The sequence below is a fragment of the Tachypleus tridentatus genome, chromosome 12 (assembly GCF_004210375.1).
Source record: "Tachypleus tridentatus isolate NWPU-2018 chromosome 12, ASM421037v1, whole genome shotgun sequence".
Classification (NCBI taxonomy): domain Eukaryota; kingdom Metazoa; phylum Arthropoda; class Merostomata; order Xiphosura; family Limulidae; genus Tachypleus; species Tachypleus tridentatus.
Window position 1 is genome coordinate 118,446,871 of NC_134836.1, and position 72,089 is coordinate 118,518,959.

At 35.6% G+C, this 72,089-nt stretch overlaps 3 protein-coding genes across 3 annotated transcripts in view; 2 read left to right on the forward strand and 1 right to left on the reverse strand.

The window, feature by feature from the left end:
* The first annotated feature begins 12,139 nt into the window (after positions 1-12,139).
* LOC143234487 (BMP and activin membrane-bound inhibitor homolog) lies at positions 12,140-15,196 on the forward strand. Its single transcript, XM_076471880.1, has 2 exons — positions 12,140-12,530; positions 13,064-15,196. Exons 1-2 carry the CDS (start codon positions 12,266-12,268, stop codon positions 13,504-13,506), a joined length of 708 nt encoding a protein of 235 aa, XP_076327995.1. The 5' UTR covers positions 12,140-12,265; the 3' UTR covers positions 13,507-15,196.
* A 1,789-nt stretch (positions 15,197-16,985) lies between these two features.
* LOC143234489 (uncharacterized) lies at positions 16,986-57,564 on the reverse strand. Its single transcript, XM_076471881.1, has 5 exons — positions 57,199-57,564; positions 48,030-48,088; positions 46,220-46,312; positions 45,849-45,979; positions 16,986-17,966 (listed from the first exon to the last, which is right to left on the reverse strand). The coding sequence occupies exons 1-5, from the start codon at positions 57,256-57,258 to the stop codon at positions 17,713-17,715; spliced, it is 597 nt and encodes a 198-aa protein (XP_076327996.1). The 5' UTR covers positions 57,259-57,564; the 3' UTR covers positions 16,986-17,712.
* An 11,393-nt stretch (positions 57,565-68,957) lies between these two features.
* Positions 68,958-72,089, forward strand: part of LOC143235745 (calcitonin receptor-like) — a 15,978-nt gene continuing 12,846 nt past the window's right edge. Inside the window, exon 1 of the mRNA XM_076473949.1 lies at positions 68,958-69,446. Within this exon, the coding sequence (XP_076330064.1) occupies positions 69,359-69,446 (88 nt within the window). The 5' untranslated portion in view covers positions 68,958-69,358. The remainder of the gene's footprint in view (positions 69,447-72,089) is intronic.

The window sequence follows — 72,089 nt, forward strand, 5'->3', positions numbered from 1 at the left end:
ATCAAACATACACACTCAGAGCTTGGCTTCCTTCAGTACACCATCAAACATACACACTCAGGCTTGGCTTCCTTCAGTACACCATCAAACATACACACTCAGAGACTTGGGTTCCTTCAGTACACCATCAAACATACACACTCAGGCTTGGCTTCCTTCAGTACACCATCAAACATACACATTAAACTCAGGGCTTGGCTTCCTTCAGTACACCATCAAACATACACACTCAGGCTTGGCTTCCTTCAGTACACCATCAAACATACACACACTCAGAGCTTGGCTTCCTTCAGTACACCATCAAACATACACACTCAGACTTGGCTTGGCTTCCTTCAGTGGTTCCTTCACCATCAAACATACACTCAGGACTTGGCTTCCTTCAGTGCACCATCAAACATACACTCAGGCTTGGCTTCCTTCAGTGCACCATCAAACATACACACTCAGAGCTTGGCTTCCTTCAGTACACCATCAAACATACACACTCAGAGCTTGGCCGGCTTCGGTGCACCATCAAACACACTCAGGCTTGGCTTCCTTCAGTACACCATCAAACATACACACTCAGGCTTGGCTTCCTTCAGTACCACCATCAAACATACACACTCAGAGCTTGGCTTCCTTCAGTACACCATCAAACATACACACTCAGAGCTTGGCTTCCTTCAGTACACCATCAAACATACACACTCAGAGCTTGGCTTCCTTCAGTACGCCATCAAACATACACACACTCAGGCTTGGTATCCTTCAGTACACCATAAAACATACACACTCAGGCTTGGCTTCCTTCAGTACACCATGAAACATACACACTCAGAGCTTGGCTTCCTTCAGTACATCATCAAACATACACTCAGAACTTGGCTTCCTTCAGTACACCATCAAACATACACACTCAGAGCTTGGCTTCCTTCAGTACACCATCAAACATACACACTCAGAGCTTGGCTTCCTTCAGTACACCATCAAACATACACACTCAGGCTTGGCTTCCTTCAGTACAGCATCAAACATACACACTCAGAACTTGGCTTCCTTCAGTACACCATCAAACATACACACTCAAAGCTTGGGTTCCTTCAGTACACCATCAAACATACACACTCAGAGCTTGGCTTCCTTCAGTACACCATCAAACATACACACTCAGAACTTGGCTTCCTTCAGTACACCATCAAACATACACACTCAGGCTTGGCTTCCTTCAGTACACCATCAAACATACACTCAGAGCTTGGCTTCCTTCAGTGCAGCATCAAACATACACACTCAGAACTTGGCTTCCTTCAGTACACCATCAAACATACACACTCAGAGCTTGGGTTCCTTCAGTACACCATCAAACATACACACTCAGAGCTTGGCTTCCTTCAGTACACCATCAAACATACACTCAGAGCTTGGCTTCCTTCAGTACACCATCAAACATACACACTCAGAGCTTGGCTTCCTTCAGTACACCATCAAACATACACACTCAGAACTTGGCTTCCTTCAGTACACCATCAAACATCAGTACACCATCAAACACACACTCAGAGCTTGGCTTCCTTCAGTACACCATCAAACATACACACTCAGAGCTTGGCTTCCTTCAGTACACCATCAAACATACACACTCAGAGCTTGGCTTCCTTCAGTACACCATCAAACATACACACTCAGAGCTTGGCTTCCTTCAGTACACCATCAAACATACACACTCAGAGCTTGGCTTCCTTCAGTACACCATCAAACATACACACTCAGAGCTTGGCTTCCTTCAGTACACCATCAAACATACACACTCAGAGCTTGGCTTCCTTCAGTACACCATCAAACATACACACTCAGAGCTTGGCTTCCTTCAGTACACCATCAAACATACACACTCAGAGCTTTGCTTCCTTCTAACAGTAAATGGATTACCTGAAACTAGAGAAATCTAAATGTTTACAACTAACATACGTAACGTTAATGAGAAATATTTAAATGAAACTAGTTAAAGGAACTGACGAGACACAAATATATTGATCCTTTCTTTTTTACATTTTGCTCAATAATCAGAATGAGGGATCGTCTTGGTTTAAGATGTCACTCTGGTGTTATAGTTTTCAATCGAAACCCAAAACTCCAGCCATACCTAATAATTCACTGTTCTTCTTCAGGAGAATCGAGAAGATGTAATGATGAATTTTTTTGGTTTAGCCACTGATTTTGGTAAAAGAAGGAATCATACTTTGATGAAATCAGGGATCAACTTGATATAACAAATTGTCTTAATGTAATGAAGAAATACTTTGATGAAATCAGGGACCAACTTGGTATAACAAACCATCTTAATGTAATGAAGAAATACTTTGATGAAATTAGGGACCAACTTGGTATAACAAACCATCTTAATGTAATGAAGAAATACTTTGATGAAATCAGGGACCAACTTGGTATAAAATAATTGTCTTAATGTAATGAAGAAATACTTTGATGAAATCAGGGATCAACTTGGTATAACAAACCGTCTTAATGTAATGAAGAAATACTTTGATGAAATCAGGGATCAACTTGGTACAACAAACTACCTTAATGTAATGGAGAAATACTTTGATGAAATCAGGGACCAACTTGGTATAACAAACCGTCTTAATGTAATGAAGAAATACTTTGATGAAATCAGGGACCAACTTGGTATAACAAACCATCTTAATGTAATGAAGAAATACTTTGATGAAATCAGGGATCCAACTTGGTATAACAAACTGTCTTAATGTAATGAAAAATACTTTGATAAAATCAGGGATCAACTTGTTATAACAAACCGTCTTAATGTAATGAAGAAATACTTTGATGAAATTAGGGACCAACTTGGTATAACAAACCATCTTAATGTAATGAAGAAATACTTTGATGAAATCAGGGACCAACTTGGTATAACAAACTGTCTTAATGTAATGAAGAAATACTTTAATAAAATCAGGGATCAACTTGTTATAACAAACCGTCTTAATGTAATGAAGAAATACTTTGATGAAATCAGGGACCAACTTGGTATAACAAACCATCTTAATGTAATGAAGAAATACTTTGATGAAATTAGGGACCAACTTGGTATAACAAACCATCTTAATGTAATGAAGAAATACTTTGATGAAATCAGGGACCAACTTGGTATAACAAACTGTTTTAATGTAATGAAGAAATACTTTAATAAAATCAGGGATCAACTTGTTATAACAAACCGTCTTAATTTAATGAAGAAATACTTTGATGAAATCAGGGACCAACTTGGTATAACAAACCATCTTAATGTAATGAAGAAATACTTTGATGAAATCAGGGACCAACTTGGTATAACAAACTATCTTAATGTAATGAAGAAATACTTTGATGAAATCAGGGACCAACTTGGTATAACAAACCATCTTAATGTAATGAAGAAATACTTTGATGAAATTAGGGACCAACTTGGTATAACAAACCATCTTAATGTAATGAAGAAATACTTTGATGAAATCAGGGACCAACTTGGTATAAAATAATTGTCTTAATGTAATGAAGAAATACTTTAATAAAATCAGGGATCAACTTGTTATAACAAACCGTCTTAATGTAATGAAGAAATACTTTGATAAAATCAGGGACCAACTTGTTATAACAAACCGTCTTAATGTAATGAAGAAATACTTTGATAAAATCAGGGATCAACTTGGTATAACAAACCATCTTAATGTAATGAAGAAATACTTTGATGAAATCAGGGACCAACTTGGTATAACAAACCGTTTTAATGTAATGAAGAAATACTTTGATAAAATCAGGAACCAACTTGGTATAACAAATTGTCTTTTTGCTGAATTTCCTATTTTTATTAGGGAAAGTTTAACAAATGAATATTGTATATTTATCTTTAAAAAATCCAATCATAAACTTATCTTTGTTTTTATTTTATTTATTCGTATCTGAAAAGTAACATATAATTTGCTTATGTTGCTTACACAATACATTAAATTTTAAAGTCGAATTCAGGCATTTCTAATCGACAATATTATTTCGTATCACAAACAAATGCGCAGATAGCTCTCGTGTAGCTTTGCGCGAAATTCCAAAAGAAACAACAAAACAAACATAAACAAATATCTGAAAGAACGAAGGACAGAGTTATTTTTTAATATAATTTTATTATGTGCTTGTGAGAACAGATTTATTTCTTTTTTATATCTTTTTCAACCATCGACTGCTGTTTTTTTGTCTCAACTTGAAGTTAGACAGACGAATGTGTCTTTAGTTATGATTTGGTACCAACAACTTTTACGCAATGTTGTTTCATCACTAAGGAAAGAGGCTACAACATGAAAAAACAAAACAAAAATACGATTGTTAAAGTTTCAGAGGGCGCTGCCATCACCCTCGGATCCTGTAATCAGTACTTTATAAGGAACAAAGACTTAGACATGCGTGGCAGCTTATGACCCGCGGCTAGTTAGAACATGCGCAGACTCTATTATCTCGATACACCTGCAGTTTTGTGACGGGCCAAACTTTCGACGCTGTTGTTTTTTGTATTCCATAGCATAAACAGAACCTGTGATTATGAATTCACCCCTCAAAAAAAAAACCAACAACAAACAAACCAAAATACATTACTTGGCGCCATTTCTTTATCTTTCCAAGGGTTTAACTGTGTCCAGAATACCCGTGACAGCTTTTGTGTCAGTTGAAGTAAATTTATCTCACACTAAATAAATATTTACAAATAATTTAGTTTAATTAATAGAAGAGATATGCTTTCAGAGATGCAGTGTCGGATTTCAACGTTTTATCATATCTTATCAGAGTTCTTGTCCAGAATGTCAGATTATAAAGTTTTGTTATATTTTATTAGTTTCTGTCTAGAATGTCAGATTTTAACATTTACCTATATTTTATAGGTTCCTGTCAAGAATGTCTGATTTTAACGTCTCATTATATTTTATTAGAGTATCTGTCCAGAATGTCAGATTTTAACGTTTTATCATATCTTATCAGAGTTCTTGTCCAGAATGTCAGATTATAAAGTTTTGTTATATTTTATTAGTTTCTGTCTAGAATGTCAGATTTTAACATTTACCTATATTTTATAGGTTCCTGTCAAGAATGTCTGATTTTAACGTCTCATTATATTTTATTAGAGTATCTGTCCAGAATGTCAGATTTTAACGTTTTATCATATCTTATCAGAGTTCTTGTCCAGAATGTCAGATTATAAAGTTTTGTTATATTTTATCAGAGTTTCTGTCCTGTCAAGAATGTCACATTTTAACAGTTAGCTATATTTTATCAGAGTTTTTGTCCAGAATGTCAGATTATAAAGTTTCGTTATATTTTATCAGAGTTTCTGTCCGGAATGTCACATTTTAACAGTTAGCTATATTTTATCAGAGTTTCTGTCCAGAATGTCAGATTTTAACGTTTCATCACATTTTATCAGAGTTTCTCTATTGAATGTCAGATTTTATTTAACGTTTCTTTATATTTTATCGGAGTTCCTGTCCAGAATGTCAGATTATAAAGTGTTATCATATTTTATCAGAGTTCCTGCCCAGAATGTCAGATTTAAATGTCCACTGTAATTTCTCTCTGGAGTGTCAGATACATTTGACACTATATGTGTAGCTCTGCGTTAATAAACCGACTGCAGCACAGTTGTTACTTCAGATTTTGTAAAGCGCCAGTTATATAAGTTACTTGCCTGTTTGGCACCAACCTGGTGAAGGGCTGTCTGCTCTCGACGTTCCTAAATCTGAAGTGATAAATTAGAGAGAAAGAAACTAGTCAACAGTGCCCACCGCCAACACTTAGACTACTCATGTCAGACCGAATAGCTGGAGTGTTTCGTCACTTTTATCACGCGCCCACGACCCCAACGTGAGGAGCGTCATTTTAATTTTTTTTTTTTTTCAGTAGTGTGACGTGGAACAAGAAACTTTATATTGACAGTAGAGCATACTACAGTATTTAATTACGTATAAGTACATCACGGTATTATTGTTTGTTTGTTTTGAATTTCGCGCAAAGCTACTCGAGGGCTATCTGCGTTAGCCGTCCCTAATTTAGCATTGTAAGACTAGAGGGAATGCAGCTAGTCATCACCACCCACCACCAATTCTTGGGCTACTCTTTTACCAACGAATCGTGGGATTAACCGTCACATTATAAAGCCCCACGGCTGAAAGGGTGAGCATGTTTGGCGCGACCGGGATGCGAACCCGCGACCCTCAGATTACGAGTCTCACGCCTTAACACACTTGGCCATGCCGAGCCCATAGTATTATACTTATCGATTAAGCCGTGGTGGTTTATAGACACAGCTATGCCACTGTTACTTGGTGGTTATGACACTTGGCTCGTGGGATCGCAAAACCATAACTTTTCAGTCATGGGGGCGTTGTAATGTTATGGTCAGTCTCAGTATAGTTTGTAAACAGTATCCTTCAAAAACTGGCGGTGCGTGATGTTGAGTAACTGCCTTCCCTCTGGTATGTCATATTAAAGCTAAGGATTACTGGCTCTTGAAGTAGCTGTGAGCGAAATTCAACAAGCAACAACTTGGTTTACGTGATCTGACGTCAGAGTATTTACGGATCACGTGACCGATTGTTACGTCACTCTATGTAAAAAAATAGACTGTTAGTTCAGTGACTTTGATAAATGATACATTATTGTTAATTTATTTTGAATAAAAGTTTTAAAACCTTTGAGCATCTAATAAAAGTACGTCAGATTTCAATGCAACATTATGTGTTAAGAGTGGCCTAGCTTTGGTTTGTAAAGTGAGAAGGGGACAGTTTCTCTATCCAGGATATGCACGAGAGCATTCTATCAAAAACTTATTTTATACTTGAAAAAGTGTGGGGGTGCATATCCCCTTGAAGGTTACCCCCTATACTTGTGATCTCAAATCTTCGTGATTGCTAACGTTTGTTATTATGTCAAGATGAATTACTGTATTCTCGAAAAAGTGTGGGGAACATGTCCCCTGTGAAAATTCCTCTGTGCATGTTACCATAAAATCTCGTGATTTCTGGTGTTACTATAAAAATTAAACATGTGTAGATCGAAGCTCGTGGATGTTATTAAAGGATTAGACGGTTTGTTACTGATGAAAACGTATTTTTTATTTGTTTGTTTGTGTTTGAATTTCGCGATATCCGTCGCTAATTTAGCAACGATAGCTTAGACTTAGAGGGAAGGCAGCTTGCCAACACCACTGACAGACAACTCTCGAGATACTCTTTTAAGTTGTATTAACTGTCACACCATAACGCTCTCATAGCTGAAAGGAGTAAGCACATTCAGTAATGGGGATTCGAACCCGCGACCCTCAGATTACGAGTCGAACGTCTTAACCCACCTGGCCATGCTGGGCCCAAAGATACCGATATTGTGCTTAAAGGCAAAAGTAGTGACAAACTATATTTCTGACTCAAACCACGTGAGTTTTAGTTAATCTAAACAACGTAGATGTTTGAGAGGTCAGCTTTATCTGCGCAGGATCTTAATTAATCACATATTAGTTCTTAACAACATTTGTATGATGGTTTCTTGTTTCTGTACTAATGTTAAACATAGCTTCGACGTTAACACTAAAATTCACAAACGTCTAATTTTTCGTGGGTACTATACTGGTCACTTATCTGGCTGTACGTGATGTTTCTGGGTTGTTGTTTTTTTTGAGTTTATCTGTTTTATTGCGAAACGTCAGTAGCGCCTGCTCACGTTTCGTTTTGATAAGTGTTCGATAAAACCAGAAATGTAATAAACTTTAATTATAGAGTTCAGGACTTTACTGTTTCATGAGTTTTCTAAGAAAACAAACAAACTATACTGATTGAAACTTTGTTTGGAACTTTACTATTTCTTACCTAGTGTGGTATCCAACAGCTGCTTATACATTTTGACAATAAGTTATTAATTTAGTGTATTTTCGATGTTGGAGAGAGCCCTCACTTATCGTGTTTAGATTTTTTAGTTTTTTGTTAGCCTTGCTAGGATTAAATCGCCTAAGGGATAGGTCCGGCATGGTTAAAGCACTCGACTCGTAATCCCAGGGTCGCGGGTTCGAATCCCCGTCATACCAAACATGCTCGCCCTTTCAGTCGTGGGGTCGTTATAAAGTTACAATCAATCCCAATATTTGTTGGTAACAGAGTAGCCCAAGAGTTGGAGGTGGGTGGCGATGACTAGTTGCCTTCCCTCTAGTTTTACACTGCTAAATTAGATACGGCTAGCACAGATAGCCCTTGAGTAGCTTTGTACTTTAAAGACTTCAAGGGTTGGATGTAAGGAACCCTCAAAACCTTCCAATTTTCGCTAGATGTCTGAATTTTAAGACTAATTTCTGTGCCATGCTTTGATATGAAGTGGGACTCGCCTTGTGCGGCCATTTTACTCTAAATATAATAATCATTGTGAAAACTGTTGTTTCCTTCGCTATGACAATGACTGGAAAACAAAACAATTTAACCAATTTTAGGTTGTGAGACTGTGAATCTGAAGGTTTATGGTTTGCGTCCCTTTGCCATGTACAAGAAGAAAGAAAACATGACTTCTCGTATTTTTGGTGCCTTATAAATGTGACAGTCAGACTCCAATATTCGTCCTCGACAGAACAGTTCACGGGCTGGAAGTGAATAATTAATTTATCCCTCGTCGGCCAGGTGGCTGGGGTGCTCGACTCTCGATCTGGGAGCCGTGGGTTTGAATCCATTTTATCCCGAACATGCTTGCCCCTTTTCAGCCAAGAGAAAGTTATAATGTGATAGTCAATCCCGCTTTTCGTTGGTAAAACAGAAGTCCCAGTATTTGCGATGGGTGGTAATTTATGGCTCGCTTCCTTCTTCTATAGTGTCACTGCTAAATTAGGGACGACTATCTCAGATAGCCATCATGTAGCTTTGTGCGGAATTCATAAAAAACTAAACCAATCCATCTCGTCTATCACTTAATTCAAACAAGTGTGATTGTTAGTTTACTCGCTCTCACCTGAAACAGATTATTTAATAAAATGCTTTTATAATAATTTCACGTGTATTTTGGATAACCAATCATACTGCTTTCTTTTCAATTTCAAAGCTACAAGAGGGCTGTCTTCACTAGCCGTCCCTAAATTAGTAGTGTAAGCCTAGAAATAGTGGGATTAACCGTCGCGTTATAATGTGACAGTCAATCCCATGGCCTAAAGGACGAGTATGTTTGATGGAAGGAGGATTCGAACTCGTCACCATCAGATTGCGAGTCAATCGCCCCCACCATTTGGCCATATTAAAACCCCCTCAGTCTGTTTCATCCTCGTGTTTGCAACTGTGAGTACCACACACACTAAACCCTTATGGTGAGCAATAATCTATTACTAACAGTTACAAAACTGAGCTAATATAACAGCGCCCTCTCTAAACCCCCATATCTGGAACAGAAGGCTACACTCCTTCTTTCATTTCGATATTTCACTGATTGAGAACCTAAACTGCCAATTAAAATTTTAAAAGAGTAAGAAACGCTAGTTTGAGTAACGCTGGGAAAATGCATTTCAAAGACAGCTATAATACAAAACCAAATTAGGCACTCTACTCGTAATCTGAGGGTCTCGGGTTCAAATCCCCGTCACACCAAACTATGCTTGCCTCTTTTAGCCATGAGGCGCTTTAATGTGACGGCCAATCCTACTATTCGTTGATAAAGGGTAGCTCAAGAGTTGGCGGCAGGTGGTGATGACTAGCTACCTTCCCTCTAGTCTTACACTGTTAAATTAGGAACGGCTAGCGCAGATAGCCCTTGAGTAGCTTTGTGCGAAATTCATAAACAAAGAAACAGAACAATCAGAAACAAACAAGAGATAATTTAAAGAGCCACGAGGTCAGATACTTAAGCCTAAAGTTTGTTTCAAGTCCCTTTAGAGTGTCGGACTAAAAAGTTACCGAGTTTGTTTGTTTTTTTGTGCGGTATTTGTAACTTTATTATACTTGTCATTTGCATTCTATTATCAACTTTGGAATTTTATAATTAAATATTGATTGTGTAGTTTCATTTTTACAGAAGTAGTACATATTTAAACAATGTAGTTGGTTATTTTTTATAACGCGCAAAGCTACACGATCTGTGCTCTGCCCACCACGGGTGTCGAATCCCGCTTTTTAGCATCATACGCCTGCATACTTGCTGCTGAGACAACCGTGGGCTTCAAAAGATGCACTACGTTTGTTTGTTAAGCACAGCTACACAATGGGATATCTGTATTGTGCCCTTCACGGGCACAACAGTGAAACCTTCATGGGTTTCAAAACTCTAGTTCTAATAGGAACCACTAGGATACATGATGTATGATATACCTATGCGTCATAGTGAGTGGCACAGCAGTATGTAAACTTATAACGACAGAAATCAGATTTCGATACCCGTGGTGAGTATATTGTGTGTGTAGCTCTACATTTAACTAAAAAACAAACAATAACATACATTATGTAATTTCACATAAAATGTATCTTATATTTTAATCCAACTACTAATCAATTTCATATTTCAAACTTTGAATGACGTAAGAACAAATGCAAAGCCCATCTCGCTAGTACAGTGGTAAGTCTACGGATTTACAACACTAAAATCAGAGATTCGATTCGGTTGACTCAGCAGATAGCCCGATGTGGCTTTGATATAAAAAAAACACGCACGCACACAAATGCAAAACAACAACACTGTAACAGTCATTAAAGAAAAAGTATTGGGAAAAAAATGCAGTATATACATTCAAGTTTACTTAGAAATCGGTATGTTAGTCTTATGTTTAAGACATGTTTTCAAAATTGACTTTAATTCGGCTAGTTGAAGGAAAAAGGACAGTTTTTCAAACCAAACGATGCTCGTGTATCGACCAAAGTCTCTTGAAATAATTACCAAAACCGTAAGTGAACAGTTCCCAGACAGAAGACGGCGCCTTGCTTATCGCCGGCTATCCGATGGGACAGTAACGAAAGCCCTTTATCGGAGCCTATAACTGAGAGAAAACAGTGAAAGGTGTAGACAAGACAGACTTTGTCAACACGCCACTTCGCCATTGAAAAAAGACGCTTATCGAAAAGTGAGTACACAGGGCCCTTCTTTACAACGAAAGGGCCATTTAAAAACTTTTAGCGTCTCACCAATTAACCTCTAATCTTAACATGTTGGTTATTTAATATAAAGTAGGTTTTTTTTTTTGTTTTACAAAAGTAACGTCTGTCGTGATATTTTTCTTAACAAAGGTGAATTGTTACGGTTCGTTTCTGATGTTAAAAGGAAGTTTCCGTTGTGGAAATTGTTGGTAATTAATTTTGTTTTTCGTACGTGTATTTGTGCCCCGGTGGGACAGCGGTAAGTATTCGAATTTACAACGGTAAAATCAGTGGTTTGATACCCCTCTGTGAACACAGTAGACTGCCCGATGTGGCTTTGCCATAAGAAAACAAAACAAAACAACACAGTTTGTACACTACTAAATTAGGAACGGCTAACGCAGATAGCCCTCGTGTAGCTTTGCGCGGAATTCAAAACAAACAAATATATTTCATATACATGTATATTTCAGAATACACATCTGAACTTTCTTTTGTGGGTATGAAACGACATATCCCAAACGGTATGTCATTCGAGTGGCATCTGCGCTATCCATCTCTATTACTACCTCTTCTCAACAACAAATAGAATTGATTGTCACATTATAACGTTTCCATGAAATCTGAGACTAAGTTTGTGTTTTAGCTGAACTGTTACGGACGACCTGTAATTAACACCTACCACACGAACCAGCAAGACATCTTGATGTGATTATAAAACAGTTATTCTGGAAAAAGTTGGGTAGTTTACTTTAGTTACTGAATACAAAGTTATGATTTTTGTTGACCTGTTGCTATCGTTCCTAAGATACGTCACTTCCGGTTAATATGAATGGTAGGAGTAAGATCAAACTTCGAAATTATAAATCTGGCTGTTGTAAGTAACTATTTTCGTACAAAACAAGTCAACTGACATCAGAGCGAATTAAAATATTTGTAAGGGCGAGAAACATTTCAAATGTGATATTAATGCCCTTACGATTGAGGACCAGTCGCTTTAGGACTATAAATTATATTTCAAACACAAATATTATTATTGTAATAAATATTATGTAAATATACGAGAAAGCTGCCAAACGTTTAAAATCCTTATTTTATTTCTTAATTTAGGTGAAATTCGATGCTACTGCAATCTCCCATCGTGTGTTAACACAGGCTACATGTGCAAATCGTCCCACAATTTGTGTTTCTCCGACATCGAAAACAATGGCTACAGCAACGACCTCTCCCGGTCCCGCCACGGTTGTCTAGAACTATTAAATGACCAGAAAAAGGCGTTGTGCCAAGTGAAAGCTCGTTCTCTTAAACTTTCTCCTGGGGCATCATTTAAAGTATTTTGTTGTGAGAAAGATATGTGTAACTATGGCAGCAGTTTGGGTATTAATATTCAAGTTAATACTAGGCCTAACCACAGTTTAACTGAAGGTAAGAAAATTAAGGCAACGTAATTTAACTGATCTAAGATTTGGGTATTATTTTAGAGTTCATACTAGGTTTAAGTGAAGATAAGAAATGTATTTCAACATAATTTAACTGACCTAAGTATGTGTATTAATATTCGAGTTCATACTAGGCCTAACCACAGTTTAACTGAAGGTAAGAAGCTTAAGGTAACGTAATTAAACTGATCTAAGAATTTGGTACTGTTTTAGAGTTCATACTAGGCCTAACCACAGTTTAACTGGAGGTAAGAAACTTAAGGCAACGTAATTAAACTGATCTAAGAATTTGGTATTATTTTAGAGTTCATACTAGGCTTAACTGAATATGAGAAACGTATTTCAATATAATTTATCTGACCTAAGTATGTGTATTAATATTAGAGTTCATACTAGGCCTAACCACTGCTTAACTGAAGATAATAAATGCATCTTAACCTAACTAAATGCTGCTTGTTCGTAATCGTTGCTGTAAAAGTTTAAGTGGATATTATCAGGTATTTTTATATATGTTTTCAGGAATATATGGTTACGATAAAGAAGTTTTACTCAAAGCAAACAGCATTCGTGAAGGATCAGTAGAAGGTGGACTCTGGTTTCGGGCTGCAGTTATAGCCGTGCCTATAGCGGGGAGTTTCATTCTGATTATGCTAATACTGCTGGCAGTGCGCATGCTTAGGAAGGACTCCAAGCGACAACAACGTCTATTAGAACTTCGACAGCAGAGACAATTTAAAACCCGTCTTTTGTTAGGTAATTTTGGATATCGAGAAACCCGTAAAAAGTGTAGCGAGCATAACACAGGAGTAGGTAGTGAAAGAAGACTATATAAAAATGTAAATATAGCCCTTTCACGTGATAGTTGGGTTACTGACATCAGTGACAAAACAAACAATATTTACGGACCAGTGCCATGGCCTAGCTGGAAACCTTTTAGTCCTAGCCCTATAACTCTGGTATAGTATACATTTCTCGAAACTAAGTACGATCACGTGGTTAATGTGTGTTTGTAAATGGCCGCTAGTAGCTCGCCTGCCCATTAAAACCTGGTGGCTAGTGTGAGAAACAAATGATAATAACATGAAAAAAAATATTATATACGCACAATTCCCTTTGAACTTAATATAAAAGGGAGATGAAGTATTAATAATTTCATAAAAAGAATCGAAATTGACTTTCCCATGAGAAGTAGTTGGTATTTAGTATTTTTGTACACTTTCCGAAAGCTAAAAACATATTTATTGAGGTTGCACTATTTCCATAACAGATACAACTAGTTATGTGGTAAAAAAATGGAAAAATTCAAGTCTGTAACTGGTTATAAAATGCGTAATTATTCATTATATATACACGAGCACACGCACAAGCTTATGTTGTATTACAACTACTCTCTCACAGTTTTTTTGTAATAATTTTTTTTGCTAACAAGGAACACATGATATTGTAAATTTGGTGATTTACAGTCGAACCATATATTAAACATTAAGCATTTGTTTGAAAGTTTAAATTTAGTATATCTTATTGTTATAGATATTATCACATTGTAATATTGAGGAATTTTCAACGGGCGACATCTGCCGGGAGTCGTGTTGGTCGACATTCAGGCTACTATTTGGAGTTTAACAGGTTTTATGAAACGCCATCACGCATACCGAAATGTTATTAATCACAATATGGCAGATTCAACGTCAATACTTCCTTAATCGTCCGAATAAGATCAGCCAATACTTCACATTGTATATTTGAAGTTATGGTTTTCAACATGGGTTGCCATCAAGGGATGTAATACAGGCTTCATATATTAACCAAACCACTGAAAGTAAACTAGGCAGGAGGTGAATTTGACCTATGTTTAACTAAGATTGATGTAAATATACATATTTCAATTAAATGTTTAGGTAACAATCAAAACAGTTGCTAAACATCATTAATAAATACTTATAATTCTGTAAGCGTCAGTTATAATATTGTTTTAAAAAGTTCCTTATTCTACGGTTAATGTGAATTAATAATTTCTTCCCCAGATGTCGCGCACTTATAAATAGTTAAATAATATTGAAGTTTCCTATAACCATGAATATTTCCATGCATGTGTGACATTTTGAATGAAACCTATGAAAGCAGAGTTTGTCTGGTACGTTCTAGCGGGTGTTTTTTTTTTATTAATTTTCCACTTGAACCATTTTATTTTTAAACTGAGTAGTTTATTGTTGTTCACATTCGAGCTTGGTTACCAAACATATATTAATTGTGAAAGATTAGCTTTGATAATATATATATGTGTAAATAGTATGAAACATAATCAAAGACGTTTATTTCTCACACATATATTGTAATACAATAAAAATTTCTATTTTGTGATGATACAGCAAGAATAAATACAGGCTGTAAAAACAATAATTTCTGGAATGTTTCATTGGAATGATGAATAAAAGGTTATTTTTCTAGCACAACCTAAACTTTAATGTGCTTTTGTATATAACTGTACAATATTTGTACGAATTGTGGAAAACAGTTAGAATGGGCTCTGTATGATGTTATTTATTAAAAATAAATCCCATTTCTAAAAAAAAAAAGAGTACGAATTGTCTTTTTTTTTTAAATATGTTATTAGATTTTTGAAACTTGGCGATTTGGTAACTAATCTTTAGCGACATCTAGTTTTGATACTTTAATCATTAGGTGGCTGTTGCTAGGCCTAAGCTTGTTAGTTATGTTTTAATTTATAAAATATAAAATTTCACGAGACAGCAAAACAAATAGTAAAATTCACTGTTTAGAATTGTAGTTGCATGATTATATTTAAAGTGTGAAAACGTTGATACCATGGTAATATCTGTGAAATATTCGAATCTAACGGTCATTGACTATGATTTAACTTTTTTTTTTCCTAAAAAGTAGGCCTAGCTGTTTATTTATTATACCCTAGAGCTTTAGGAATATACAGTCATTATTAATTTCTTGAGAATGAAAAGATAAGTTACATAAACTTTATTTATCTACGAAATGTATGACCTTTTTATGAGTGTGTTATTAATACTGTTTTGTATTTGATAAATCAATGAAAAACCAGAAGAGAACTGGTAACCTTCTAAAAGCTCTATTTGAAGGTTGTGTTAACGGTATTTAAACAATTTTGAAAAAATAAGTAATGTTCTGTTAATTATATACCTTTGAATTTTAATACGAAAGACGGTCAATTTTTAACAACTTATTATAAAGTATTTGATTAATTTGCTGCCAAGTTTCATTTTAAAAAAGGCCAACCTGCCATCTAGTGGCAATGTTTTTTAATAAAGAGGTCTATAATTATTTTAATTATTGGTTTGTACATTACGTTTTTCTAACTGACTTCCTTGTCCAATCCAAGAAAATATAATACTGGAAATAGAGCTATTAATTGTAACTCTGGTTTTATAAGGTAGTTAAAAAACTGATAGTTTCATGGCTATCTATCTATTTATATATATATACATATATTTGTATCTCTGAGCTCCAGTACAAAAGTTTCTGCTATATAGACTAAGAATCTTCTAGATTTTTAGCTCGTCCAATCATTTATTTAAAAAATTATGTTTAAAAACTCATCACAGAAACGAAGACATAACAGTAACTTTTAAAATCTTTGGATGATTAAAAAACCATCATTTTTTTAACATTTCTTATCTCAGTCAATGACCAAAGGATCACGCACGAAACAAAGTAATTTCACGAAATGCCTGAGAAGACACTTTAAATTTTTTTTTGCGCGAGTTAGTATATGTTAGTAGCGCCCTCTATCCCACTATGAGCGATTTACGAGCAATGAAGAGATAAACGTTATGTAACGACTAAAGTATTTTCGGATTATTGTATATACCGACGAAAGAAAACACATTGATATATCCTGCACCAGATATAAACACTATAGAATGTTTACGAACCAAGTAAAAATATCCGTTTCTAAACGTAAGACAAAAACTCAAGGCTTTACACTTACAAGTTATCCCAGTAATATATGAATATTAATAATAAATCAGTAATTACTTGTTTAACTGAGAGCCAGATTATGCTAATATGGAACGTCTTATGAATAATAAAAATAAATAAATAATAATAATTGTAATAATCTTGCTATTTTTCTATTTAATTTTTAATTGTTCCTGGCAGCTTCACCGAAAGAAAAAAAAATCTAATGCGAACTAAACTTTTTAATTTCTGTTAATTAATTATATAAGACGCACACACACTCCTAATTGAAAGTATTAGATGCAAGTTAAAGCAATAATTACGTTCATCAACAATCAAACCACAACAAAAAAATCAAAGATCTATGTTTGCTGTTATAAATCCGTGGTGCTTTTCGGACACTGCGATATATTTTCGTGATAACAGATACTGTTCGACAAATAGAATTTGCAAATACCTTACTTTATATAATACCAACTGTTAACGATAAACATATGGATAGACCAGAGACTGTTTAATTTTATTCTTTTGTTCAGTTCATGAATTGATACAAAAATTTAAGTTGAGCGCCATCTAGGCAGTGTAGCAAAAAATAGGTAGCCGTAATGCTAACTTTAGTCCATAGGCTACTTTTACCATCACAGTTCATTTAAAGAAATATTAATTTATACAGTTAGTCTGAGCGCCATCTAGCTAACGTAAGAAGAAGTAACACGCGGTTTCGATTGCAGTCCTCATCGTTCTCACGCATTGCTCCAAAGGCCATTTTCATTTTTACGACATCTACAATAAATTATTATTTTAATTTGGAACGCCACCTGTGGTTCGTAAGTAGAATTAATTAAAGAAAAGGATAACGGTATCCATATTTTTCTCTGACGCTATCCAGTGACATAAGAACCTCGAATTTTTTCTTCCAATTATGGTTTTCTAAAGAACCCTGCGCTCCACCACGAATAATACACTGTAAACGAAGAAAAAAAGTTTTTGGAAGTTAAGTTTTATCAGCGTAAATTAATTTAATATTATCACTAAAGATGCAAGGAACCATCTTTATACTGTCAGTGTAAACAAACTGTCAGCTGAATAGGATGGTGAGAGGCACGTGAAAGACACACGTATTATGTACATAAATCATAAACTATTTATAGGGGTGCATGCCTTTGTCCCACGTTTCTGCGCCCCATTTTGACGAGCACTGATGGCTGAAACGAAAATAGTCAATGGCTCTTTCGCAGATCACGCGACGTCACGTAACCTGGTGGTAATGTCAGGTCATCACAAGAAGTGGGCACACTTACTGTTGTCACGGTAACTGGCTGTGTTGGTTGATAGGCCGGCGTTAGGGGGCGTATCGGTGTAGTTAACCGAAAGATGGCGCAGTGAGTACCACACAGACTCGTAGTTGTGTCTTTAGCTGGTGGTCGTTGGTAAAAAGAAACATCTGGTTGTATTATGCCATGTGAATTCCGAGCTGAAATAGATCAAAACAATGGCATTACACATTATAAAGTTATGAAGGTAAACTTCCATCAAGTTGAACTAACTTTGTTTAAAATGTTATAAAATCAAATATTTAAAAAACACTTTTATTTTAAAGTACGTTTTAACGACTTCTGCATCTGTAGCTTACAAATACGTATGCGGACGTCACCGTATTGAAATTTTTTTATAGAATATTGCATGACGTTATTAAGTATTATCAAACAAATCGTTTAACAAGTGAGTAGAGCGCTACACAGGAAGAATAAATATATTATCAGGCGTTTTGATTGGAGGCCCTGACCTAATGGTTATAACTTCAATCTTTGGGTCGCGAGTTTAAACCCCGTTACCTAACATGCTCACTCTCTCAGCCGTGAAGACGTTATAAGTAACGGTCAATCACAGTTCTCGTTGGTAAAAAAAGCAGACGAAGAGTTGGCAGTGACTATGATGTTGACTAGCTGTCTTCCTTCCAGTCTGTCACTTTTAAATTAGGGACGGCTAATGCAGCTAGCCCTGGTGTAAATTTCAAAAGCAAGCAGTTTTGATTGGGTCTTGCTAAAAACGGCTACAACGCTTTCCACCAATAAAATGTTTGTTATAGGCAGTAATTACTTACGTTATGAATTATCAATAAATATATTACCACAGGGGCAGGCAAAGTTATATAATCACCAAACGTTCACACGAAGAACACCAGAATTCAACACAACCCGGATATTTTCGCGCGCACAGTTCACACGAAGAACACCATAATTCAACACAACCCGGATATTTTCGCGCGCACAGTTCACACGAAGAACACCAGAATTAAACACAACCCGGATATTTTCGCGCGCACAGTTCACACGAAGAACACCAAAATTAAACACAAACCGGATATTTTCGCGCGCACAGTTCACACGAAGAACACCAGAATTAAACACACCCCGGATATTTTCGCGCGCACAGTTCACACGAAGAACACCAGAATTCAACACAACCCGGATATTTTCGCGCGCACAGTTCACACGCACATCACTCGCAATTAGTTGTTCATATAAACTTATCTTCTCCTCCGAAAACCTTTGCCCAGAATAATAATTGCAAATCCTTAATGTGTTTCCGTTGTTCATTTTTAATACTATTATTTTATCACACAATGTATCACTATTATCGGATAATTAGAACAGACTTGGTGACGTCAACCAGTCAAATATGGCCGCTCCAAGAGTGGATTTTCGACAGCAGAAATCTCTGAACCAATTCTTCAAGAAAAAGTTAGATTTATCCTTCTACAACAGGACCTTATTAAATGTATCTATGAAAATCACAGTTCGTGACTGATATCAAAGAAACTGCTTTTTTTTTAGAAAATAAAAGGTTGAAGATGTTCGAATGGGTGAAAACGAAAATTTAATAAAAGTAGAGGTGTTTTTAAATTATTTCAAAATTTCCACGCAACTTCCACACCTTAATTTTAAAAAAACACAACCATTACTTTCCCTAAAAATGAATATTGTAATAGTTTTTCAAATAGAACACAGGTCAGCATTGACTGTAAGGCCAGTCATCTATTGTTTTCTATAAATATGTAAGAAACAGTTTTATGGTATATTTCTGAATGAAATATCAGTAAAAATGGAATTGTTTATTATTTCTACTTTTTATTCTTAATTGTTATATTATAAAATGAAATATACAGATTTATGAGTGAATATATTCTTCAAATCATTTTTCATATACTCAAGAAAATCGACTGTAAGGATTTGGTCTATAATAATCTCATACAAAGGTACCATCAGTTATACATAGAAATGAACTATCAGACTTATGACACTAGTTGTCAGCTGTAAGTATGAAAGTTATCTCACTTACGGCACTAGTTGTGAGCTGTAAGTATGAAAGTTATCTGACTTACGGCACTAGTTGTCAGCTGTAAGTATGAAAGTTATCTGACTTACGGCACTAGTTGTGAGCTGTAAGTATGAAAGTTATCTGACTTACGGCACCAGTTGTGAGCTGTAAGTATGAAAGTTATCTGACTTACGGCACTAGTTGTGAGCTGTAAGTATGAAAGTTATCTGACTTACAGCACTAGTTGTGAGCTGTAAGTATGAAAGTTATCTGACTTACGGCACTAGTTGTCAGCTGTAAGTATGAAAGTTATCTGACTTACGGCACTAGTTGTGAGCTGTAAGTATGAAAGTTATCTGACTTACGGCACTAGTTGTGAGCTGTAAGTATGAAAGTTATCTGACTTACAGCACTAGTTGTGAGCTGTAAGTATGAAAGTTATCTGACTTACGGCACTAGTTGTGAGCTGTAAGTATGAAAGTTATCTGACTTACGGCACTAGTTGTGAGCTGTAAGTATGAAAGTTATCTGACTTACGGCACTAGTTGTGAGCTGTAAGTATGAAAGTTATCTGACTTACGGCACTAGTTGTGGGCTGTAAGTATGAAAGTTATCTGACTTATGGTGCTAGTTGTGGGCTGTAAGTATGAAAGTTATCTGACTTATGGTGCTAGTTGTGGGCTGTAAGTATGAAAGTTATCTGACTTATGGTGCTAGTTGTGAGCTGTAAGTATGAAAGTTATCTGACTTACGGCACTAGTTATGGGCTGTAAGTATGAAAGTTATCTGACTTATAGTGCTAGTTGTGGGCTGTAAGTATGAAAGTTATCTGACTTATAGTGCTAGTTGTGAGCTGTCAGTATGAAAGTTATCTGACTTATAGTGCTAGTTGTGGGCTGTAAGTATGAAAGTTATCTGACTTATGGCACTAGTTGTGGGCTGTAAGTATGAAAGTTATCTGACTTACGGCACTAGTTGTGAGCTGTAAGTATGAAAGTTATCTGACTTATAGTGCTAGTTGTGGGCTGTAAGTATGAAAGTTATCTGACTTATGGTGCTAGTTGTGAGCTGTATACATTTAGTTTGATATCCACTTTAAATAGGACATTATGAAAAAAATAATTTTACGAGTTAGAAATTATTTCAAGCAGATGGTTAAAACATATATATTAAGAGTGTATTGTTTCAACAGATAGAACAAAGTGAACCTTCAATAAAGGAACTAGTGCTACTAGTCACAAGAGAAAAAACAAAATGAACCTTCAATATAGGAACTAGTGCTTCTAGTGACAAGAAATAGGACAAAGTGAACCTTCAATAAAGGAACTAGTGCTTCTAGTGACAAGAAACAGGACAAAGTGAACCTTCAATAAAGGAACTAGTGCTACTAGTCACAAGAGATAGGACAAAGTGAACCTTCAATAAAGGAACTAGTACTTCTAGTGACAAGAAATAGGACAAAGTGAACCTTCAATAAAGGAACTAGTGCTTCTAGTCACAAGAGATAGGACAAAGTGAACCTTCAATAAAGGAACTAGTACTTCTAGTGACAAGAAATAGGACAAAGTGAACCTTCAATAAAGGAACTAGTGCTTCTAGTCACAAGAGATAGGAGAAAGTGAACCTCCAATAAAGGAACTAGTGCTACTAGTTACAAGAGATAGGGCAAAGTGAACCTTCAATAAAGGAACTAGTGCTACTAGTCACAAGAGATAGGACAAAGTGAACCTTCAATAAAGGAACTAGTGCTTCTAGTCACAAGAGATAGGACAAAGTGAACCTTCAATAAAGGAACTAGTGCTTCTAGTCACAAGAGATAGGACAAAGTGAACCTTCAATAAAGGAACTAGTACTTCTAGTGACAAGAAATAGGACAAAGTGAACCTTCAATAAAGGAACTAGTGCATCTAGTCACAAGAGATAGGACAAAGTGAACCTTCAATAAAGGAACTAGTGCTACTAGTTACAAGAGATAGGACAAAGTGAACCTTCAATAAAGGAACTAGTACTACTAGTCACAAGAGATAGGACAAAGTGAACCTTCAATAAAGGAACTAGTGCTACTAGTTACAAGAGATACGACAAAGTGAACCTTCAATAAAGGAACTAGTGCTTCTAGTCACAAGAGATAGGAGAAAGTGAACCTTCAATAAAGGAACTAATGCTACTAGTCACAAGAGATAGGACAAAGTGACCCTCCAATAAAGGAACTAGTGCTTCTAGTCACAAGAGATAGGACAAAGTGAACCTTCAATAAAGGAACTAGTGCTACTAATTACAAGAAATAGAGCAAAGTGAACCTTCAATAAAGGAACTAGTGCTTCTAGTCACAAGAGATAGGACAAAGTGAACCTTCAATAAAGGAACTAGTGCTACTAGTCACAAGAAATAGGACAAAGTGAACCTTCAATAAAGGAACTAGTGCTTCTAATGACAAGAAATAGGACAAAGTGAACCTTCAATAAAGGAACTAGTGCTTCTAGTCACAAGAGATAGGACAAAGTGAACCTTCAATAAAGGATCTAGTGCTACTAGTCACAAGAAATAGGACAAAGTGAACCTCCAATAAAGGAACTAGTGCTTCTAGTCACAACAGATAGGACAAAGTGAACCTTCAATAAAGGAACTAGTGCTTCTAGTCACAAGAGATAGGACAAAGTGAACCTTCAATAAAGGAACTAGTGCTACTAGTCACAAGAGATAGGACAAAGTGAACCTTCAATAAAGGAACTAGTGCTACTAGTTACAAGAGATAGGACAAAGTGAACCTTCAATAAAGGAACTAGTACTACTAGTTACAAGAGATAGGACAAAGTGAACCTTCAATAAAGGAACTAGTACTTCTAGTCACAAGAGATAGGACAAAGTGAACCTTCAATAAAGGAACTAGTGCTACTAGTCACAAGAAATAGGACAAAGTGAACCTTCAATAAAGGAACTAGTGCTTCTAATGACAAGAAATAGGACAAAGTGAACCTTCAATAAAGGAACTAGTGCTTCTAGTCACAAGAGATAGGACAAAGTGAACCTTCAATAAAGGAACTAGTGCTTCTAGTCACAAGAGATAAGACAAAGTGAACCTTCAATAAAGGAACTAGTACTTCTAGTGACAAGAAATAGGACAAAGTGAACCTTCAATAAAGGAACTAGTGCTTCTAGTCACAAGAGATAGGAGAAAGTGAACCTCCAATAAAGGAACTAGTGCTTCTAGTCACAAGAGATAGGACAAAGTGAACCTTCAATAAAGGAACTAGTGCTACTAGTCACAACAGATAGGACAAAGTGAACCTTCAATAAAGGAACTAGTACTACTAGTCACAAGAGATAGGACAAAGTGAACCTTCAATAAAGGAACTAGTGCTTCTAGTCACAAGAGATAGGACAAAGTGAACCTTCAATAAAGGAACTAGTGCTTCTAGTCACAAGAGATAGGACAAAGTGAACCTTCAATAAAGGAACTAGTGCTACTAGTCACAAGAGATAGGACAAAGTGAACCTTCAATAAAGGAACTAGTGCTACTAGTTACAAGAGATAGGACAAAGTGAACCTTCAATAAAGGAACTAGTACTACTAGTTACAAGAGATAGGACAAAGTGAACCTTCAATAAAGGAACTAGTACTTCTAGTCACAAGAGATAGGACAAAGTGAACCTTCAATAAAGGAACTAGTACTTCTAGTCACAAGAAATAGGACAAAGTGAACCTTCAATAAAGGAACTAGTACTACTAGTTACAAGAGATAGGACAAAGTGAACCTTCAATAAAGGAACTAGTGCTTCTAGTCACAAGAGATAGGACAAAGTGAACCTTCAATAAAGGAACTAGTACTACTAGTTACAAGAGATAGGACAAAGTGAACCTTCAATAAAGGAACTAGTGCTTCTAGTCACAAGAGATAGGACAAAGTGAACCTTCAATAAAGGATCTAGTGCTACTAGTCACAAGAAATGGGACAAAGTGAACCTCCAATAAAGGAACTAGTGCTTCTAGTCACAACAGATAGGACAAAGTGAACCTTCAATAAAGGAACTAGTGCTACTAGTCACAAGAGATAGGACAAAGTGAACCTTCAATAAAGGAACTAGTGCTACTAGTCACAAGAGATAGGACAAAGTGAACCTTCAATAAAGGAACTAGTACTACTAGTTACAAGAGATAGGACAAAGTGAACCTTCAATAAAGGAACTAGTGCTTCTAGTCACAAGAGATAGGACAAAGTGAACCTTCAATAAAGGATCTAGTGCTACTAGTCACAAGAAATAGGACAAAGTGAACCTCCAATAAAGGAACTAGTGCTTCTAGTCACAAGAGATAGGACAAAGTGAACCTTCAATAAAGGAACTAGTGCTTCTAGTCACAAGAGATAGGACAAAGTGAACCTTCAATAAAGGAACTAGTGCTACTAGTCACAAGAGATAGGACAAAGTGAACCTTCAATAAAGGAACTAGTGCTACTAGTTACAAGAGATAGGACAAAGTGAACCTTCAATAAAGGAACTAGTACTACTAGTTACAAGAGATAGGACAAAGTGAACCTTCAATAAAGGAACTAGTACTTCTAGTCACAAGAGATAGGACAAAGTGAACCTTCAATAAAGGAACTAGTACTTCTAGTCACAAGAAATAGGACAAAGTGAACCTTCAATAAAGGAACTAGTACTACTAGTTACAAGAGATAGGACAAAGTGAACCTTCAATAAAGGAACTAGTGCTTCTAGTCACAAGAGATAGGACAAAGTGAACCTTCAATAAAGGAACTAGTACTACTAGTTACAAGAGATAGGACAAAGTGAACCTTCAATAAAGGAACTAGTGCTTCTAGTCACAAGAGATAGGACAAAGTGAACCTTCAATAAAGGATCTAGTGCTACTAGTCACAAGAAATAGGACAAAGTGAACCTCCAATAAAGGAACTAGTGCTTCTAGTCACAAGAGATAGGACAAAGTGAACCTTCAATAAAGGAACTAGTGCTACTAGTCACAAGAGATAGGACAAAGTGAACCTTCAATAAAGGAACTAGTGCTACTAGTCACAAGAGATAGGACAAAGTGAACCTTCAATAAAGGAACTAGTACTACTAGTTACAAGAGATAGGACAAAGTGAACCTTCAATAAAGGAACTAGTGCTTCTAGTCACAAGAGATAGGACAAAGTGAACCTTCAATAAAGGATCTAGTGCTACTAGTCACAAGAAATAGGACAAAGTGAACCTCCAATAAAGGAACTAGTGCTTCTAGTCACAACAGATAGGACAAAGTGAACCTTCAATAAAGGAACTAGTGCTTCTAGTCACAAGAGATAGGACAAAGTGAACCTTCAATAAAGGAACTAGTGCTACTAGTCACAAGAGATAGGACAAAGTGAACCTTCAATAAAGGAACTAGTGCTACTAGTTACAAGAGATAGGACAAAGTGAACCTTCAATAAAGGAACTAGTACTACTAGTTACAAGAGATAGGACAAAGTGAACCTTCAATAAAGGAACTAGTACTTCTAGTCACAAGAGATAGGACAAAGTGAACCTTCAATAAAGGAACTAGTACTTCTAGTCACAAGAGATAGGACAAAGTGAACCTTCAATAAAGGAACTAGTACTACTAGTTACAAGAGATAGGACAAAGTGAACCTTCAATAAAGGAACTAGTGCTTCTAGTCACAAGAGATAGGACAAAGTGAACCTTCAATAAAGGATCTAGTGCTACTAGTCACAAGAAATAGGACAAAGTGAACCTCCAATAAAGGAACTAGTGCTTCTAGTCACAAGAGATAGGACAAAGTGAACCTTCAATAAAGGAACTAGTGCTACTAGTCACAAGAGATAGGACAAAGTGAACCTTCAATAAAGGAACTAGTGCTACTAGTCACAAGAGATAGGACAAAGTGAACCTTCAATAAAGGAACTAGAGCTACTAGTCACAAGAGATAGGACAAAGTGACCCTCCAATAAAGGAACTAGTACTACTAGTCACAAGAGATAGGACAAAGTGAACCTTCAATAAAGGAACTAGTGCTACTAGTCACAAGAGATAGGACAAAGTGAACCTTCAATAAAGGAACTAGTGCTACTAGTCACAAGAGATAGGACAAAGTGAACCTTCAATAAAGGAACTAGTGCTACTAGTCACAAGAGATAGGACAAAGTGAACCTTCAATAAAGGAACTAATGCTACTAGTCACAAGAGATAGGACAAAGTGAACCTCCAATAAAGGAACTACTACTTCTAGTCACAAGAGGTAGGACAAAGTGAACCTTCAATAAAGGAACTAGTGCTACTCGTCACAAGAGATAGGACAAAGTGAACCTCCAATAAAAGAACTAGTGCTACTAGTGACAAGAGATAGGGCAAAGTGAACCTTCAATAAAGGAACTAGTGCTACTAGTCACAAGAGATAGGACAAAGTGAACCTTCAATAAAGGAACTAGTGCTACTAGTTACAAGAGATAGGACAAAGTGAACCTTCAATAAAGGAACTAGTACTACTAGTTACAAGAGATAGGACAAAGTGAACCTTCAATAAAGGAACTAGTACTTCTAGTCACAAGAGATAGGACAAAGTGAACCTTCAATAAAGGAACTAGTACTTCTAGTCACAAGAAATAGGACAAAGTGAACCTTCAATAAAGGAACTAGTACTACTAGTTACAAGAGATAGGACAAAGTGAACCTTCAATAAAGGAACTAGTGCTTCTAGTCACAAGAGATAGGACAAAGTGAACCTTCAATAAAGGAACTAGTACTACTAGTTACAAGAGATAGGACAAAGTGAACCTTCAATAAAGGAACTAGTGCTTCTAGTCACAAGAGATAGGACAAAGTGAACCTTCAATAAAGGATCTAGTGCTACTAGTCACAAGAGATAGGACAAAGTGAACCTCCAATAAAGGAACTACTACTTCTAGTCACAAGAGGTAGGACAAAGTGAACCTTCAATAAAGGAACTAGTGCTACTCGTCACAAGAGATAGGACAAAGTGAACCTCCAATAAAAGAACTAGTGCTACTAGTGACAAGAGATAGGGCAAAGTGAACCTTCAATAAAGGAACTAGTGCTACTAGTCACAAGAGATAGGACAAAGTGAACCTTCAATAAAGGAACTAGTGCTTCTAGTCACAAGAGATAGGGCAAAGTGAACCTTCAATAAAGGAACTAGTGCTTCTAGTCACAAGAGATAGGGCAAAGTGAACCTTCAATAAAGGAACTAGTGCTTCTGGTCACAAGAGATAGGACAAAGTGAACCTTCAATAAAGGAACTAGTGCTTCTAGTCACAAGAGATAGGGCAAAGTGAACCTTCAATAAAGGAACTAGTGCTTCTGGTCACAAGAGATAGGACAAAGTGAACCTTCAATAAAGGAACTAGTGCTACTAGTCACAAGAGATAGGACAAAGTGAACCTTCAATAAAGGAACTAGTACTACTAGTTACAAGAGATAGGACAAAGTGAACCTTCAATAAAGGAACTAGTGCTTCTAGTCACAAGAGATAGGACAAAGTGAACCTTCAATAAAGGATCTAGTGCTACTAGTCACAAGAAATAGGACAAAGTGAACCTCCAATAAAGGAACTAGTGCTTCTAGTCACAACAGATAGGACAAAGTGAACCTTCAATAAAGGAACTAGTGCTTCTAGTCACAAGAGATAGGACAAAGTGAACCTTCAATAAAGGAACTAGTGCTACTAGTTACAAGAGATAGGACAAAGTGAACCTTCAATAAAGGAACTAGTACTACTAGTTACAAGAGATAGGACAAAGTGAACCTTCAATAAAGGAACTAGTACTTCTAGTCACAAGAGATAGGACAAAGTGAACCTTCAATAAAGGAACTAGTACTTCTAGTCACAAGAAATAGGACAAAGTGAACCTTCAATAAAGGAACTAGTACTACTAGTTACAAGAGATAGGACAAAGTGAACCTTCAATAAAGGAACTAGTGCTTCTAGTCACAAGAGATAGGACAAAGTGAACCTTCAATAAAGGAACTAGTACTACTAGTTACAAGAGATAGGACAAAGTGAACCTTCAATAAAGGAACTAGTGCTTCTAGTCACAAGAGATGGGACAAAGTGAACCTTCAATAAAGGATCTAGTGCTACTAGTCACAAGATATAGGACAAAGTGAACCTCCAATAAAGGAACTAGTGCTTCTAGTCACAACAGATAGGACAAAGTGAACCTTCAATAAAGGAACTAGTGCTACTAGTCACAAGAGATAGGACAAAGTGAACCTTCAATAAAGGAACTAGTGCTACTAGTCACAAGAGATAGGACAAAGTGAACCTTCAATAAAGGAACTAGTACTACTAGTTACAAGAGATAGGACAAAGTGAACCTTCAATAAAGGAACTAGTGCTTCTAGTCACAAGAGATAGGACAAAGTGAACCTTCAATAAAGGAACTAGTGCTACTAGTCACAAGAGATAGGACAAAGTGAACCTTCAATAAAGGAACTAGTGCTACTAGTCACAAGAGATAGGACAAAGTGAACCTTCAATAAAGGAACTAGTACTACTAGTTACAAGAGATAGGACAAAGTGAACCTTCAATAAAGGAACTAGTGCTTCTAGTCACAAGAGATGGGACAAAGTGAACCTTCAATAAAGGATCTAGTGCTACTAGTCACAAGAAATAGGACAAAGTGAACCTCCAATAAAGGAACTAGTGCTTCTAGTCACAACAGATAGGACAAAGTGAACCTTCAATAAAGGAACTAGTGCTTCTAGTCACAAGAGATAGGACAAAGTGAACCTTCAATAAAGGAACTAGTGCTACTAGTCACAAGAGATAGGACAAAGTGAACCTTCAATAAAGGAACTAGTGCTACTAGTTACAAGAGATAGGACAAAGTGAACCTTCAATAAAGGAACTAGTACTACTAGTTACAAGAGATAGGACAAAGTGAACCTTCAATAAAGGAACTAGTACTTCTAGTCACAAGAGATAGGACAAAGTGAACCTTCAATAAAGGAACTAGTACTTCTAGTCACAAGAGATAGGACAAAGTGAACCTTCAATAAAGGAACTAGTACTACTAGTTACAAGAGATAGGACAAAGTGAACCTTCAATAAAGGAACTAGTGCTTCTAGTCACAAGAGATAGGACAAAGTGAACCTTCAATAAAGGATCTAGTGCAACTAGTCACAAGAAATAGGACAAAGTGAACCTCCAATAAAGGAACTAGTGCTTCTAGTCACAACAGATAGGACAAAGTGAACCTTCAATAAAGGAACTAGTGCTTCTAGTCACAAGAGATAGGACAAAGTGAACCTTCAATAAAGGAACTAGTGCTACTAGTCACAAGAGATAGGACAAAGTGAACCTTCAATAAAGGAACTAGTGCTACTAGTTACAAGAGATAGGACAAAGTGAACCTTCAATAAAGGAACTAGTACTACTAGTTACAAGAGATAGGACAAAGTGAACCTTCAATAAAGGAACTAGTACTTCTAGTCACAAGAGATAGGACAAAGTGAACCTTCAATAAAGGAACTAGTACTTCTAGTCACAAGAAATAGGACAAAGTGAACCTTCAATAAAGGAACTAGTACTACTAGTTACAAGAGATAGGACAAAGTGAACCTTCAATAAAGGAACTAGTGCTTCTAGTCACAAGAGATAGGACAAAGTGAACCTTCAATAAAGGAACTAGTACTACTAGTTACAAGAGATAGGACAAAGTGAACCTTCAATAAAGGAACTAGTGCTTCTAGTCACAAGAGATAGGACAAAGTGAACCTTCAATAAAGGATCTAGTGCTACTAGTCACAAGAAATAGGACAAAGTGAACCTCCAATAAAGGAACTAGTGCTTCTAGTCACAACAGATAGGACAAAGTGAACCTTCAATAAAGGAACTAGTGCTACTAGTCACAAGAGATAGGACAAAGTGAACCTTCAATAAAGGAACTAGTGCTACTAGTCACAAGAGATAGGACAAAGTGAACCTTCAATAAAGGAACTAATACTACTAGTTACAAGAGATAGGACAAAGTGAACCTTCAATAAAGGAACTAGTGCTTCTAGTCACAAGAGATAGGACAAAGTGAACCTTCAATAAAGGATCTAGTGCTACTAGGCACAAGAAATAGGACAAAGTGAACCTCCAATAAAGGAACTAGTGCTTCTAGTCACAACAGATAGGACAAAGTGAACCTTCAATAAAGGAACTAGTGCTTCTAGTCACAAGAGATAGGACAAAGTGAACCTTCAATAAAGGAACTAGTGCTACTAGTCACAAGAGATAGGACAAAGTGAACCTTCAATAAAGGAACTAGTGCTACTAGTTACAAGAGATAGGACAAAGTGAACCTTCAATAAAGGAACTAGTACTACTAGTTACAAGAGATAGGACAAAGTGAACCTTCAATAAAGGAACTAGTACTTCTAGTCACAACAGATAGGACAAAGTGAACCTTCAATAAAGGAACTAGTACTTCTAGTCACAAGAAATAGGACAAAGTGAACCTTCAATAAAGGAACTAGTACTACTAGTTACAAGAGATAGGACAAAGTGAACCTTCAATAAAGGAACTAGTGCTTCTAGTCAGAAGAGATAGGACAAAGTGAACCTTCAATAAAGGAACTAGTACTACTAGTTACAAGAGATAGGACAAAGTGAACCTTCAATAAAGGAACTAGTGCTTATAGTCACAAGAGATAGGACAAAGTGAACCTTCAATAAAGGATCTAGTGCTACTAGTCACAAGAAATAGGACAAAGTGAACCTCCAATAAAGGAACTAGTGCTTCTAGTCACAAGAGATAGGACAAAGTGAACCTTCAATAAAGGAACTAGTGCTACTAGTCACAACAGATAGGACAAAGTGAACCTTCAATAAAGGAACTAGTGCTACTAGTCACAACAGATAGGACAAAGTGAACCTTCAATAAAGGAACTAGTGTTACTAGTCACAAGAGATAGGACAAAGTGAACCTTCAATAAAGGAACTAGAGCTACTAGTCACAAGAGATAGGACAAAGTGACCCTCCAATAAAGGAACTAGTACTACTAGTCACAAGAGATAGGACAAAGTGAACCTTCAATAAAGGAACTAGTGCTACTAGTCACAAGAGATAGGACAAAGTGAACCTTCAATAAAGGAACTAGTGCTACTAGTCACAAGAGATAGGACAAAGTGAACCTTCAATAAGGGAACTAGTGCTACTCGTCACAAGAGATAGGACAAAGTGAACCTTCAATAAAGGAACTAATGCTACTAGTCACAAGAGATAGGACAAAGTGAACCTCCAATAAAGGAACTACTACTTCTAGTCACAAGAGGTAGGACAAAGTGAACCTTCAATAAAGGAACTAGTGCTACTCGTCACAAGAGATAGGACAAAGTGAACCTCAATAAAAGAACTAGTGCTACTAGTGACAAGAGATAGGGCAAAGTGAACCTTCAATAAAGGAACTAGTGCTACTAGTCACAAGAGATGGGACAAAGTGAACCTTCAATAAAGGAACTAGTGCTTCTAGTCACAAGAGATAGGGCAAAGTGAACCTTCAATAAAGGAACTAGTGCTTCTAGTCACAAGAGATGGGGCAAAGTGAACCTTCAATAAAGGAACTAGTGCTTCTGGTCACAAGAGATGGGACAAAGTGAACCTTCAATAAAGGAACTAGTGCTTCTAGTCACAAGAGATGGGGCAAAGTGAACCTTCAATAAAGGAACTAGTGCTTCTGGTCACAAGAGATGGGACAAAGTGAACCTTCAATAAAGGAACTAGTGCTACTAGTCACAAGAGATAGGACAAAGTGAACCTTCAATAAAGGAACTAGTACTACTAGTTACAAGAGATAGGACAAAGTGAACCTTCAATAAAGGAACTAGTGCTTCTAGTCACAAGAGATGGGACAAAGTGAACCTTCAATAAAGGATCTAGTGCTACTAGTCACAAGAAATAGGACAAAGTGAACCTCAATAAAGGAACTAGTGCTTCTAGTCACAACAGATGGGACAAAGTGAACCTTCAATAAAGGAACTAGTGCTTCTAGTCACAAGAGATGGGACAAAGTGAACCTTCAATAAAGGAACTAGTGCTACTAGTTACAAGAGATAGGACAAAGTGAACCTTCAATAAAGGAACTAGTACTACTAGTTACAAGAGATAGGACAAAGTGAACCTTCAATAAAGGAACTAGTACTTCTAGTCACAAGAGATGGGACAAAGTGAACCTTCAATAAAGGAACTAGTACTTCTAGTCACAAGAAATAGGACAAAGTGAACCTTCAATAAAGGAACTAGTACTACTAGTTACAAGAGATAGGACAAAGTGAACCTTCAATAAAGGAACTAGTGCTTCTAGTCACAAGAGATAGGACAAAGTGAACCTTCAATAAAGGAACTAGTGCTTCTAGTCACAAGAGATAGGACAAAGTGAACCTTCAATAAAGGATCTAGTGCTACTAGTCACAAGAAATAGGACAAAGTGAACCTCCAATAAAGGAACTAGTGCTTCTAGTCACAACAGATGGGACAAAGTGAACCTTCAATAAAGGAACTAGTGCTACTAGTCACAAGAGATAGGACAAAGTGAACCTTCAATAAAGGAACTAGTGCTACTAGTCACAAGAGATAGGACAAAGTGAACCTTCAATAAAGGAACTAGTACTACTAGTTACAAGAGATAGGACAAAGTGAACCTTCAATAAAGGAACTAGTGCTTCTAGTCACAAGAGATAGGACAAAGTGAACCTTCAATAAAGGATCTAGTGCTACTAGTCACAAGAAATAGGACAAAGTGAACCTCCAATAAAGGAACTAGTGCTTCTAGTCACAACAGATAGGACAAAGTGAACCTTCAATAAAGGAACTAGTGCTTCTAGTCACAAGAGATAGGACAAAGTGAACCTTCAATAAAGGAACTAGTGCTACTAGTCACAAGAGATAGGACAAAGTGAACCTTCAATAAAGGAACTAGTGCTTCTAGTCACAAGAGATGGGACAAAGTGAACCTTCAATAAAGGATCTAGTGCTACTAGTCACAAGAAATAGGACAAAGTGAACCTCCAATAAAGGAACTAGTGCTTCTAGTCACAGCAGATGGGACAAAGTGAACCTTCAATAAAGGAACTAGTGCTACTAGTCACAAGAGATAGGACAAAGTGAACCTTCAATAAAGGAACTAGTGCTACTAGTCACAAGAGATAGGACAAAGTGAACCTTCAATAAAGGAACTAGTACTACTAGTTACAAGAGATAGGACAAAGTGAACCTTCAATAAAGGAACTAGTGCTTCTAGTCACAAGAGATGGGACAAAGTAAACCTTCAATAAAGGATCTAGTGCTACTAGTCACAAGAAATAGGACAAAGTGAACCTCCAATAAAGGAACTAGTGCTTCTAGTCACAACAGATGGGACAAAGTGAACCTTCAATAAAGGAACTAGTGCTTCTAGTCACAAGAGATGGGACAAAGTGAACCTTCAATAAAGGAACTAGTGCTACTAGTCACAAGAGATAGGACAAAGTGAACCTTCAATAAAGGAACTAGTGCTACTAGTTACAAGAGATAGGACAAAGTGAACCTTCAATAAAGGAACTAGTGCTACTAGTTACAAGAGATAGGACAAAGTGAACCTTCAATAAAGGAACTAGTACTTCTAGTCACAAGAGATAGGACAAAGTGAACCTTCAATAAAGGAACTAGTACTTCTAGTCACAAGAAATAGGACAAAGTGAACCTTCAATAAAGGAACTAGTACTACTAGTTACAAGAGATAGGACAAAGTGAACCTTCAATAAAGGAACTAGTGCTTCTAGTCACAAGAGATAGGACAAAGTGAACCTTCAATAAAGGAACTAGTACTACTAGTTACAAGAGATAGGACAAAGTGAACCTTCAATAAAGGAACTAGTGCTTCTAGTCACAAGAGATAGGACAAAGTGAACCTTCAATAAAGGATCTAGTGCTACTAGTCACAAGAAATAGGACAAAGTGAACCTCCAATAAAGGAACTAGTGCTTCTAGTCACAAGAGATAGGACATAGTGAACCTTCAATAAACGAACTAGTGCTACTAGTCACAAGAGATAGGACAAAGTGAACCTTCAATAAAGGGACTAGAGCTACTAGTCACAAGAGATAGGACAAAGTGAACCTCCAATAAAGGAACTAGTACTTCTAGTCACAAAAGATAGGACAAAGTGAACCTTCAATAAAGGAACTAGTACTACTAGTCACAAGAAATAGGACAAAGTGAACCTTCAATAAAGGAACTAGTGCTACTAGTCACAACAGATAGGACAAAGTGAACCTTCAATAAAGGAACTAGTGCTACTAGTCACAAGAGATAGGACAAAGTGAACCTTAAAAAAGGAACTAGAGCTACTAGTCACAAGAGATAGGACAAAGTGACCCTCCAATAAAGGAACTAGTACTACTAGTCACAAGAGATAGGACAAAGTGAACCTTCAATAAAGGAACTAGTGCTACTAGTCACAAGAGATAGGACAAAGTGAACCTTCAATAAAGGAACTAGTGCTACTAGTCACAAGAGATAGGACAAAGTGAACCTTCAATAAGGGAACTAGTGCTACTCGTCACAAGAGATAGGACAAAGTGAACCTTCAATAAAGGAACTAATGCTACTAGTCACAAGAGATAGGACAAAGTGAACCTCCAATAAAGGAACTACTACTTCTAGTCACAAGAGGTAGGACAAAGTGAACCTTCAATAAAGGAACTAGTGCTACTCGTCACAAGAGATAGGACAAAGTGAACCTCAATAAAAGAACTAGTGCTACTAGTGACAAGAGATAGGGCAAAGTGAACCTTCAATAAAGGAACTAGTGCTACTAGTCACAAGAGATAGGACAAAGTGAACCTTCAATAAAGGAACTAGTGCTTCTAGTCACAAGAGATAGGACAAAGTGAACCTTCAATAAAGGAACTAGTGCTTCTAGTCACAAGAGATAGGGGCAAAGTGAACCTTCAATAAAGGAACTAGTGCTTCTGGTCACAAGAGATAGGACAAAGTGAACCTTCAATAAAGGAACTAGTGCTTCTAGTCACAAGAGATAGGGCAAAGTGAACCTTCAATAAAGGAACTAGTGCTTCTGGTCACAAGAGATAGGACAAAGTGAACCTTCAATAAAGGAACTAGTGCTACTAGTCACAAGAGATAGGACAAAGTGAACCTTCAATAAAGGAACTAGTACTACTAGTTACAAGAGATGAGACAAAGTGAACCTTCAATAAAGGAACTAGTGCTTCTGGTCACAAGAGATGGGACAAAGTGAACCTTCAATAAAGGAACTAGTGCTTCTAGTCACAAGAGATAGGGCAAAGTGAACCTTCAATAAAGGAACTAGTGCTTCTAGTCACAAGAGATAGGACAAAGTGAACCTTCAATAAAGGAACTAGTGCTACTAGTCACAAGAGATAGGACAAAGTGAACCTTCAATAAAGGAACTAGTACTACTAGTTACAAGAGATAGGACAAAGTGAACCTTCAATAAAGGAACTAGTGCTTCTAGTCACAAGAGATAGGACAAAGTGAACCTTCAATAAAGGATCTAGTGCTACTAGTCACAAGAAATAGGACAAAGTGAACCTCCAATAAAGGAACTAGTGCTTCTAGTCACAACAGATAGGACAAAGTGAACCTTCAATAAAGGAACTAGTGCTACTAGTCACAAGAGATAGGACAAAGTGAACCTTCAATAAAGGAACTAGTGCTACTAGTCACAAGAGATAGGACAAAGTGAACCTTCAATAAAGGAACTAGTACTACTAGTTACAAGAGATAGGACAAAGTGAACCTTCAATAAAGGAACTAGTGCTTCTAGTCACAAGAGATGGGACAAAGTGAACCTTCAATAAAGGATCTAGTGCTACTAGTCACAAGAAATAGGACAAAGTGAACCTCCAATAAAGGAACTAGTGCTTCTAGTCACAGCAGATGGGACAAAGTGAACCTTCAATAAAGGAACTAGTGCTTCTAGTCACAAGAGATAGGACAAAGTGAACCTTCAATAAAGGAACTAGTGCTACTAGTCACAAGAGATAGGACAAAGTGAACCTTCAATAAAGGAACTAGTGCTTCTAGTCACAAGAGATAGGACAAAGTGAACCTTCAATAAAGGATCTAGTGCTACTAGTCACAAGAAATAGGACAAAGTGAACCTCCAATAAAGGAACTAGTGCTTCTAGTCACAACAGATAGGACAAAGTGAACCTTCAATAAAGGAACTAGTGCTACTAGTCACAAGAGATAGGACAAAGTGAACCTTCAATAAAGGAACTAGTGCTACTAGTCACAAGAGATGGGACAAAGTGAACCTTCAATAAAGGAACTAGTACTACTAGTTACAAGAGATAGGACAAAGTGAACCTTCAATAAAGGAACTAGTGCTTCTAGTCACAAGAGATAGGACAAAGTAAACCTTCAATAAAGGATCTAGTGCTACTAGTCACAAGAAATAGGACAAAGTGAACCTCCAATAAAGGAACTAGTGCTTCTAGTCACAACAGATAGGACAAAGTGAACCTTCAATAAAGGAACTAGTGCTTCTAGTCACAAGAGATGGGACAAAGTGAACCTTCAATAAAGGAACTAGTGCTACTAGTCACAAGAGATGGGACAAAGTGAACCTTCAATAAAGGAACTAGTGCTACTAGTTACAAGAGATAGGACAAAGTGAACCTTCAATAAAGGAACTAGTACTACTAGTCACAAGAGATAGGACAAAGTGAACCTTCAATAAAGGAACTAGTACTTCTAGTCACAAGAGATAGGACAAAGTGAACCTTCAATAAAGGAACTAGTACTTCTAGTCACAAGAAATAGGACAAAGTGAACCTTCAATAAAGGAACTAGTACTACTAGTTACAAGAGATAGGACAAAGTGAACCTTCAATAAAGGAACTAGTGCTTCTAGTCACAAGAGATGGGACAAAGTGAACCTTCAATAAAGGAACTAGTACTACTAGTTACAAGAGATAGGACAAAGTGAACCTTCAATAAAGGAACTAGTGCTTCTAGTCACAAGAGATAGGACAAAGTGAACCTTCAATAAAGGATCTAGTGCTACTAGTCACAAGAAATAGGACAAAGTGAACCTCCAATAAAGGAACTAGTGCTTCTAGTCACAAGAGATAGGACATAGTGAACCTTCAATAAACGAACTAGTGCTACTAGTCACAAGAGATAGGACAAAGTGAACCTTCAATAAAGGGACTAGAGCTACTAGTCACAAGAGATAGGACAAAGTGAACCTCCAATAAAGGAACTAGTACTTCTAGTCACAAAAGATAGGACAAAGTGAACCTTCAATAAAGGAACTAGTACTACTAGTCACAAGAAATAGGACAAAGTGAACCTTCAATAAAGGAACTAGTGCTACTAGTCACAACAGATAGGACAAAGTGAACCTTCAATAAAGGAACTAGTGCTACTAGTCACAAGAGATAGGACAAAGTGAACCTTCAATAAAGGAACTAGAGCTACTAGTCACAAGAGATAGGACAAAGTGAACCTCCAATAAAGGAACTAGTACTACTAGTCACAAGAGATAGGACAAAGTGAACCTTCAATAAAGGAACTAGTGCTACTAGTCACAAGAGATAGGACAAAGTGAACCTTCAATAAAGGAACTAGTGCTACTAGTCACAAGAGATAGGACAAAGTGAACCTTCAATAAGGGAACTAGTGCTACTCGTCACAAGAGATAGGACAAAGTGAACCTTCAATAAAGGAACTAATGCTACTAGTCACAAGAGATAGGACAAAGTGAACCTCCAATAAAGGAACTACTACTTCTAGTCACAAGAGGTAGGACAAAGTGAACCTTCAATAAAGGAACTAGTGCTACTCGTCACAAGAGATAGGACAAAGTGAACCTCCAATAAAAGAACTAGTGCTACTAGTGACAAGAGATAGGGCAAAGTGAACCTTCAATAAAGGAACTAGTGCTACTAGTCACAAGAGATAGGACAAAGTGAACCTTCAATAAAGGAACTAGTGCTTCTAGTCACAAGAGATAGGGCAAAGTGAACCTTCAATAAAGGAACTAGTGCTTCTAGTCACAAGAGATAGGGCAAAGTGAACCTTCAATAAAGGAACTAGTGCTTCTGGTCACAAGAGATAGGACAAAGTGAACCTTCAATAAAGGAACTAGTGCTTCTAGTCACAAGAGATGGGGCAAAGTGAACCTTCAATAAAGGAACTAGTGCTTCTGGTCACAAGAGATGGGACAAAGTGAACCTTCAATAAAGGAACTAGTGCTACTAGTCACAAGAGATAGGACAAAGTGAACCTTCAATAAAGGAACTAGTACTACTAGTTACAAGAGATAGGACAAAGTGAACCTTCAATAAAGGAACTAGTGCTTCTAGTCACAAGAGATAGGACAAAGTGAACCTTCAATAAAGGATCTAGTGCTACTAGTCACAAGAAATAGGACAAAGTGAACCTCCAATAAAGGAACTAGTGCTTCTAGTCACAACAGATAGGACAAAGTGAACCTTCAATAAAGGAACTAGTGCTTCTAGTCACAAGAGATAGGACAAAGTGAACCTTCAATAAAGGAACTAGTGCTACTAGTTACAAGAGATAGGACAAAGTGAACCTTCAATAAAGGAACTAGTACTACTAGTTACAAGAGATAGGACAAAGTGAACCTTCAATAAAGGAACTAGTACTTCTAGTCACAAGAGATAGGACAAAGTGAACCTTCAATAAAGGAACTAGTACTTCTAGTCACAAGAAATAGGACAAAGTGAACCTTCAATAAAGGAACTAGTACTACTAGTTACAAGAGATAGGACAAAGTGAACCTTCAATAAAGGAACTAGTGCTTCTAGTCACAAGAGATAGGACAAAGTGAACCTTCAATAAAGGAACTAGTACTACTAGTTACAAGAGATAGGACAAAGTGAACCTTCAATAAAGGAACTAGTGCTTCTAGTCACAAGAGATAGGACAAAGTGAACCTTCAATAAAGGATCTAGTGCTACTAGTCACAAGAAATAGGACAAAGTGAACCTCCAATAAAGGAACTAGTGCTTCTAGTCACAACAGATAGGACAAAGTGAACCTTCAATAAAGGAACTAGTGCTACTAGTCACAAGAGATAGGACAAAGTGAACCTTCAATAAAGGAACTAGTGCTACTAGTCACAAGAGATGGGACAAAGTGAACCTTCAATAAAGGAACTAGTACTACTAGTTACAAGAGATAGGACAAAGTGAACCTTCAATAAAGGAACTAGTGCTTCTAGTCACAAGAGATAGGACAAAGTGAACCTTCAATAAAGGATCTAGTGCTACTAGTCACAAGAAATAGGACAAAGTGAACCTCCAATAAAGGAACTAGTGCTTCTAGTCACAACAGATAGGACAAAGTGAACCTTCAATAAAGGAACTAGTGCTTCTAGTCACAAGAGATGGGACAAAGTGAACCTTCAATAAAGGAACTAGTGCTACTAGTCACAAGAGATAGGACAAAGTGAACCTTCAATAAAGGAACTAGTGCTACTAGTTACAAGAGATGGGACAAAGTGAACCTTCAATAAAGGAACTAGTACTACTAGTTACAAGAGATAGGACAAAGTGAACCTTCAATAAAGGAACTAGTACTTCTAGTCACAAGAGATGGGACAAAGTGAACCTTCAATAAAGGAACTAGTACTTCTAGTCACAAGAAATAGGACAAAGTGAACCTTCAATAAAGGAACTAGTACTACTAGTTACAAGAGATAGGACAAAGTGAACCTTCAATAAAGGAACTAGTGCTTCTAGTCACAAGAGATAGGACAAAGTGAACCTTCAATAAAGGAACTAGTACTACTAGTTACAAGAGATAGGACAAAGTGAACCTTCAATAAAGGAACTAGTGCTTCTAGTCACAAGAGATAGGACAAAGTGAACCTTCAATAAAGGATCTAGTGCTACTAGTCACAAGAAATAGGACAAAGTGAACCTTCAATAAAGGAACTAGTGCTACTAGTCACAAGAGATAGGACAAAGTGAACCTTCAATAAAGGAACTACTACTTCTAGTCACAAGAGGTAGGACAAAGTGAACCTTCAATAAAGGAACTAGTGCTACTAGTCACAAGAGATAGGACAAAGTGAACCTTCAATAAAGGAACTAGTGCTACTAGTCACAAGAGATAGGACAAAGTGAACCTTCAATAAAGGAACTAGAGCTACTAGTCACAAGAGATGGGACAAAGTGACCCTCCAATAAAGGAACTAGTACTACTAGTCACAAGAGATAGGACAAAGTGAACCTTCAATAAAGGAACTAGTGCTACTAGTCACAAGAGATAGGACAAAGTGAACCTTCAATAAAGGAACTAGTGCTACTAGTCACAAGAGATAGGACAAAGTGAACCTTCAATAAGGGAACTAGTGCTACTCGTCACAAGAGATAGGACAAAGTGAACCTTCAATAAAGGAACTAATGCTACTAGTCACAAGAGATGGGACAAAGTGAACCTCCAATAAAGGAACTACTACTTCTAGTCACAAGAGGTGGGACAAAGTGAACCTTCAATAAAGGAACTAGTGCTACTCGTCACAAGAGATAGGACAAAGTGAACCTTCAATAAAAGAACTAGTGCTACTAGTGACAAGAGATAGGGCAAAGTGAACCTTCAATAAAGGAACTAGTGCTACTAGTCACAAGAGATAGGACAAAGTGAACCTTCAATAAAGGAACTAGTGCTTCTAGTCACAAGAGATAGGGACAAAGTGAACCTTCAATAAAGGAACTAGTGCTTCTAGTCACAAGAGATAGGGCAAAGTGAACCTTCAATAAAGGAACTAGTGCTTCTGGTCACAAGAGATGGGACAAAGTGAACCTTCAATAAAGGAACTAGTGCTTCTAGTCACAAGAGATGGGGCAAAGTGAACCTTCAATAAAGGAACTAGTGCTTCTGGTCACAAGAGATGGGACAAAGTGAACCTTCAATAAAGGAACTAGTGCTACTAGTCACAAGAGATAGGACAAAGTGAACCTTCAATAAAGGAACTAGTACTACTAGTTACAAGAGATAGGACAAAGTGAACCTTCAATAAAGGAACTAGTGCTTCTAGTCACAAGAGATGGGACAAAGTGAACCTTCAATAAAGGATCTAGTGCTACTAGTCACAAGAAATAGGACAAAGTGAACCTCCAATAAAGGAACTAGTGCTTCTAGTCACAACAGATGGGACAAAGTGAACCTTCAATAAAGGAACTAGTGCTTCTAGTCACAAGAGATGGGACAAAGTGAACCTTCAATAAAGGAACTAGTGCTACTAGTTACAAGAGATAGGACAAAGTGAACCTTCAATAAAGGAACTAGTACTACTAGTTACAAGAGATAGGACAAAGTGAACCTTCAATAAAGGAACTAGTACTTCTAGTCACAAGAGATAGGACAAAGTGAACCTTCAATAAAGGAACTAGTACTTCTAGTCACAAGAAATAGGACAAAGTGAACCTTCAATAAAGGAACTAGTACTACTAGTTACAAGAGATAGGACAAAGTGAACCTTCAATAAAGGAACTAGTGCTTCTAGTCACAAGAGATGGGACAAAGTGAACCTTCAATAAAGGAACTAGTACTACTAGTTACAAGAGATAGGACAAAGTGAACCTTCAATAAAGGAACTAGTGCTTCTAGTCACAAGAGATAGGACAAAGTGAACCTTCAATAAAGGATCTAGTGCTACTAGTCACAAGAAATAGGACAAAGTGAACCTCCAATAAAGGAACTAGTGCTTCTAGTCACAACAGATAGGACAAAGTGAACCTTCAATAAAGGAACTAGTGCTACTAGTCACAAGAGATAGGACAAAGTGAACCTTCAATAAAGGAACTAGTGCTACTAGTCACAAGAGATAGGACAAAGTGAACCTTCAATAAAGGAACTAGTACTACTAGTTACAAGAGATAGGACAAAGTGAACCTTCAATAAAGGAACTAGTGCTTCTAGTCACAAGAGATAGGACAAAGTGAACCTTCAATAAAGGATCTAGTGCTACTAGTCACAAGAAATAGGACAAAGTGAACCTTCAATAAAGGAACTAGTGCTTCTAGTCACAAGAGATGGGACAAAGTGAACCTTCAATAAAGGAACTAGTGCTTCTAGTCACAAGAGATAGGACAAAGTGAACCTTCAATAAAGGAACTAGTGCTACTAGTCACAAGAGATAGGACAAAGTGAACCTTCAATAAAGGAACTAGTGCTACTAGTTACAAGAGATAGGACAAAGTGAACCTTCAATAAAGGAACTAGTACTACTAGTTACAAGAGATAGGACAAAGTGAACCTTCAATAAAGGAACTAGTACTTCTAGTCACAAGAGATGGGACAAAGTGAACCTTCAATAAAGGAACTAGTACTTCTAGTCACAAGAAATAGGACAAAGTGAACCTTCAATAAAGGAACTAGTACTACTAGTTACAAGAGATAGGACAAAGTGAACCTTCAATAAAGGAACTAGTGCTTCTAGTCACAAGAGATAGGACAAAGTGAACCTTCAATAAAGGAACTAGTACTACTAGTTACAAGAGATAGGACAAAGTGAACCTTCAATAAAGGAACTAGTGCTTCTAGTCACAAGAGATGGGACAAAGTGAACCTTCAATAAAGGATCTAGTGCTACTAGTCACAAGAAATAGGACAAAGTGAACCTCCAATAAAGGAACTAGTGCTTCTAGTCACAAGAGATAGGACAAAGTGAACCTTCAATAAAGGAACTAGTGCTACTAGTCACAAGAGATAGGACAAAGTGAACCTTCAATAAAGGGACTAGAGCTACTAGTCACAAGAGATAGGACAAAGTGAACCTTCAATAAAGGAACTAGTACTACTAGTTACAAGAGATAGGACAAAGTGAACCTTCAATAAAGGAACTAGTGCTTCTAGTCACAAGAGATAGGACAAAGTGAACCTTCAATAAAGGAACTAGTACTACTAGTTACAAGAGATAGGACAAAGTGAACCTTCAATAAAGGAACTAGTGCTACTAGTCACAAGAAATAGGACAAAGTGAACCTCCAATAAAGGAACTAGTGCTTCTAGTCACAAGAGATAGGACAAAGTGAACCTTCAATAAAGGAACTAGTGCTACTAGTCACAAGAGATAGGACAAAGTGAACCTTCAATAAAGGGACTAGAGCTACTAGTCACAAGAGATAGGACAAAGTGAACCTCCAATAAAGGAACTAGTACTTCTAGTCACAAAAGATAGGACAAAGTGAACCTTCAATAAAGGAACTAGTACTACTAGTCACAAGAAATAGGACAAAGTGAACCTTCAATAAAGGAACTAGTGCTACTAGTCACAACAGATAGGACAAAGTGAACCTTCAATAAAGGAACTAGTGCTACTAGTCACAAGAGACAGGACAAAGTGAACCTTCAATAAAGGAACTAGAGCTACTAGTCACAAGAGATAGGACAAAGTGACCCTCCAATAAAGGAACTAGTACTACTAGTCACAAGAGATAGGACAAAGTGAACCTTCAATAAAGGAACTAGTGCTACTAGTCACAAGAGATAGGACAAAGTGAACCTTCAATAAAGGAACTAGTGCTACTAGTCACAAGAGATAGGACAAAGTGAACCTTCAATAAGGGAACTAGTGCTACTCGTCACAAGAGATAGGACAAAGTGAACCTTCAATAAAGGAACTAGTGCTACTCGTCACAAGAGATAGGACAAAGTGAACCTCCAATAAAAGAACTAGTGCTACTAGTGACAAGAGATAGGGCAAAGTGAACCTTCAATAAAGGAACTAGTGCTACTAGTCACAAGAGATAGGACAAAGTGAACCTTCAATAAAGGAACTAGTGCTTCTAGTCACAAGAGATAGGGCAAAGTGAACCTTCAATAAAGGAACTAGTGCTTCTAGTCACAAGAGATAGGGCAAAGTGAACCTTCAATAAAGGAACTAGTGCTTCTAGTCACAAGAGATAGGACAAAGTGAACCTTCAATAAAGGAACTAGTGCTTCTAGTCACAAGAGATAGGGCAAAGTGAACCTTCAATAAAGGAACTAGTGCTTCTGGTCACAAGAGATAGGACAAAGTGAACCTTCAATAAAGGAACTAGTGCTTCTAGTCACAGGAGATAGGGCAAAGTGAACCTTCAATAAAGGAACTAGTGCTTCTGGTCACAAGAGATAGGACAAAGTGAACCTCCAATAAAGGAACTACTACTTCTAGTCACAAGAGATAGGACAAAGTGAACCTTCAATAAAGGAACTAGTGCTTCTAGTCACAAGAGATAGGACAAAGTGAACCTTCAATAAAGGAACTAGTACTACTAGTTACAAGAGATAGGACAAAGTGAATCTCCAATAAAGGAACTAGTACTTCTAGTCACAAGAGATAGGAGAAAGTGAATCTCCAATAAAGGAACTAGTACTTCTAGTCACAAGAGATAGGAGAAAGTGAACCTTCAATAAAGGAACTAGTGCTACTAGTCACAAGAGATAGGACAAAGTGAACCTTCAATAAAGGAACTAGAGCTACTAGTCACAAGAGATAGGACAAAGTGAACCTCCAATAAAGGAACTAGTACTACTAGTCACAAGAGATAGGACAAAGTGAACCTTCAATAAAGAAACTAGTGCTACTAGTCACAAGAGATAGGACAAAGTGAACCTTCAATAAAGGAACTAGTGCTACTAGTCACAAAAGATAGGACAAAGTGAACCTTCAATAAAGGAACTAGTGCTTCTAGTCACAAGAGATAGGACAAAGTGAACCTTCAATAAAGGAACTAGTACTACTCGTCACAAGAGATATGGCAAAGTGAACCTTCAATAAAGGAACTAGTGCTTCTGGTCAAAAGAGATAGGACAAAGTGAACCTCCAATAAAGGAACTAGTACTACTAGTCACAAGAGATAGGACAAAGTGAAACTCCACCAAAGGAACTAGTGGTTCTAGTCACAAGAGATAGGACAAAGTGAACCTTCAATAAAGGAACTAGTGCTACTAGTCACAAGAGATAGGAGAAAGTGAACCTCCAATAAAGGAACTAGTGCTTCTAGTCACAAGAGATAGGACAAAGTGAACCTCCAATAAAGGAACTAGTACTTCTAGTCACAAGAGATAGGACAAAGTGAACCTTCAATAAAGGAACTAGTGCTACTAGTCACAAGAAATAGGACAAAGTAAACCTTCAATAAAGGAACTAGTGCTACTAGTCACAAGAGATAGGACAAAGTGAACCTTCAATAATGGAACTAGTGCTACTAGTCACAAGAGATAGGACAAAGTGAACCTTCAATAAAGGAACTAGAGCTACTAGTCACAAGAGATAGGACAAAGTGAACGTCCAATAAAGGAACTAGTACTACTAGTCACAAGAGATAGGACAAAGTGAACCTTCAATAAAGGAACTACTACTTCTAGTCACAAGAGATAGGACAAAGTGAACCTTCAATAAAGGAACTAGTACTACTCGTCACAAGAAATAGGGCAAAGTGAACCTTCAATAAAGGAACTAGTGCTTCTGGTCACAAGAGATAGGACAAAGTGAACCTCCAATAAAGGAACTAGTACTACTAGTCACAAGAGATAGGACAAAGTGAACCTTCAATAAAGGAACTAGAGCTACTAGTCACAAGAGATAGGACAAAGTGAACGTCCAATAAAGGAACTAGTACTACTAGTCACAAGAGATAGGACAAAGTGAACCTTCAATAAAGGAACTACTACTTCTAGTCACAAGAGATAGGACAAAGTGAACCTTCAATAAAGGAACTTGTGCTACTAGTCACAAGAGATAGGGCAGAGTGAACTTTCAATAAAGGAACTAGTGCTACTAGTCACAAGAGATAGGGCAGAGCGAACCTTCAATAACGAACTGGTGCTACTAGTCACAACACATAAGACAGAGTGAAACTTCTGTAACAAACTAGTGGTACTAGTTACGGTGTAACTCTTACGAATTTTCTCTTATGTTGTGGATAGTTTAATCTTGTCTTCTGTGTTCTAAAGGATACAATACGTTAGCGAAACGGCGTAATTATTAATGATATGAGTAAATCTTTTGTACATGAATAAGATGATTAAATGTGACTTACTTGTTCGAAGGACAGCATTAGGCAGGGATCGTTTCAGTTTTATCACAACGTTATTTCGATTCTTTTTACAGCACATAATACACGCACCGACTAGCGAAACGGCCAAGCATACAACAATAAACACAGCGATCCTAGTCAGTGTATAAAATATTGATTAATCAGAAACATATAATTTCCGAAAAAAGAAAGATTTATTTAATTATGAACGTTTCTTTTGTTGATAAAATTAGTCCAATTAAAGTTTTCATGTTTAACAAACTTAAACCGAAGAATGTACTTCAAAACTTCAAGTGTTAAGTTCAACAGTTTTATGTCTAACACGTTTATTTAAATCTCACAAAGCACGTTGTTTTAAACACGTGATCGCTTACCAGAAATACCATGCCGAGTACAGTGGCGCTACCTTTGGTTTGGAATCATTACAACACAATTCACCACAACAAAAATATTCGTTACCAGGGCAACTAGAAAAGAAAAGAGGAAAAAAAAAATAAAATTTAGCAGGTTAGGCTTTCGAGAACAGAAATAACCGAAAACTGTTTTATATAACAACACAAAACAATCGTAATATCACAATATTTTATTTTGGTAGTTTAATTTAAAAAAACACAAAAAACACGCACACTAACACATTAAAATTACTAGAAGAGAAACTTTAAGTCCACAAATCTATATTGGTAAACTATGTGGCAGCATGAAAAAAAGTCGTAATGCAATACTTAAGATAATGGTTTGTTAGTTTGTTCTTTCTTGAAACAAACTGGGCTATCTGTTACGTCCTCCCTTGTGAATCGAACCCTATACTATATTTTTTTGGTAAACTGTATATAATGTTTTTGTTCTGTTTTTAAGAATCTCATTTTCAAAACCAGTTACACATTCTCTTTTGGTTTTAGTCGTGGGTTCTCACAACTAACGCTGTGGCTGCTTGATTTGCTCTGGGTACAAAAATACTATCTTTCTGGTCCTTTAATTTTGCTATAATGAACACAGGGTGCATGTCAGTATCTATTCGTATGACAAAAACTCTCGCGCCATCTATTAAATAACACCATGAACGAATATTTATAAACACAATTGCACTTTGGGTATTCGAGATTCAGACAATTACAAAAATAATTATGGCTTACATAACAGCCATTTCATTATAACATAACAGTTCTAAATAAAAGTACTCTCTTCACAACAAGTACACTACTTAACAATAGGACTGTATGTCAAGGTTTGATTATATATTTATTGATGTAATTTTTACATGTACTGAGATACTGGTGTTCTTAAAGAATGTATTTTTTCAATAAAATGTATCACTTTTAATATATTAAAATTACAGTTTATATCAGTAAAATATATGGTAAGTTTTAACTCTGTACATTGAATTATTTTGATATAATGAATTATGTATGACTAAAGATAAGTTTTAAATCTGTACATTGAATTATTTTGATATAATGAATTATGTATGACTAAAGATACTATCTGAACACTTTACCCGGCACTCTTTCCCAGAAAAAAAAAAACATTTTTTTCTCACAAAATTCACTTAGTTATAGTGAAGAAAACTGAGGGCAAACTATAAAGAAATAACAATATTAGAGATGACAAGGATGACGTGGTGAATAGGAAGATGCCATATTGTATCGATTTGGTACGTTTTAAGTTTCAGGCATAGCTACTCGAAGGCTACCTGCACCAGCCGTCCATTAATTTAGCAGTGATAAGCTAGTGTGTTTTTATGAAGGTTTGGTTTGAAGCACAAAGCTACACAATGAACTATCTGTGCTCTGCCCACCATGGGTGTCGAAACCCAATTTCTAGTGGTATAAATTTGCAGACTTATTACTGTGTCACTGGAGGACTATGTGATAAACTAAAGGAAAGGCAGCTAGTCAACATTACCAACTCTCGGACTACTTTTCTATCAATGAGTAATGGGATTGGCCATAGCATTATAATGTCTCTACAGCAGAAAGAGCGAGCATGTATGTTGATGAATCAAAACAAATGAAAGTAGAGGACCCCGCAATCAAATGGATGAAGGGGCAAACGTTCAAATAATTATGATGAACTGAACCAGGTTAAAAAGTACTTCAATGATAAAATACGTAAACCGATAATGAATAATAATAATAATATAATTACACAAATTCATTCCTAAATAACAGTCTAAAATTTACTTACACTACTAAAACTCCTTGATAAGGATCCCTGCATTTCTGTATACCCTCTGTTTTCTGAAGCTGCAGGAGGAAATATATATGAAACGCTTCACTCACAAAACACATGAACGTTAATGAATATCGCCATCTAGTGTTAAACTACAAAATTAAAGTAATACTACCTTACAGACGTTAAACAATTTTAAGGCTGCTACAAGTTTTGTTTGTTTGTTTATCGTTAAGCATAAAGCTACGCAATGGGCTATCTGTGCTGTGCCCACTTCAAAATTTTCCTGAATCACTGGAGGGATTATATAGAAGTATCATGGATATTAATTACACATTAAATAGGTAAAAAAATATGATAAATATGTATTCCATAGAGAATTTGAAAAATTCATAAAATATGTTGATAATATATATTTTAATTTCTACTAACAGAAAATAAGGAAAAAATACAAACACTTAGCCTCTTGAGTTTCACAAAAAAGCTCGAATCTAAATAATGGAGAATATTTTCCAATAGACGCTATGGAATTAAGCATACTATTCACACAAAATAAATATGTAAAATATATAAAATACGTAAAATATATAAAAGGTTCGCGAATAATTGATTCAAAATTCTTCCAGCCAGTAATGTCTTCTATCACCTCTTCGTGATTCAGTAATAGGGAAAATTAACCTCCTTCAGGTTCTCGATGAGTATTTATAGTGAAAGTCAAGCTTACAGCATGACTAGACGTAGTGACACGGAGTGTAACGACGTGGTGAGTCACTAAAATCTTTTTAATACAATATACTGATTGTCTTTTGAACAAAAGCATCCAATATTTTGATGTTATTTCTAAGTTTTCATGACTCTTCTTCTGTAACGTTTGAATTTTTTAGTTGTCTAGAGGTTAAGTTTGATCTGAAACTAACACACAAAGGTATTTGTTGTGAACCTAAAACTAATACTGAGGTTATTTGTTGTGGACGAAACTAAAACTTCAGTTTATTCATTGTTGACCTGTAACTAGTACCGAGGTTATTTGTTGGGATGGACATCTTTAGAAATCTACAGTGATAAAGAATCAAACCTACTTCAAATAACACAAACAAGTAACACAATATAAAGTTATTTCATCGCACGAAACGATTTGCGTATGGTAAAGGTCACTCAGTTATAGTGCACTACACTTCACAAATGTCGTCCTCATGAAATAAGTTCAGACAACTGATATCCGGTGCACCAGTCCATTAATGTTCGTTATCCGGTTTTCTTTGTTCAATAATAATTTCCAGCATCTAACCTTTTGAGAGAAAAACACCGACGAACAGTACACATTTTCCACAGTTTTCTCTCGCGCTTTAACTCATTACGCGATGTTTTTAAATAAAGTTTCCTCGTGCATGTCAAGTAAACCTAATAGTTTTATTACGAGATCAAATCACGTAACCCCTTCCGAGATGTAAAAAAAATGACTGTGTACCACTGCTCATATTTGACCATTTGTGACAAAGTACATGTATTCAAAACTACATACCACAGTTTTAGTTTCGAATTTCATCTTGCAAATAACAACAACACACACACACACAAAACGAACAGATGTGGTCTTTTAAAGAATCAGATAAATAAATCAGTATACTTTAGTACTAAAAATTACTATTTTATTAAATTTGGCGCAAAGCTACACGAGGGCTATGTGCGCTAGCCGTCCCTAATTTAGCAGTGTAAGACTAGAGGGAAGGCAGCTAGTCATCATCACCCACCGCCGACTCTTGGGCTACTCTTTCACCAACGAATTACTATTGATTGATCGTAACATTATAAGGCCTCCACTGCTGAAAGAACGAGCATAGTTGGTGTGAAGGGATTCGAACCTGCGAACGTCAGACTACGACTCGAACCCACCTGGCCATGCTAGGCCTCAAACTTTTGATGCAGCATGACCAGAAGAACAAATTTGTGGTCTAGTGGCACAACAGTGGAACAGAAACTCGCCATACATTGTACGAAATTTTTATAATACAAGTTATACCCGAAATGAGAAAGTTTTGGAGTTACCAGAACCCTTCCCACCCAATTTTTTTTTTCAAAGTCACTGTTACGTAACACTGCCGTGGCCTCTCGGAATGCCTTTAATTTCAGAAATCAAACAACATTATTATTTGACAAGGGTTAGCTCGTAGCAGCGTTCCGTCTAGACGAGGTATTAATAATTTCTATGAGACCGTTTTCTTCTCTAGAACTGAATATTTATAAGCATTTCATTACGTATTTATAATAAGATTACGACGGAGTACTTGAAACCTAAAAAGAGTACGATCGTTATATAATTCGTGCTTTATATATATTGTCTACATTTTTTTATTACATATCACTAGATGTCGCCACCAGTAAAATCTTTGGAAGTTCCAAAACTGTGTTATTTTATAATTGGTTAGATCTTCTTACCGGTCCGGCATGGCTAGGTGGTTAAGGCGTTTGACTCGCAATTTGACCAGCTCGCCCTTTCAGCCGTTACGGTCATTCCCACTTTTCACTGGTAAAAGAGTAGCCCAATAGTTGGCATTGGGTGGTGATGACTAGCTGCCTTCCCTCTAGTCTCACGCTGCTAAATTAGGGATCGCTAGCGCAGAAATCCCTCGTGTAGCTTTGCGCGAAATTCAAAACAAACAAACAAATTTTCTTGCCTTCTACTAAATAAAAATATGCTAAGATAACCAAAGAATATTATAAACAGTTTTATCACAGGCCACGAAGCTTGAAAATCTAATATATATAGAGTTTGCTTGTTTGTTCTGTTTCTAAACACAAACTGCACAAAGAACTGTCTGTTCTATGTTCGTCACGGATATTGAAATCCGGATTTTACGGGTGTGAGTCACTAAAGGGGCGCACGAGAAGTATTCCCTCTTTAAAGTAGACCACACGTCATCAGTACGTAGAGAACAAATGTGTACGTGTATTTTCGCTACCTTTTTGATGCAAAACGTTGATCTGAACTTTACAAGCAGTGAGTGTGTTATCGGAATGACAGTCAGATCTCACTATTCGGTTAGACACAAAAATCTCAACAATTGCGTGCTGGTCACGGTGAGGAACGGCCAACAGCCCTGATGTAGTTTTGCGCGAACATTTGAAAGCAACAAAGTGAAGAAATATGATAACAAAAAGGAATTAAAACTCAAATCTCTTACTGCGTTTCAACGAAACTACCATTCACAACACTTACATAAGCTAGCTCCTGCACGTGAGTTGAAAAACAATCGTTTGTCAAGGTTACTTTTACACACACCATCACATAAGACGTTTCGTTGCTACAACAAAAGGGACGAATTCGTGACGAGAAACCCACTGGACGTAAAAAATGTACCTCAGGACGGCTGTTATGGGTATTAACACTTTTACTATAATATAGCAGAGAACAACGTTTCGACTTTCTAAGGTCATCTTCAGGTTAACAAAGAGACGGCTTGCAAATGACCATTGCCGGCACATGTCTCAGAGACGAGGGTGTAAAGGGATATAGGATTGTAGGGGGCGATGCAGTTAGATGTTAGGTTAATAATTAGTACATGTATAAAGGTGTTTCTTTATTTTGGTTTAATTCTTGTTTTACTTGTTGTACAAGTAGGGCTTCTTTGATTTTGTGTTTGTTTATATTTATTTCCCTACTTAGTATCTGATTGTTTTCTATGGTTATGTTATGTTTATTTGATTTACAGTGTTAAAAACGTGTGAAGGTGTTTTTTTATGTTCTTTGAATCTGGGTTCCATTTTCTTACTTGTTTCTTCAATATAGAAGTCGTGGCAGTTGAACTCTATTTCATATTGGTGTTGTGTTTATCACTGTAGTTTTTACATAGTATGGGCTTTAGTTTTGTATCTGGTTTTTGAATACATTTGGTGATTACTGGAATGTTGTGTTTTGTTATAAGTTTTTTCCAAATGTTGGTTATTTTTTCGCTGATGTCAGGAACATACGGTATACAGCAGTGTAAAGTTTTGTAGTTTGTTGCGAACTATCTCTTTGTTAACCTGAAGATGACCTAAGAAGGTCGAAACGTTGTTCTCTGCTTTACTTTGGTAAAAGTATTAATACCCATACCAGCCGCCCTAAGATACATTTTTAGAATTATTTGAAAGACGTGGTTATTATAATACTACAAACAACAAAAAGTTGTTACGTTGGAATAAACGATTTACCAGATATGCAGAAAGATGGACCATACGCTCGCTTATCTCAAAATCCACACGAGAGAATTTACGTCAATACTTCGGAACCGAGTGAGATACGTCAAATTAGCTACCTACCCCTAAACAAATCGTCAAGTTTCCTTTTTTTTTAACAACATTCAAAACTTACAGACGGTAAAAGTACTGCTATTCTTTATTTTTAGCAATAACGGGTCGATGTTATAGTTCGTGAACAGAGTTCTTATGGTCTAGTTATGAGTACTTTCCACTTACGTGATTATCCACCTCATGTACGGGGTGATATATTCCATAAAGTTCCAACTGTACTTTTTCTTAGTAAACAGAAATACCAACAGAAGTTTACTCTTAATTTACATTTCTTTCAACAATACAGCGCCTATTGATTTGAACTGCACGATATGTCAATAACATTTTCTTCAGGAAAATATAAAATAGAACAATTTAACGTTGTATGTTTTCACACGTCAACATCACGATCACATTAAAACTGACCACCATATACTTCAACATAACGATCGCATTAAAACTGATCACCATATACTTTAACGTCACGATCACTAAAATAAAACTGACAATCATATACTTAACATCACGATCACTACATTAAAACTGACCATCATATACTTTAACGTCACGATCACTACATTAAAACTGACCATCATATACTTCAACATCACGATCACTAAAATAAAACTGACCATCATACACTTTAACATCACGATCACTACATTAAAACTGACCATCATATGCTTCAACATCACGATCATAACATTAAAACTGACCATCATATACTTCAACAAAACGATCACTAAAATAAAACTGACAATCATATACTTAACATCACGATCACTACATTAAAACTGACCACCATATACTACAACATCACGATCACTACATTAAAACTGACCATCATATACTTTAACATCACGATCACGACATTAAAACTGACCACCATATACTTCAACATCACGATCACTACATTAAAATTGACCACCATACACTTCAACATGAGCATCCCATTAAGACTGAACATCATATACTTCATCATCACGAGCTGACCACCATATACTTCAACACCACGATCATTACATTAAAACTGGCCACCATATACTTCAACATCACGATCACTACATTAAAATTGACCACCATACACTTCAACATGAGCATCCCATTAAGACTGAACATCATATACTTCATCATCACGATCACTAATTAAAGCTGACCACCATATACTTCAACACCACGATCATTACATTAAAACTGGCCACCATATACTTCAACATAACGATCACTATATTAAAACTGACTATCATACGTTAAGACCACTTTGTTATTATTTACTATGGAAACAAGATACAATAGAACAATTTTCTGAATTCACTGTTTGAGTCAACAGTTGATATCTGAATACATTGTTGTTCACAATATTTGAATCAAGAGCTGATATTTGAATACAAGATTGTTCACAGTCTTTGAGTCAACAGTTGATATCTGAATACATTGTTGTTCACAATATTTGAATCAAGAGCTGATATTTGAATACAAAATTGTTCACAGTCTTTGAGTCAACTGTTGATATCTGAATGCATTGTTGTTCATAATGTTTGAGTCAACAGTTGATATTTGAATACAAGGTTGTTCACAATCTTTGAGTCAACAGTTGATATCTGAACACAAGGTTGTTCACAGTGTTTGAGTCAATAGTTGATAATTGAATACAAGGTTATTCACAATCTTTGAGTCAACAGTTGATATCTGAATACAAGTTTATTCAGTCTTTGAGTCAAGTTGTCTTTTCTACTAGTGATAACCCTTACGTCGTATCGAGTTATTAGTGTTATTGTAAGAAACCAAAACAGTAACAGCTTGCATGGCTATTATAATAAATCAAAACCAGAACAACTTCCATGGTTATTTTAAGAAACTAAAACAGCAACAGTTTACATGGTTATTGTATGAAGCCAAATCAATGACAGGTTTCATTGTTATTGTTAGAAAAATGAATAGTGTTTTGTATCTTGTTAAATCTAGGATATGGTTATTTAATATGTATATAACCAAGATGTCATGCACTTTCTTAAGCCAGAGCTATATTTATCTGACCTTTCACACTTCAGGTTAACATTCCATCCTTGTCCAGTCAGGAACTAATCGTTAACAAATTAATGACTAACAAATATTTTAAGTTCCAAATGGTTTCTATAGGCACCATTAAATTATTTATTATTGTTGTTATCACGTGTTATTCGCCATTAAACGTATTATAATACAACTTTACCAAGTGGGTTCTTTGGAAGGGCGCCTCTGTTCTACAGTAAAGCCTGAAATACAACTGGTAGGTAAGTTTAAAACAAAATGAGAACAGTATAGATGTAGCTAACAATCACTGTAATAGTATTCTAAAAACCGTATTTTTAATATCTTATAAATCCACATGGCGTTCGTTTATCATGTGGATAGGACTAAAAAAAAACTCGTGAACAAGACGGAAATCGATATATTGACCAGCCAGAAATTATATCTGTAGATAGAGGTCGCTTTATATTTATCGTAGAAATAATTTAATAGGAATGTGGAAATGTTAGGTATAAACTGCAAAAATGTTAGGCGAAACAAAATATGAAAGAAAACAATGAAGTGATGGTTTAAAAACTAATATATATCGAACCTTTAGAAACTAATCGATTTAACGTTTATGACAAAAACAAACAAACAGGAAGTGTGTGTCGCAAATATTGTTTTCTAAAGTTTTCTGAGTTTATTTCTGATTTTTGTACAGCATATATAAACAGAGTTACAGATAAACATTCAGGTATTGAACGAAAAGCCTTCTGAGTAGTGACTTGTTGGAAATAAAAAACAGGTATCACATGCAGTTCTTATGCATTTTTTTCTAAGGACAAGTCGGGACGAATGTGTGGAAAGTGTAGGTGTGTTTTGTAGCAAAGCCATATCGGATTGTCTGTTGAATTCACCGAAAGAAATTGAGCCCCTGATTTTAGCGCTGTAAATCCGTAGACTTACCGCTGTACCAGCGGGGGATGTTTCTGCTCTGCCCACCACAGGTATCGAAACTCGGATTTTAGCGGTGTGAGTCCGTAGACATACAACTGTGCCACTAAGTGACGTGTTTCCGGAAAGAGACATGAGCAGTTAATGCTCCATCACAAACTTTAAATTTTGAAACGTCTTAAAGAGAAACGTTTTTAAAAACACCCAGGTGCTTACACAAAAACAGATGTACAGACGTGGTTACATACATCTACATATACAGGGTGATCCAAAAGTGATGAGACTCCAGAATATACGTAAAAGATATGTTCTTGCCAGGAGTCTCTATCGTGTCAATGTAACAAGGTCAACTGAAGTTACAATTACCACTCTGGTATTGGGTATATTGATCAATAACTTTCTTTTATGTGTAAAGACAAAATACAATGCCCAAAATAACCTGTTTACTCAACAAATTACAGCGTTTGGTATTACGTAGTTATTGGTCAGTTCCATGGGCATTGTTTAAATCACTAAACGTGTACTTGTAAATATAACATACTGTAATTACACATAATGTAACACAATGGTATAATAGTAATATACGGAACAAATATTGAAATTTGGTTAACAACGCTTAAAAGGTCTGGTCGTCCCTCAAACCCATGAAGGGCAATATCCATTTAGGATAACATAAATGTCACGTGTTTAACATGACACTTATTTCTAATTACATGTTCTACAGATAACCACGTGTTTAACATGACACTGGTTCCTTATTATGTTTTACAGCTAACCACGTGTTCAACATGACACTGATTCCTTATTACATGTTCTACAACTAACAACAGGTTCAGCATGACACAAGTTCCTTATTGTATGTTGACACACACATCTAACGTTTCAATTTTTTATTACATTGTTAAAACTTAAAACTAGGGTATGAACTTTCCTATTCATTGATGAAACTTATAAGTAAGACATCAACTTTTCTACTATATTTTCGAAACTTAAAAGTAGGGTTTCAATTTTCATACTGTTGAAACTTAAAACTTAGATTACAACTTTTCTTTCTTATTGAATTTTCAAGTAAGATTACAACTTTTCTTATTGTTGAATTTTACAAGTAAGATTACAACTTTTCTATTACATTGTTGAAACTTACAAGTAAGATTACAACGTTATTAAAATTAGAGTTTCAACTTTACTATTACATTGTTGAAGTATAAAAATAGGGTTTGAACATTTGGAATACATTGTTGCCAATAGTCATAGTATTTGTCGAACTACAGCTGTATGGTTCTTCTGCACGTGATTTTCCTTCGTATCCATTTGTTAGTTTGTTTATTTAAAATTACGAACGAGGCTACACAATGGGCTATCTGTGCTCTGCCCGCACGGATATCGAAATACAGTTTCTAGCATTTCAAGTTCTCAGACATTCCGCTGTGCCACGGATGGGGCGGGGTGCTGTTTGTCGTTTTACACACTTTGCTGTAGTACATTTGTACACTTCAGAAAAAGTTAATACAGTGAACTATCAAGTAAATACGTATATTAAAAAAATAATTTTTTTCCAGTAAGAAGTCGGGTTATTTATATGACGTTTTAACCCTATAGCTTGCACTAAGTGCAATCCAACGTTAAAATATTTTACCCTGATTCCGAAGGCTTATAACGCAAATAAACCGGTTTTCGATACTTGCGATGGGCACAGCGTAGAAAACCTATTATGTAGTCTTTTCTCAGCAATAAAGAATCAAATGATCCAAATAACAGTACAGCCTAATGTAAAGTCTGTTTTACATTCGACTGGTCATATCATTTTGCAAACAAAGAAAAGACTTACATATATGCTCATATACCAGAGCGCTTAGCCTAATGTTTCTTCCACGTTTTCGTTAGGGTGACTTATGAAGAAATGAGGTAAATTTCAAGATTTCTAAGGTTATTAGAGTGATGTAAGACTGACGAAATAAAACAGTCTTACCTCTGAAAGCAACCATGATGCTACAGTCACGGGGGCTGCTTTCTGCAGCCAACAGAACATGGCCAGACACTCAAATGTCACATCATCTTCTGCTGGTATGAAACTCTTGCGAGGGTTAGCTGTTCGTTTTCTTTAAAACGTCACTTAACCTCAACGAAGATGGAAACAAATATATTAATCATTAGGATGCTGCTTTGTAAGTGTAACTAGGTTAAAGACCCAGGACAAAATATTGTAGACTCCATACTTTTCTAGGAGTTGCGTTACAATACTTAATGGTTACTAGTAGGCCTAAAAAGACGAATACCTAGACATATATACAGCATTCATAGCGAGCTAAACTACCAGGAAAAACTACAGTTTATCTGTTCCTTTCTTGAGATTTAAACTAGTAGCGCCCTCTCTCAGACCAAAAATTATGCTTTGAGAAAATAAAACGAAAGATTAAACAAACAAATATGTCAATAAGCTAAGGCTAGGTTTTTCTTCTTCTAGAGTATATATATTTATCGAATAAACGCAGTACACTTCGCTTCTGTTGTCATTATCATTTATTTTTAAAGGAAATCGATTACTTATACAAAACATTTCACCAGCAGTCTGTTGTTACATCTGTGTTACCATGACAACTGGTATAGTTGGCTCAGAGAAAGAATGTGGTTCAGTATGGAAAGCGAATGAGCTTACAGAATCAAAACTACCACAGTTATCTAACTATCTTAAAACATTAGTCCAAGGACCTAACTAAGTATAGCGTTCATTAGAGCGGTGTCAATATACTAGGGGTAAATTCTTTGTGTACCAAGAGAGATACCAATGAGTAATTAATCAATTGCATAACCAACTACAAGCCAGTTTTTGTTTCTCTATATGTTTCAATGTGTGTGCGAATGCATATACGGTGTTTATGTTAAAACTGGAAAACAGTATCCTACTTTAGACTTTAATTTAGGACAACGCTTCGATCGTTGATGCTATCTGTTCCGTTTCTAATGGCGTCTTTTTGATTACCCACTTCTACCACAGCCTAAGCCATGTCAACAGGAGTACTTTAGAAGCTTGTCTTTATGTCAACGAGTTGCTGAGAATGACCTCATTGAACTATCTGTTCAAATGGATTTATTCTTACGACAGACTTTGTAAGAACGAAACAAAAGTATTAGTAGGTCAAGCGTTTCCCACTGATTAGCTTGCCTGGTCTGTGAATTTATGGCTGGTGACCCATTGCCTCAAACAATCGTTCTATGCTATGTGGTCACGGATGCGTTATAAGAGTGATGGTGGGTGTAGCTGGCTAGCTACGTAACTTCTTGACTACCAGTTGAAAATTAGAAACGGTTATATACACAGTTCTATGTTTGTTTAAATTATGGTAAAAGTTGCAAACAAATCAAGTGACAAAGCATCAAATATTAATTTTTTTTGTCTTTTTGTATATATACAGAAACGAAAACAAACAACACTGAAGGTTTGGTTTGAATATCGCCCAAGGATAAACGAGAACCATCTGTGCTAGCCGTCAATAATAAAAAAGTGTAGGACTGGAGGGAAGGTAGCTAGTCATCACAACCCACTGTCAACTCTTGAGATACTATTTATCAACGAATAGTGAGATTGGACGAAACATTATAACGCCCCCACGGCTGAAAGGGCAAGCATGTTTGGCGCGACGGGGATGCGAATCCGCGACCCTCGGATCACGAGTCGAACGCCTTAACACACTTGGCCACATAGGGTTAACACTGGAGGAGATTTAGACAAAATAATTACAAACTAAATTTCTGTTTTTCTAATTTGTTCGAATGAAATTGAAAGTAAATCAAACATTTCAGAATGGTTAGAAATATATTGTTAACACTTACAAAAATCAATAAAACAGAAGGAACATCATGTGAAACTACAATGAAAATTGACGACGTTAACCGAATTAAGAAAAAAATATTGCCAGAAACCTAACTAACAACAATAGTATAACATAGTTTGTAAATACAGTAGAGTTGTTTCTAACTCTAACCACAAGAGCATCACGAACGTAGTTTGTAAATATAGGATAGTTGTTTATAACTTTTGCAATAATAGCTTCAAGAATATAGTTTGTAAATACAGGATAGTTGTTTATAACCCTAACAACAATACCATCACGAACGTAATTTTTAAGTACAGGAGAGTTGTTTATAACTCTACCAAAAATAGCATCACGAACATTCTTTGTAAATGCAAAGTAACTGTTTATAACTGAAGGAACAAAAATCACGAACGTAGTTTGTAAATGTAGGATAGCTGTTTATAACTCCAACAACAATAGCATACGAACATAGTTTGCAAATACAAAATAGTTGTTTATAACTCTAACAACAACAGATTCACGAACGAAGTTCGTAAGTACAGGATAATTGTTCATAACTCTTACAACAATATCATCACAAACATAGCATGTAAATACAGGATATTTGTTTAAACTCTAACAACCATAGCATCACGAACATCATTTCTAAATACAGTATAGTTGTTTCTCATTCTCACAACAATAGCATCACGAACATAGTTTCTAAAATCAGGATACTTTTTATAACTCTTACAATAATAGCATCACGAAAATAGTTTGTAAATACAGAAGAGTTGTTTATAACTAACAAAAATGGGATCACAAACAGAGTCTGTAAATACAGGGTGGCTGTTTATAACTTTTGCAATAATAGTTTCAAGAACATAGTTTGGAAATACAGGATAGTTCTTTAAAACTCTCACAACAATAGCATCACGAACGTAGTATGTAAGTACAGGATACTTGTTTATAATTCTTACAACAATGGCACCAAACGTAGTTTGTAAGTACAGGATAGTTGTTTATAACTTTTACAACAATAACACCAAACATAGTTTGTAAGTACAGGATAGTTGTTTATAACTCTTACAACAATAGCATCACGAACATAGCATGTAAATACAGGATAGTTGTTTATAACTCTAACAAAAATGGGATAACGAACAGAGTTTGTAAATACAGGGTAGCTGTTTATAACTGTAATAACAATAGCATTACGAACATAGTTTCTAAATACAGGATAGTTGTTTACAACTCTAACAAATATAGCATCTAGATCATTCTTTGTAAATACAGGATAATTGTTTATAACTCTTACAATACGATCACGAACATTGTTTATTACAGGATATGATAACTTTTGGAATAATAGCCAGGAACATAGTTTGTAAATACTGGATAATTGTTTATAACACTAACAACAACAGCATCACGAACGTAGTTTGTAGATAGAGGATTGTTGTTTATGACACCAAAAACAATAGCATCACGAAAATAATTTGTAAGTGCAGGATAGTTGTTTATAACTATAACAGCAACATCATCACGAACGAAGTTTGTAAGTACAGGATAGTTGTTTATAACTCTTACAACAATATCATCACACACATAGTTTGAGAGTACACGATAGTTCTTTATAACTCTTACAACAATAGCATCACAAACATAACATGTAAATACAGGATATTTGTTTATAACTCTAACAACCATTAACAGGAACATAGTTTGTAAATACAATATAGTTGTTTCTAACTCTTACAACAATAGCATCTCGAACACAGGTTGTGAATATAGTATAGCTGTTTATAACTCTTACAACAATAGTTTTACGAACATAGTTTCTTAATAATAATTAGTTGTTTGTAACTTTTACAACAATAGCATCAAGAACTTAGTTTTTAAATACAGAATAGTTGTTTCTGACTCTTACAACAATAGCATCACGAACATAGTTTGTAAATATAGGAGAGTTGTTCATATCTTTTACAAAATAATATCACGAACGTAATTTATAAGTACAGGAGAATTGTTTATAACTCTAACAACAATAGCATCACAAACACAGTTTGTAAATACAAAGTAACTGTTTAGAACTGAAAGTACAATATCATCACAAACATAGTTTGTAAATACACGATATTTGTTTATAAGTCTAACAACCATAGCATCACGAACATATTTTGTAAATACAAAGTATAGCTGTTTATAACTGTGGAAAAAAATCACAAACGTAGTTTGTAAATGTAACTTATAGCTGTTTATAACTTTTACAACAATAGCTTTACGAACATAGTTTCTAAATACAGGATAGTTGTTTATAACTCAACAACAATAGCATAACGAACGTAGTTTGTAAGTACAGGATAGTTGTTTATAACTCTAACAACAATAGCATACGAACATAGTTTGCAAATACAAAATAGTTGTTTGTAACTCTAACAACAATATCATCACGAACGAAGTTTGTAAGTACAGGATAGTTGTTCATAACTCTTTCAACAATAGTACCACAAATATAGCTTGTAAATACAGGATATTTGTTTAAACTCTAACAACCATAGCATCACGAACATAGTTTGTAAATACAGTATAGTTGTTTCTAACTCTTACAACAATAGCATCACGAACGTAGTTTGTTTATGACTTACAACAATAGCATTACGAACATAGTTTCTAAATACAGGATAATTGTTTGAAACTCTAACAACAACAGCATAACAAACATACTTTGTAAATACAGGATAGTTGTTTATAACTCTTACAACAATAGCACCACGAACATAGCTTATAAATACAGGATATTTTTTTATAACTCTAACAACAACAGCATAACAAACATACTTTGTAAATACAGGATAGTTGTTTCTAACTCTAACAACAACAATATATTGAATATAGTTTGTAAGTGTAGGATAGCTGTTTCTAACTCTTACAACAACAGCATTACGAACGTTGTTTCAAAATACAGTAGAGTTGTTTATTACTCTTACAACAATATCATCACTAACATAGCATGTAAATACAGGATGTTTGTTTATAACTCTAACAACCATAGCACCACGAACATGATTTATAAATATAGTATAGTTGTTTCTAACACTTACAACAATAGCATCACGAACATAGAGTGTAAATATAGAATAGCTGTTTATAACTCTTACAACAATAGCTTTATGAATATAGTTTCTTAATAATGGTTAGTTGTTTATAACTCTTACAACAATAGCATCACGAACTTAGTTTTAAATACAGAATAGTGTTTGTAAGTAACTTACAACAATAGCATCACGAACGTAGTTTGTAAACACAGGACAGTTGTTTATAACTCTTACAACAATAGCATACTGAATATAGTTTCTAAATACAGAATAGTTGTTTATAACTCTTACAACAATAGCATCACGAACGTAGTTTGTAATATAGAGGATAGTTGTTTATAACACTAACAACAATAGCATCACGAAAGTAGTTTGTAAGTACAGGATAGTTGTTTATAACTATAAGAAAAATAGCATCACAAACATGGTTTGTAAAAACAGGATAGTTGGTTCTAACTCTAATAACAATAGCATCACGAACATAGTTTGTAAACACAGGACAGTTGTTTATAACTCTAACAACAATAGCATTCTCAATATAGTTTCTAAATACAGGATAGTTGTTTATAACTTTGACAACAATAGCATCATAAACGTAGTATCTAATATAGGAGAGTTGTTTATAACTCTTACAACAATGGCACCACAAACGTAGTTGTAAGTACAGGATAGTTGTTTATATCTCTTACAAAACAGTATAAGCAACAGTTTGAACATAGTTTGTAAATACTCACGAACATAATTGATAGTTGTTAATAACAATAAAAACAATAGCATCGCGAACGTAGTTTGTAAATACAGTATAGTTGTTTCTAACTGTTACAACAATAGCATCACGAACATCGTTTGTAAATACTAGACAATTGTTTATAACACTAACAACAACAGCATCACGAACATAGTTTGTAAATACAGGATAGTTGTTAATAACTATAAAAACAATAGCATCGCGAACGCAGTTTGTAAATACAGTATAGTTGTTTCTAACTGTTACAACAATAGCATCACGAACATCGTTTGTAAGTACACGACAGTTGTTTATAACTTTTACAACAATAGCACCACGAACATAGCTTATAAATACAGGATATTTTTATAACTCTAACAACAACAGCATAACAAACTCAGTTTGTAAATACAGGATAGTTGTTTCTAACTCTTACAAGAACAACATATTGAATATAGTTTGTAAGTGTAGGATAGCTGTCTCTAACTCTTACAACAACAGCATTACGAACGTTGTTTGAAAATACAGTAGAGTTGTTTATAACTCTAACAACAATAGCATCATGAACATAGTTTGTAAATACAGAATAATTTTTTATAACTCTAACAAAAATAGGATCACCAACAGTTTGTAAATACAAGGTAGCTGTCATAACTGTAAGAATAATAGCATCACGAACATTGTTTGTAAGTACACGACAGTTGTTTATAACTCTTACAACAATAGCACCACGAACATAGTTTCTAAATACAGGATAGTTGTTTAAAACTCTAACAACAATAGCATCAAGATCATTTTTTGTAAATACAGGATAGTTGTTTATAACTTTTTGAATAATAGCTTCAAGAACATAGTTTGGAAATACAGGATAGTTGTTTATAACTCTAACAACAAAAATATCACAAACGTATTTTGTAAATACAGGACAGTTGTTTATAACTCAAACAAGAATAGCATCACTAACATAGTTCTTAAATACAGGACAGTTGTTTATAACTCTTACAACAATAGCATCACGAACATAGTTTGTAAATACAGGATAATTGTTTATACCTCTTCTAACAATATCATCACAAATATAGTTTGTAAGGATACGACAGTTGTTTATAACTGTTACAACAATAGCACCACGAACATACCTCTTAAATACAGGATAGTTTTTTATAACTCTAACAACAATAGCATTACGAACGTAGTTTGTACATAGAAGATAGATGTTTATAACACTTACAACAATAGAATCACCAACATAGTTTGTAAGCACAGGATAGTGTTTTATAACTCTTACAACAATAGCATCACAAACATAGTTTGTAAGTACAGGATAGTTGTTTATAACTCTTACAACAATAGCATCACAAACGTAATTTGTAAGTACAGGACAGTTGTTTATAACTCGAACTACAAAACATCACGATCGTAGTGTGTGAGTACAGGATAGTTGTTTTTAACTCTTACAACAATATCAAAACGAACATAGTTTGCAAATGTAGGATAGCTGTTTATAACTCTTACAACAATAGCATTACAAACATAGTTTGTAAATACACGATAGTTGTTTATAACTCCTACAACAATAGCACCACGAACATAGCTCTTAAATACAAGATAGTTGTTTATATTCCTAACAACAATAGCATTACTAACGTTGTTTGTAAGTACGGGACAGTTGTTTATAACTATAAAAACAATAGCATCACAAACATAGTTTGTAAATACAGGATATTTGTTTATAATTATTACAACAATAGCATCACAAACATAGTTTGTAAGTACACGATAGTCGTTTATGACACTTACAAAAATAGCATTACAAACGTAGTTTGTACGTACAGGATAGTTGTTTATAACTCTAACAATAATAGCATCACGAACATAGTTTTTAAATACAGTATAGTTCTTTATAACTCTTACAACAACAGCATCACGAACGTGGTTTGTAAGTACAGAACAGTTGTTTATAACTATAAGAACAATACATCACGAACATAGTTTTTAAATACAGTATAGTTCTTTATAACTCTTACAACAACAGCATCACGAACATGGTATCTAAGTACAGTATAGTTGTTTTTAACTCATACAACAATAGCATCACGAACGTAGTTTGTAAGTACAGGAGAGTTGTTTATAACTCTAACAAAACTAGGATAACGAACAGAGTTTGTGAATACAGTGTAGTTGTTTATAGATGTAAGAACAATAGCATCACGACAATACTTTGTAAGTACAGGTGTGTTGTTTATAACTCTAACAACAATAGCATTACGAACGTAGTTTGTACATAGGGGATAGTTGTTTATAACTCTTACAACAATAGCATCACGAACGTAGTTTGTAAGTACAGAACAGTTGTTTATAACTATAAGAACAATACATCACAAACATAGTTTGTGAATACAGGATATTTGTTTCTAACTCTTATAACAATAGAATCACGAACATTGTTTTTAAATACAAGATAGTTGTTTCTAACTCTTACAACAACAAATATAGTTTGTAAATATAGGAGAGTTGTTCATATCTCTTACAAGTATAGCATCACGAAACTAGTTTGGAAATACCAGGTTGTTGTTTATAACGCTAACAACAATAACATCACGAACGTAATTTGTAGGTACAGAAGAGTTGTTTATAACAACAACAGCATTACGATCATTGTTTCTAATTACAGGATGGTTGTTTATAACTTTAAGAAAAATAGGATCACGAACACAGTTTGTAAATACATACAAGCTGTTTATAACTGTAAGAACAATAGCATCACGAAAGTAGTTTGTTGTTATGGGATAGTTGTTTATAACACTAACAAGAATAGCATCACGAATATAGTTTGTAAATAAAGTATAGTTGTTCATAACTCCAACAATAATAGCTTTACGAACATGGTTTCGAAAATACAGGATAGTTTTTTATAACTCTTAGAACAATATCATCACAAACTAGTTTGTATATACATGATAGTTGTTTATAAGTCTTATAACAATAGCATCACGAACGAAGTTTTTAAGTTCAGGAGTGTTGTTTATAACTTTGACAACAATAGCATCACGAACGTAGTTTGTAAGTACGGGATCGTTGTTTATAACTCTTACAACAATAGCACCACGAACATAGCTTGTAAATACAGGATACTTGTTTATAACTCTAACAATAATAGCTTTACCAACAAAGTTTCTAAATACAGGATAGTTGTTTATAACTGTTACAACAATAGCATCACGAAAATAATTTGTAAATACAGGATAGTTGTTTATAACTCTAACAACAATATCATCACGAACGTAGTTTGTGAGTACAGGATAGTTTTTTATAACTCTTACAACAATGACACCACGAACGTAATTTGTAAGTACAGGACATTTGTTTATAACTCTGACAATAAGAGCCTCACGAACGTAGTTTGTATATACAGGATACTTGTTTATAGCTCTGACACAGAACAATTGTTAATATAAGTACACTTGCATCACAAACAAATTAACATATTCCACAAGAGGTTTATGATAATTTCCATATGTTATATATTGTAAACTTCCTCCAATGTGTAATTTGTGTAACTACAATAAACAATATATATACTCACAAGGAGCACATTTATGTTATCTGATTAACAAAATTTCATGTTTTAAATAGGCATGATACGCATTACTGGCTTCACTTATTCTCAGGGATTACAATCATCTGTAATCTTGACGTAACAGTGGTTGCTACCTTTATTATTGGTTTCACTTATTCTCAGGGATTACACTCAGGTGTAATCTTGACGTAACAGTGGTCGTCACCTTCATTATTGGCTTCACTTATTCTCAGGGATTACACTGAGATGTAATCTTGACGTAACAGTGGTCGGCACCTTCATTATTGGCTTCACTTATTCTCAAGGATTATACTCATATGTAATCTTGACGTAACAGTGGTCGTCACCTTCATTATTGGCTTCACTTATTCTCATGGATTACACTCAGGTGTAATCTTGACGTAACAGTGGTCGTCACCTTCATTATTGGCTTCACTTATTCTCAGGGATAACACTCAGATGTAATCTTGACGTAACAGTGGTCGTCACCTTCATTATTGGCTTCACCTATTCTCAAGGATTATACTCATATGTAATCTTGACGTAACAGTGGTCGTCACCTTCATTATTGGCTTCACTTATTCTCAGGGATTACACTGAGATGTAATCTTGACGTAACAGTGGTCGTTACCTTCATTATTGGCTTCACTTGCTCTCAGGAATTATAACCAGGTGCAAGTGTTATTTGTTTTTTTAAACTTAATGGTAAAAGTGTCGAGATTTTGACGACCAAAACGGTTTTCGTCTTATGAGGAGATAAAAGCTGAAAATATGTTTGTAGGAAAACGTTTTATTTTTATTTTCTGCTACGTGCTCGGCTTCTCGTCACAGACGTTGAGACTCAACAAGTAGCCACTGTTAGTATGGTGCATACACTGCGTTGATACACACATGACGGGTGTGGAAAGTTTAAGAAATGTGGGTAGAGGTAGGGCGGTGGAATGTTTAATTTTCTATGATATCCTTAAACGTAATCACTCATTACTTCATAAGTAAGTTAGCGATTATTTTCCATTCTCTTCTGTTACTCATTTTGATGTTTCGCGCTCCTTAAGAGTATCACCAGAACACAATATTTGGAAAGAAACATGTAACTGTTCATTAGAAATGAAGAACTCAATATACTGGAACACGACACTTATTTCTACTAACTAGGAAGTGTGTACAGACTTGACAGAATATGTAAGCGATACCTTTTTAAAACTAAAGATCATTGTTCATTCCAAGAGATCGAGTTAAACAAAAACATTGGTTTGGTTATTAAGTTAAATAAACTTTTTTTCTCGTGGTTTAAATGTTTATTTAACCGTTTTTGTACATTTATCTATCACTCTAAACAACTACATCAGCCTAACGTTTTTACGTTTCAGTTTTATAACTGCGCACCCGATAAAGTTGATCTTTCAAATCGCTCTATATAAGTATCTAACAAGTTTATAATACATGAACATAAACAGCATTTAGGAAAATACTAGAATCTTGTGAAAGTGATTTTCTTATCTTGGAAAATAATAAAACAACAGAGATCCCCAAATGAGGGAAGGCAGCTAGTCATCACCACCCACCGCCAACTCTTGGGCTACTCTTTTACCAACGAATAGTGGGATTGACCGTCACATTATAACGCCCCCACGATTGAAAGGGCGAGCATGTTTGGTGTGACGAGGATTCGAACCCGCATCCCTTAGATTACGAGTCGAGTGCCTTGACCACTTGGCCATGCCGAGGCCTGTGTTTAAAGAACATAAAAAATGAAGTAAGCAAAATATTAAATAGCCGATCACGTTATTTGCTTGGAGACAAAATAGGACGGAAATACTAAAAGAAATCGTAATAATTTTCTTTGTTTAACCAACATAAAAACATGGAAAATATCTATGATTTGATTGTTTAATTATAGGAGAGAATAATGTTAAAGCCATAACTTTAGTCTTAACTGTTTAAGAAACAAAAGTAGGAATAATACATCGTTGTGTATAATTAACAACACTAACATAAATAGTTTGTTTAAAAAAAGTGACGAAACTTAACTTTATCTGTGTTTGTAATTAGGATATACTACAAAAACGTAATTGCACAGTTTGATTTAAAGTATAGACGGTAAGGAAACGTTGTAGAACAAATGATTTCTGAGTCGCGTTTACATTGTTTGACTAAAAGTTTGTTTTCTTATAGCAAAACCACGTGGGGCTATCTGTTGTGACCAGCGAGGGGAATCAAACCCCTGATTTTCGGGTTGTAAATCTAAGACTTATCGGGTGTCCGGCGGACAACTCAATTAAACGGATACTTTTAGATTACGTAATATCTAAAGACTTTTCCCCTAATGTACTTACTAAGTCTTGTGATCCGTGGTAATCGACAGGAACATTCTGTTAAAAACGTGTCTATTAAGGTAATGCACATATTTTATTAGTGAGACAATGTAGATTAAAAACGCGAGGACTGTTAAAGAGTCTTCAGTGAATATTGTAAACATTTTCTCATTACCGGGATTTTGGTCTTTGTGGATCAGGGAAGGTCAGGTTCACAGGGACCTGTTCCCACTTGTAAGCAGCTGGAGTTGTTTCTAATTGCAAACAAATCAGCTGATAGGGGTCGCTTATTTCTCATTGGCTGCTTGATGAATGGCGTGTTTCCGTCTTTTTGTACTTGGGACTCGTAATGATTACTTGTGAAATCACCCAACCAGTTTATGGCCCGAGGCTTAACTTAGGAGTAGATACTATCTCGTACTTGCTTTAGATAGGATTTAGTACATGTAAGGTTTACGACCATTAAAAAAATAGATGGTGCGTGTATCAATAATAGAAACAGATTTATACGCTGAGGAAGAACTATGACAGATTCTCTCTTTCAGTAAGAATTTTGGTTACCATAGTTACAACGTGGTTTCGCAACCCAGTGAGGAGAAAAAAAAATTCATCGTAATGGAATTCACTGACCAGAATGAAACACGTGCTCTGACCATGAGTGAGATATGTCACTTACAGAACGGAGATAAGACACTGAATAAAGGTATATATAATATTTTAATACGAACTATAATTCATAACCAAATTAAAATCATTTAATCTATTCAGTTTCAAAGGTTTACTGAATAAACAAACAAAAATAGAGTAAAATTGATCTTGTAAGTTGTTCTATTTTATCACTTAAATTCCAAACGCGTAATTTTTCTGGTTTGATTTCTCTTTTATATACTTTCAGTTTGTCCGCTCTAAATTTACAGATTTACAATGCTAAAATCCGGATTCGATTCCATCGTGGTGGACACAGCGCATTAGGGATAAATAAATGTATTTTAAGCTTAGACACCTGTAAAATAAAACGCTAAGTCCTACGTCAAAGAGCTCGGCATGGCCAGGTGATTAGGGCACTCGACTCGCAATCTGAGGGTTACGTGTTCGAGTCCCGTCACATCAAACATACTGTGTGGGTTATAATACCACAGTCAATTTCACAATTCATTGGTAAAAGAGTAGCTCAAGAGTTGGCGGTGGGTGGTGATGACTAGTTGCTTTCTCTCTAGTCTTACACTTAAATTATGAACGGCTAGCGCAGATAGCCCTCCCAGTTTTGCGTGAAATTCAAAAAACAAACGAAGCTAAGTTGCATAGAACACCTGTAATCCAATAACAATTTAGGTGTTAAAGAAAACAGTTCTCACTTTGGAAATTCATTTGCACTCCTAAAATCGGAGATTAAGGAGAAAACATGTTTAACAAACTACAACACGCACAGGCTTCTTGCCTTTGATTCATATACCATGTAAAATGTCGCTAAATTCAATGTACTAAATACGTAGGTCGTTTGTAGAGTAAGCTTTCTCCAAACAATGACAGTAAAGTGTCAAGTGATCACAGTTAATAATGTCTTTCATAGAAAATACGAAACCAACTTCTCATTCAAACTAAAGCAGCAAGTAGTTTCCTGAACTAATCCAGAGACAAACACACAAAGGACAGGAAAGTAAGTAACGTATTAAACAATACAGAAAGAAGCGTTGCACAGCCATAATCTACTAAAGAGAACACAACGTGTGTATGACTTTAATATAATAAACAGTACACAATAAACAGAAGTATTTCTGACTCTAATATAATAAACAATACACAAAACAGTGTTATGAGTCTAATATAATAAACAATACACAACGTACAGTGTTATGAGTCTAATATAATAAACAATACACAACGAACAGTGTTATGAGTCTAATATTATAAACAATACACAACGTACACTGTTATGAGTTTAATATTATAAACAATACATAACGAACAGAGTTATGAGTCTAATATAAACAATACACAACGTACAGTGTTATGAGTCTAATATAATAAACAATACACAACGAACAGTGTTATGAGTCTAATATTATAAACAATGCACAACGAACAGAGTTATTAATCTAATATAAACAATACACAACGTACAGTGTTATGAGTTTAATATTATAAACAATACACAACGAACAGACTTATGAGTCTAATATAAACAATACACAACGTGCAGTGTTATGAGTCTAATATAATAAACAATACACAACGAACAGTGTTATGAGTCTAATATTATAAACAATACACAACGTACAGTGTTATGAGTTTAATATTATAAACAATACACAACGAACAGAGTTATGAGTTTAATATAAACAATACACAACGTACAGTGTTATGAGTCTAATATAATAAACAATACACAACGAACAGTGTTATGAGTCTAATATAATAAACAATATACAACGTACAGAAGTATTTATGACTCCAATGTAACAAATAATAAAGTGTAGATTAATTTTGTGAACCACAATATTATGTTCAACTTTCATTATCTATGAATCGAATAAAGTGTAGATTATTTTTGTGGACCATTCTATTGTGCTCAAATTTTATTATCTATATATATATAATAAAGTGTAGACTGCTTTTGTAGATCATTCTATTGTGTTCAATTTTTGTTATCGCTATATCTAATAGTGTAGATTAATTTTGTGGTCGACACTACTGAATACATAGTAATCAGTGTCGCCTATAGTAAACAATTCTGGAGAAATATTCTCAGAAATGTTAGTTGCTAACCGAAGTCACATGTAGCAAAACCTACTGGACAAAATATGAATTAACAAACAAAACACGACAGCTATTGACTAGGGTTACCCAAAAGGTGATGATTATAAACTATGCTAAATGTGTTTTATTAAACAATATAATGTGTAATGACGGTTTGGACATTACCTACCAGCACTACCCGTGTGTTTAATTAATGTAATGTGTAACGAAGTATCACCTACTAACACTACCTGTGTTTTATAAAACAAGTAACAAAGCATCACCTACCAAAGCTACCTGTATTTTATTAAACAATGTAATGTGTAACGAGTATCACTTACCAACACTACCTGTGTTTTACTAAACAAGTAACAAAGCATCACCTACCAAATCTACCTGTATTTTTTGTTAACAATGTAATGGTAACGAAGCATCACCTACCAGCGCTACCTGTGTTTTACTAAACAATTAATGTGTAACAAAGCACCACCTACCAAAGTTACCTGTTTTATTAAACAATGTAATGTATTGCGAAACCACCTCACCAGCTACCTGTATTGTTATTAAACAAGTATGAGTGTAACAAAAGCACCACCTACCAAGGCTACCT

Excerpts from the sequence above, each read along its gene's own strand:
- LOC143234487 (XM_076471880.1), top strand. The coding sequence starts at position 12,266 with ATGTGCAAATCGTCCCACAATTTGTGTTTCTCCGACATCGAAAACAAT. Across the intron at positions 12,531-13,063 it reads TAACCACAGTTTAACTGAAG|GAATATATGGTTACGATAAA; the intron begins GTAAGAAAATTA and ends ATATGTTTTCAG.
- LOC143234489 (XM_076471881.1), bottom strand. The coding sequence starts at position 57,258 with ATGTTCTGTTGGCTGCAGAAAGCAGCCCCCGTGACTGTAGCATCATGG. Across the intron at positions 48,089-57,198 it reads CATCATGGTTGCTTTCAGAG|CTTCAGAAAACAGAGGGTAT; the intron begins GTAAGACTGTTT and ends TTCCTCCTGCAG. Across the intron at positions 45,980-46,219 it reads TACTCGGCATGGTATTTCTG|GATCGCTGTGTTTATTGTTG; the intron begins GTAAGCGATCAC and ends TACACTGACTAG.